This window comes from Micromesistius poutassou (genome assembly GCF_964030765.1).
Source record: "Micromesistius poutassou genome assembly, chromosome: 4".
Lineage (NCBI taxonomy): Eukaryota > Metazoa > Chordata > Actinopteri > Gadiformes > Gadidae > Micromesistius > Micromesistius poutassou.
Genome location: NC_140274.1, coordinates 20,708,252 through 20,763,420, shown reverse-complemented (window position 1 = coordinate 20,763,420; position 55,169 = coordinate 20,708,252). Strand labels below are relative to the sequence as shown.

General features: G+C 41.8%; 4 protein-coding genes across 5 annotated transcripts; all 4 read right to left on the bottom strand.

Annotated features, from left to right (window-relative positions):
• Positions 1 to 6,151: 6,151 nt before the first annotated feature.
• Positions 6,152 to 15,905, bottom strand: LOC311341790 (uncharacterized protein). Of its 2 annotated transcripts, none has more exons than XM_084466603.1 (7): positions 15,504 to 15,905; positions 11,247 to 11,359; positions 10,624 to 10,743; positions 9,871 to 9,895; positions 9,581 to 9,610; positions 8,918 to 9,101; positions 6,152 to 7,776 (listed from the first exon to the last, which is right to left on the bottom strand). In XM_084466603.1, exons 1-7 carry the CDS (start codon positions 15,541 to 15,543, stop codon positions 7,671 to 7,673), a joined length of 618 nt encoding a protein of 205 aa, XP_084322729.1. In that variant the 5' UTR covers positions 15,544 to 15,905; the 3' UTR covers positions 6,152 to 7,670. The 2 variants fall into 2 exon arrangements, with proteins under 2 accessions (XP_084322729.1, XP_084322728.1); XM_084466602.1 differs by lacking the exon at positions 15,504 to 15,905 and adding an exon at positions 11,478 to 11,735.
• Positions 15,906 to 21,695: 5,790 nt separating this feature from the next.
• On the bottom strand, positions 21,696 to 23,859 carry LOC311341625 (uncharacterized protein; the record flags this gene model as incomplete). Its single annotated transcript, XM_084466436.1, has 8 exons — positions 23,842 to 23,859; positions 23,654 to 23,728; positions 23,315 to 23,404; positions 23,059 to 23,105; positions 22,799 to 22,945; positions 22,273 to 22,398; positions 21,992 to 21,996; positions 21,696 to 21,732 (listed from the first exon to the last, which is right to left on the bottom strand). The coding sequence occupies exons 2-8, from the start codon at positions 23,697 to 23,699 to the stop codon at positions 21,696 to 21,698; spliced, it is 498 nt and encodes a 165-aa protein (XP_084322562.1). The 5' UTR covers positions 23,700 to 23,728; positions 23,842 to 23,859.
• Positions 23,860 to 24,097: 238 nt separating this feature from the next.
• Positions 24,098 to 39,855, bottom strand: LOC311341624 (uncharacterized protein; the record flags this gene model as incomplete). Its single annotated transcript, XM_084466435.1, has 7 exons — positions 24,098 to 24,126; positions 24,515 to 24,799; positions 24,991 to 25,038; positions 25,850 to 25,966; positions 38,173 to 38,247; positions 39,062 to 39,331; positions 39,828 to 39,855. 7 exons carry the CDS (start codon positions 39,853 to 39,855, stop codon positions 24,098 to 24,100), a joined length of 852 nt encoding a protein of 283 aa, XP_084322561.1.
• LOC311342341 (uncharacterized protein) lies at positions 32,577 to 36,963 on the bottom strand (the record flags this gene model as incomplete). Its single annotated transcript, XM_084467190.1, has 7 exons — positions 32,577 to 32,629; positions 33,731 to 33,988; positions 35,504 to 35,572; positions 35,670 to 35,717; positions 35,804 to 35,939; positions 36,138 to 36,263; positions 36,637 to 36,963. The coding sequence occupies 7 exons, from the start codon at positions 36,961 to 36,963 to the stop codon at positions 32,577 to 32,579; spliced, it is 1,017 nt and encodes a 338-aa protein (XP_084323316.1).
• Positions 39,856 to 55,169: the final 15,314 nt, after the last annotated feature.

The window sequence follows — 55,169 nt, the reverse complement described above, 5'->3', positions numbered from 1 at the left end:
ACACACACACACACACACACACACACACACACACACACACACACACACACACACACACACACACACACACACACACACACAATCAGAACAGCTCAGCTGTTCTATATTTAATCTAAAATGTATTCAAATTCGATCACATTAGCTATTTGTTTAACTTAAATCCCTTCACCTGATTTCAGCCATTTAACATTTATTTACGTCTTAAACTATGTGGCTTTCCTAAAACATATTTTCAACCTCTATTTGCACAACAGGACCCATCGCATTTTCTGCAGGAAAAGCTATTTTCTAGTTTCCTTACATAATTTGATGGCGATATCGTAGACCGCCGCTAGGTGGCAGTCATGTAGAGCAGGTGCATCAGAGAAGTGCATGGGACCATAAGAATTGAAGGCAATAATAAAATGTGTACAAAATAGTGACCCTCCCTATGAGGCCTGAAAGTGAATCAAAAGTCTCCACGTACGTCAGGATGCATAAGCGCCAAGGGTCCTCAAGTGAATTGTGATTAATAATGAAGTAACATATGATCAGGTTGTAATTCTTCCGTGCCACTGGAAGCCACTAGGCATGATCATATAGCGTCAGCAGCAACGCAATCACCGGTATCTTATGTGTAGGCTACACTAATAAACGGTCCGCGGAGCAAGCACACGTCAAATGCAGCCCATCGTCCACATCCCGACGATGATGAAGTCATTCCTAATGTCCTGCTTTACTTTCGAGATCGGTCATATTAAGCAAGATGATAATATTAAGATGGATGATTCTGAGCAGTGTTGTGCAAGTTCATACTTCGCATGAACTAGTTCAAAGTTCAGTTCATACAAAAGAAAATGAATAAATTCACGTTCATAGTTCACCAATTCAGTTTTGAACTAGTTCATGTTCAGTTCATTAGCAGTTTTTTTTTGAAACAGAAGAAAAACAGTTGGAGTGAGTATTCTGTGCTTATCTTTTAAATGAATCCTCTCCATTACCGGCTGCCCATCACTACAATCTCAGATTGTTGTGGATATTATTCGTACACCTGTTTCATTCATCACAACTAAGGCAGTAACTCTATTTAATGATCATGTCATCTGGACCTAAGCATCAATTCAGAATGTCACAAAATCTGAACTAGTTCAAGTTCAAGTTCTTTAGTTAAAAATATGTAACGTTCAGTTAAAAGTTCATAGAAAAATTAACTTGTTCAATGAACTAGTTCCTTTGAACTAGTTCATGCACAACACTGATTCTGAGTTGGGCTTCCTGTGTGCGTGCTCCGTCAGGACACCCTGGGCTCGTGGCAGAGCTGTGTGACTGCATGTGAGCGTGCTCTGAGGGAGGGCCGGAGTGTTGCCGTTGACAACACCAACCCGGACCCAGAGTCGTGCAAAAGGTATTCTACGAGCCGTGTGTGTGTGTGTGTGTGTGTGTGTGTGCGTGGCTAATTCTTTATGTGATTCATTGTTTTTCTTTTATTTCCAGATACATAGATGTGGCCAAAGCATCCAGTGTCCCATGTCGCTGCTTTCACTTCTCGACATCACTGGAGCAGGCCAAGCACAATAACCGAGTATATACCTATCTCCCTTGCTCCTTACAGGGCCTCCCTAAGTGAGCTTCCCCTCTTGATAGCTTTCGGCTGGTCAAACGTTGTGTGGGGAAGAACTGACCGCATTTTTCACTTCCTGTCGCTTTGCAGTTTCGTGGGATGGCCCCGTCGGATGTCAAACACGCAAAGGTCAACGACATGATCTTCCATAGCTACAAGTGAGTCTTTTACTGGCTGGGAAGTCCGCCTGTTGCCCACCCCATCCCTGCTGTGCAGAGCTACATGGTCTATGGCTACTCGCATGGGAAGTTATGAAAGATCCCCCATCTGCACCAGCGTATTTCTGATTGAATTCATGCTTGTGTATTCCGTATGTGGATGGAAATGGGTGTGTCCATTTCAAAGAACCTCCTGGTTGTATGAGCGGGAGGAAGTCTGCTTTAGTTTGTTAGGGTTAATAGTTTGGGCTTGATGGGATTCTTTTTATATTGGGCCTACATGTGACGATCTTTACCCTCTCCTCTAACTCTATGCCCCTGCTCAACAGGAAACACTACGTGGCTCCGGAACTCTCCGAGGGCTTCTCTGAGATCCTTCAGATCCACTTTGTCCCCGACTTCAAAGACAGCAAATCAGAAAGCCTGTTCAGACTGTTTTCTGAAGGCTGATTGGCAGAGATACACTACACACGCTATCAACAAGATGTCATGATGCTACTGTGCACTAAAAACCGATAGTTAATACAAAAACTGGTGCGTTAACAACAGTTTTTCCGTTGTTAGTTTTATGGTTGTTCATTAATTGACATGCCTTAACGAGTTAACAAGAAAACGTCTAGCTACCAGAACCTTTGTTAACCAGGACTTCAGTGTGTTGATGTGGTTACAGAACTGTCTGTCCTGGGAAAAAGCATTTGTATTATTTTATGAAAATAAAGACCTCAAAACTTGGGCCATTTTAGACTATTTTTCAAGCTCAAACACCCCCATAATTTGATTTATTTAAGATTAGGGAACAAGCACAAAGTGCAAGGCAACCTGTTGTATTTGTCAGTGGGTTTTTTTCTCCGCCAGAATGGCCTACACAGCAAAAACTGCAAAAGCTGTCATTTTCCACAGCTGTAGAGGCTGGCTAAATATTAACAAAGAAGAAAAACTACACGGATCGGGCCAAAGATGGCGCTATATTCTAAGTCAAAAAAGGCACAGCCCTGTTCAAAGCCACACTTTGAACAGGCATATCTCCTGACCCCTTTCAGTTATAGTCATGTGACTTTGCTCATATTTGCATATCCTCATGGTGAACAAAACTGCATCAAGAACCTATGAACTGACTTGACTTGGATCAAAATCCTTTGGCAGACACCATATATGGACCAATAGCTTCCATCTTACCAGAAGGGAAGTTTGAACACAAAATATTCAAGCCCCCAGGATCCAAAAAATATGACATCAAGATGGACTCCTATGACCTTGAGTCCAATAGAGAAGTTGTTCAGGATAGAATTGTGAACAAGATGACATCCACACATTTTTAGTTAGGGGGCATGGCATCAAAATGGACGTGGTCAAAGAGACCGTGAAGGACTAACAGAGCCATCTGTACTATATACTGGATCAACATACCAGACCAGACTCTTTGAGTGTGGAATAGTGGTGGATTTCATGATTTGTTTGAATGAATCAGTTTGCGTCGGTCAGTTCGCCAAGAAGAGTCGTTCATTCGTTTGTTCGTTCGTTCGCATTTCTGGTAGCGGTGAATCATGATTCTCAGTCACTGAGTCGGTCAGACTCGGCTCCTCCCTCGTTCTCGTTCTCAAACGAATCACGATCGTGCAATGGTGCAAACGGTCATCAATCAACACAACATTAACTAAGTTCCTTTTAGCTGAGGAGTGCTTCATGTTAGAATCGGGATGTTGTTGCCCGGCTGACTCTCGTGACTTCTCAGTCCTCTAGTCTTCACCGCTAAACACAGTCAGTGAACAAACGGTGACTCGCGAGTCAGTGCGACTCAGCAACTAGTGGGTGGAGCTGGGAGTCGAGTCTCGGAGAACGAACGAGACGAACGACGACGAACGAGAGCGGCGAATCAGGTCGGTTCGTTCGTTTTAAAGAGTCGTTCGTTCAAACTGATTCGTTCACGAACGAGCCACCACTAGTGTGGAAGCACCTGGTGTTTTCTTGACTCTGTTGCAGCAGTCACTGTTGAGGGGTAAATTGGAATAAGATCCATGGTTAAATGTTGTATGGCAGTGTGTGTTGTGTGACCTAAGAATGCAATATGCTGAAGCTCGGGAAAGAAGAGGAAAAGGCCTGCTACGTCACTCTATTGACGTAGTGTTGACCCTTCTGCGTTAACTCATCTGATCATTGACTTTCTTATGGATGTCAGGCTAAAATTGTTGCTCATAAATAGTGACAAAATACTCAAAATATTAACAAGGCTTATTGAATTTAACTGTCTTGTTAATCATTTCCTATTATCAATCTTAATTATTTATTATTTGCACTATACCATCACATCTTCCTTACTTAAATGATAAGTTCATAACATTGTATATTGTGCAGAGATTGTAAGAAATGCAAAACTGAGATAATTTCCAATACAAGTCAAGCCAATTTATTTATGAAGCAAAGAACAATGAGAGTGGAACTACATGCTGCCATTCTTGGTAACTTTCCTTCTGAGTCATCATCACACCACCTCATCGGAAGTTTAAAGAAACGCCCCCTTGGCCAAGAACACAGCACAAGTTGAACATAATCCAGAAATCAAAGCGACAGGAGAATAACATGCATTTATATATTCTATATCAAACAGGGTTGATTATCTTGATCCTGTTTATATATATATATATATATATATATATATTTATATTGAGTTTGAAATATAATTTTTGTATAATATATATATATAATATATATATATAATACAAAAATTATATTGTTTATGGGAAAAAAAAAAATATATATATATATATATATATATTATATATATATATATATATATATATATTTTTTTTTTTTTAATTATTATTATTTATTTTTTTCCCATAGTAAGTCCATAGTAGTGGATTGAATTCAAAACATATATATTAGATTATATTAAATTCCATAATAATATTCATTCATATGCAAATGTGACTCCAAAAAATATGACATCAAGATGGACTCCTATGACCTTGAGTCCAATACAGAAGTTGTTCAGAATAGAATTGTGAACAAGATGACATCCACACATTTTTAGTTAGGGGGCATGGCATCAAAATGGACGTGGTCTGGGACTAAAATAACCACATTTCCTTCTTGTGTGACCTAAGAATCCAATGTCCAGAAGCTCAGGAAGTAATGAATCTGGCAAAGAGACCATGAAGGACTAACAGAGCCATCGGTACTATATACTGGATCAACATACCAGACCAGACTCTTGAGTGTGGAAGCACCTGGTGTTTTCTTGACTCTGTTGCAGCAGTCACTGTTGAGGGGTAAATGGGAATAAATGGTTAAATGTTGTATGGCAGTGTGTGTTGTGTGACCTAAGAATGCAATATGCTGAAGCTCGGGAAAGAAGAGGAAAAGGTCTGCTACGTCACTCTATTGACGTAGGGTTGACCCTTCTGCGTTAACTCATCTGATCATTGACTATTTAGCATGACCTTCTTATGGATGTCAGGCTAACATTGTTGCTCATAAATAGTGACAGAATACTCAAAATATTAACATGGCTTATTGAATTTAACTGTCTTGTTAATCATTTCCTATTATCAATCTTAATTATTTATTATTTGCACTATACCATCACATCTTCCTTACTTAAAGACCGGGTAAACCAAATTCAGTATTTTTCTTCTTATCATATTAATTAGGCCTTAAATGTGTCCCTCAAAACATGTAAAAAATATTTTTCCCATTCATCATTTCCTTGAGGAGCTAGGCCTCAGAGAATGTTCTGTGTGCAGGTTTAAAATGGGCGGGTCTACATCGAAGACCGCTTTACGTAAAGCGGTCTTCGATGTAGACCCGCCCCCTGCTGCCCTCTAGGTATAAATACATTAACCGCGCACTAGCATTCTGTGGTTTCACCCGTCTATGGTTTTACCGCTCACGAGTCTGGTTTGAATTGTCAGTTTGCAGCTAGCTTGCCCGTTATGCCTCTTCAACCTCGTTGGTGCATCTTCCCTGGATGCCACAGTGGGAAACGTAACGTTAACGGTTCGTTTACTTTATTTAAGTTTCCGACCGAAGACGGTCTCTCTCCGGTGATGGGCGTGGTTTCCTGGCCTGCAGCGCACACGCCCCCACCGTCCTGAGCCAGGGATTACTGCTCATTTTTCATCAACTTTGAAGCATAATTTTATATACTTCGCGATTTTTTTAGTCCTTCAAATTTGGCAGGGTGGTTAATAATATATTTTCCTGTGGTATTATAAACTCAAAACCCATAATTATTTTTGGTTTACCCGGTCTTTAAATGATTAATGTCGTCATGTGTGTAGATTGTTCATAACATTGTATATTGTGCAGAGATTGTAAGAAATGCAAACCTGAGATAATTTCGAATACAAGTCAAGCCAATTTATTTATGAAGCAAAGAACAATGAGAGTGGAACTACATGCTGCCATTCTTGGTAACTTTCCTTCTGAGTCATCATCACACCACCTCATCGGAAGTTTAAAGAAACGCCCCCTTGGCCAAGAACACAGCACAAGTTGAACATAATCCAGAAATCAAAGCGACAGGAGAATAACATGCATTTGATATTCTATATCAAACAGGGTTGATTATCTTGATCCTGTTTATATATATATATATATATATACATATATTTATTTATTTATATTGAGTTTGAAATATAATTTTTGTATATATATATATTTTTTTTTTCCATAGTAAGTCCATAGTAATGGATTGAATTCAAAACATATATATTAGATTACATAATAATATTCATTCATATGCAAATGTGACTCCAAAGTGCACACCCTGGTACAGCATGAAGAGCTTCCACAGCAGCATTGCATATACCTCTCATCATATACATCATATATCATCAATCACTGTCCTATACATGACTGGATTTACATTATAGTTTTCATTTGAACATTGGAACTCACAAATTTGACATTTACATTTATGGCATTTAGCAGACACTTTTATCCTACACGACACTAGGAGGAGCCGGGGATCGAACTAGCAACCATCCGGTTACAAGTCAACCTGCGCTACCTCCTGAGCTAAGCCGACCCCCCCAACAAAATAATAAACGTCACACACGTTCACCAATTAGGATTGCTTGGCCTGATCCACTTGACCAACCTCATCATAATAACTAGAATGCATTTCGTCCTAACGAACTGCGAGAGTGTGCTTGCTAAAATGCTAACGTCAGCGCTAACATCAGATCTAACATCACCGCTATCGTCAGCGCTAACGGCAACGTTAGCGTCACCACTGCCTGAACGTCGTAAAAAGTAGTCCAATTCAGCGAGAAAAAAACGCCCAATCTGGCAACACTGCCTGCACGTCCTCCGTGCTCTAACCTCGGCGTAAATCAATGAGGCCAACTGAAAACTAAGCCCATATAGAACTTAAACTGTGATTCTGAAAAAAAACAAAATTCGGTTTCCAGATTATTGAAGATACAAGTGTGTTGATTTGTTAAATGGTTTGAACGAAGGTTAATGTTGAAAATTGACCAAGTTACGATGTCTGAAGTGTCAGAGAAAAAAAAAAAAAAAAAAACGTTTTGATAGCTGAATGGTTTCTGTAGCTAAAAGTATTCAGGAGCAGTTAACTGCACTAAAATCAGGCAAACGGAAAACTTATGAAGAACAGTAGATGTGCTTGCAGTAGCAACCACACTAATAATAATAATATACTTTATTTAATATGGTTTGTCTCGTATATAATAATAAAATAATATTAATAATAATTTTAAAATCACTTTTCAAACCAAGTTTCAAAGTGTTTCTACAAGCTATAATATCTTTATATTACTATATGGATATATACTATTCTAAATACATGATCAGATATCTCACTGGACCAAAATCACTCCAAAGTGCACACCCTGGTGCAGCATTAAGAGTCAGCTTCCACAGCCAATAGAACTCAACCTTATCCCGCGTCAGACCGAGCTTGTTGCCTCGAGCATTCCAGCTTCTTCCCTTCTGCTTCCTTCCTCACCAGGTGGTTTGTTGAAACGACACACTCTCTTGAACTGCTCCAAACAACTGTATTGTTAGAAAGTGAAAAAAGTGCATCATCATAAATAAACATGTAAATACGTCTACCATATCTAAACGTATAATTTGAAGGAAAGATCTCTTATTTTAAAGGATAATTCATAATTATTGGCAGCGATAATGAAGAGGACATTTATATATATTATATATATATATATATTTATAAAACGGGGGGCCTAAATCAAGCGATCTGATTGGTTCCCAACTGTTGTATATTGAGCGTATACACACAGCTATGACGCCCGTTCAGTTTACAGAGTCCAGTATCACTCCGCGCCTAACTTGAACTGTTGTTTATTTATATATAAAAGCGATAGCATAGTTCACTGAAGCCTAAAAGAAGCCTGTAAAGCAATAGGCACACGGTCGCCGGCAATTTAGCCTTCTAAATTGCTAAATTGCCGGCGAACCAAGCTACCGTCTCTAGCCTTCTCTCTGAAGGACGCTAGTGTGTTGCATAGCAACCGCCGTACACTTTGCCGGCAGCCAGGAGGGACTACTTTTCTGTATTCGTTAAAAAAAATGCTTTTCCGACTTTCTCGCTTTTTCAAAATTGAGGGTGTCTATGACTTTAATTTCGCCATATTTACGTAACCGTTTTATAAAAGCAATAGATCACTTCAGTCAGTGATATACGGTCATTATACCACAGTGAAGGGGGTCGCCGCCCCTCCGCTGCGCGTCGGGACGGACAACGCCCCTTAACTGTGGTATAATGAGCGTATACCACGGCCTGTCGTGATCTATTGCTTAAATATACATTTTATTTTGGAAGCGCTTTTCAGTCACTCAAAGACACTTTACAGACGAAGATGAAAAATAAGTAATTAAAATACATTTAAAAACACAAACACAGAAGAAAACGCAGAAAAGTAGATACATTGTAAATGAAACAGCACAATACAACAGTCAGACAGAACAAAAACAAAATTAGGAAAGTAGTGGTTAAGAATTATAGGCAGAGTGGAACAGGTGTGTTTTGAGTAGCGATTTGACTAGTATGAGGTCATTGCAGTCACGGATGTGTTTGGGGAGGGAATTCCAGAGGGTAGGGGCAGCAACGGAGAAGGCTCTGTCTCCCCAGGTTCTTTGGATTTGACTGTAATAAAAAAAATTGTAATTGTAATACCTGTTTTCTTTCTTTCTGCAGCAGACCACCGCAATGACCGCCGCAATCCCCACCGCAATGACCGCCGCAATGACCGCCGCAATGACCACCACAATCCCCACCGGAGGCCCCACCGGAGTCTCCACCGGAGTCTCCACCGTAGTCCAGAATCCAACCGGGCTGCTGCTTGTGGGGTCAATGTATGCTACAAGCAGAAATACATTGAAGGGTGATTTGCAGAGCCTCTGAATCTGAATCATCGCATACCGGTAGTATAGACCACACACTAATGACTAACAGACTTCCTCAAGAGGGTTTGCTTAACTCTGTTGAACCCTTATGATGTCTGTGAACTTCAATCAATTGAATCTACCGATTTGGGTGTTGAATATCTTGGTTTAGGTTTGGCAAACGCATGAACGTTTCTGACCAACTAACAATTTGTTTCAGATTAGCTGTAGAAGTACAATACTGACAGGTCAAGTTAATTGTACAGCCCTCAAAAGCCTTCAGTTAGATGACCAAACAACAGGAACAACCAAAGTTCAGTAGAAAAAGGGAAAACATTTAGAATGAAAACATATGTTAATTGTAGACATTCATAATCGACCAGATAACTAAGACAGAAGACAATAGGTTTGCATGTTGTCATTTGAGGAGTTGGTGAAAAGAACGCATACCTACCTTGAGGTTCCTGTGCAGCAGTGCAGTTAGCTGTTGAAATAAACATGAAAACAATAAATACAACTTCAACCAACCATTTAAATAATTCAACTCTATACTCCTTTTATCCCTAAGATATTGGTTCCACCAACACATCAGATTACGTAACAGGAAATTGTTTTGGGAAAATATTTTGTTTTACATCCAAATAATGTTTACATTGGAATAATATTTTAAGCAAAGATACATTATTTTAAAATTAAATACTCATGTTTCTCTCTGATAATAATCAAGTATAAAAATAAACTCACTGGGGCAGAAGGTTAGGAGTGGGTCCTATAATGAGAGGAGAAAGGAACATGTGATTTACAGGAAGTCAATTCTTCAAGTCAACTCTTAAAACACTTTCTGGAACCACTGGCTCAGAGTATGTAGTGCTTGGCCCTTGATTCTATGAACATCCTTACTGTACCGACAGCGATATAGTGTTTCTCTTTCTTCTGACAAAAATGCATGCTTGTCGCTTTGGATTAAAGCGTCTGCTAAATAAAGTCAATGTAAATGTAGAAGTCAGTGCAGGCGGCTCTGAGCACAAGATTTATGAGCCCGAGTTGAGTCTGAGTTGATGTGTTTCACTAATCTATCTTCCAATTTGGTAGTGTTGCAGTTTGGAAGTTGTAAAACAGATTCAGTTGCATTGATGGCTTCTAGCTGACGTCAATACCTCTTTATTAAGTATTGCAATTGCAAAAGCAACATTTCTGTTTCCTGCTTTCACTCGGACCAAACACTGAATATAGATCTATATTCTCCCAGGTGTTATCCAGTCACAAAGCCAAAGATTGGGTATCAGACGGGCCCTTATATTCAAGGGTCTATTAATGATTGACCTGTTGTTTGAGAAGGTAATAAATTAACAAATTGTAGTGTCAAGTCATGTGTTGGATCAGAATGTAACAATAGCTATTTATTTTTCTTGCAGTAACATAGCCTTACATCCTACTTTTCAACTACAGGCCAGATAAATCTGCAGAGAGAAACTTAAAGTACTAAGGTTCTCTTACCTTCGGATGGCAATCAATTTTAACAGAAACGTTCTCCCGGCATTTAGGCAAAGTGAGAGAGGAGTGAGACGAGGATACACTTCCATTATTGGGTTGGTTATGATTTGCCAATACAGTGCCCTGTAGTTCAAGAATACAGGAGGAAGGTGTAGGACTTTTAGACATGATTGACAGCACTGTATTTACTCAAATTGTTTCATGCCTTCAAAATGTGGATTAAGTGGATTAGTTACGGGAATACTATACACCTTAATTCACCTAAAAGTTTAACTAAACACATCACAAAAATATCGTCTTAGTTTTGCTCCAAATGTATTTCATGGTCTTGTCATCATATAAGAACGCTATACTGTAGACATCCCAGAATTCAAAATGGCGTCGGCCTGTATGTCACTCCATGTCAAATTGCGGTGCAAATTTGCTGCTAGAAATGGCTAATAAGTCAATGCTTTGGAGAAGTGAAACAGATAAAAAACCAACTGATACATTTTTCAAAAGACATTAATTAACCCCATGATAACAAAAAAATTGAATTGTTATGTCAACATAATGCCAATAACAAAGTAATATCAATCACAATCATTCAATAATCCAGTAATCCACAAAAAGAAATGTTTACTTACATCAGAAGTAGCCCAGCTGTAGTCACACTCTGCATTGCTAGAAGGGTTTAGGGTTTTGTACATCGTTTCTTTGCCCTGATGGGTGACGATGCACTGATCACCAAATACGCCAACTGTAGATGACAGAGAAAGGGTGTCAGTCTTACTATATTGTGCATCTATAACAAAGAATATAACATGAACAACAACATGAACCTTTGTACAATCTTGCATATCCTTGAAGAAATTTACCTGAATGAACTTGTAATGAAGTGGAAGATGTACATCTGACACTGACGCACATTCAAAGGTAGGCCTACCAAATACAAATACAAAAAACATAACCTGCCACGTCAAAGACAGCAGAGACGCGCGGAGCCTGCGGCAGGGCATTCAGACCATCACGGACTACAAGCCCACGCCACAGATCTGCGACGACAACGTCTCTCTGCTCAACAACCTCAACAGCTTCTTTGCACGGTTTGAAGCAACAAACAACACAAGCCCACAGAGAACTCCACCCCCCTTCCCTCTCACTCCGCGTTCGTCCGAGTTCAAATTCCTGTGTTCAAATTCAGTGCGGACCTCTCCCAGACCACCAACACTCACTGCATCACTGGCGAAGAAAGCCCAGTGGCACCTCTACTTCCTCCACAAACTGAAGCAAGCGAAAGCTCCCCCACCCATCATGTGCACATTCTACCGGGGGACCATTGGAAACATCCTGTCCAGCTGCATCACTGTGTGGGCGGAAGCTGCACTGATACAGCAGGAAAGCACTGCAACGCATAGTGAGCACAGCTGGAAGGATCCTTGGTGCCCCACTTCCTTCCTTGCAAGACACATACATCACCCGCCTCACCCGAAAAAGCGATCTCTTGCACTATTACTATTATACCATACAGACTGAAATTGCTGCTATTTTACTGACTTATTTTTGCACTATTACTGTTACAAATATATCTTACAGAACTTTTTGGCTGCCATTACTGACCGTGTGCTGCTACTTCCTACATATACATAGTAGACTCTTATATTTTATTGTCTATCTTTTTAATATTAGTACATGTCCTTATCTGTTGTCTGCTGTACTTTCAGTGTTAGGAAATGCCTTGTCTTATCTGTTGTGCCTGTGCACTTTATCTGTTCACCGTGGGATGGTGAGAAACGTCTTCTCCATTCCTTTGTATGTCTGGTATTGGGAAGTAATAGACAATAAAGCTGACTTTGACTTTTTGACTTTGAAATAAACAATGAAAGCATTATTAATGAAGGCTAAGAAAAAAATGACAGCCAGGCTCATAATACAATTATTATATACAATAATTATAATGACGCTAATACAGATTAGATTAAGCAGGGGAGGGTTGATTGTGAATAGGCCTAGTTTGAGTTCTTGGAAAATGAAGGAGGCTAATCGGGATTCCCAATCCCAGATTAGATCAATGTGGTTTAAATTTATGTGGTTTAAACTCCTCTCTATAGAGCCATTATTTGATCAATATTTCTACACAAAAGGCCAATTACAAAGTAGCCTACCCTGACCCAAACTAAAACACAATTCAACTAGATAGATGTTTGGAAGTGTGACCATCTGAGCTCCAGTGTCGGCGGCATTAGCTCAGGAGGTAGAGCGGGTTGGCTGGTAACCAGCCAATCAACACTGTAAAGTGCTATATAAATGAGGACCTTTAGTGTGGGGGAATATCCATCGGCGGTTTTACCACAAGGCATAGGCAATCGCCTGGGGCTGCATCAACCAAAGGGCCACGTGTTTTTTTGAAAAATGTCCTTTCTCCAAACGAGTGCCAAACTATCGCTGGTTGCGATGAACCAGCAACAACAGTGCGAAGGAACAGTGTCAGAGGCGACACAGACAGACGGCAGCAGAATTGCACCAGCCCCACCACAGAGCCAGCTGAGCAGCAGCTGTGTGAGTGAGACTCGGATCGTTGGTGAAGAAGACCCTACCTTATGACCAGATCAACTGACAGATAAGGGGAGAATTAAAATGGTAAAGGCCCCATACAAATAAGGGATATCAAGTTCTCAAAAACCACAGACACATACTTACAAAAGAAAACTACGAGATGAAATGAAATGATGAAATAGGGGGAGAGAATAACTTGTGTTTTTAGTCAGGCTGAACGGAACCTGTCGTAATGGACTGCACACCTGACAAAAGCCACACTTGGCAGTTATCCATTGTCATGTGTGTGGTAAACTGTATAAAGCATTTTGTGGCTTTTGTTTCCTTTTTGCATTTCGTTTTGTCCATGACACAACTGGAAAAGGACTGTATGACTGTATGAAAGGACCTTCATCAAGCATCTAGATTAGAAAAAAAACTAAAAATAAATAAACACCTCTGACTGTCTTGGCCAATCAAATCACATAGAAAGAGAGAGAGAAAGAGTGCTGGTCACAAACCAGAAGAACCTGTGTGCCCTGTGGGAGCCACACCTTACACCAGGTGAGCGGTGACTCAGCCTCTGTGCAGTCACTTTTGAACCTGAGACTTGACAACCTGTTCCTCTCTGCAACGTTGGGACATTATGCAGGAGTATTTACAGTTGACCCTCAAGAATCGGTCTATAACCAGACGGGAGTGCAGAATAGACGGTGGGAAGGCCCTCCGGTACCAAATGCTTTAATTTGTGGAACCCTTGACTGCACTTACCACGCCATGGAGAAATAATTGGGAACAAAATGGTAATGGACGTCTTTCTCTCTTCATGGCACGGACTATGCACTGCTAATGGATTATTATTCTCTTTAACCAGAAATTGCGCAACTGAAGGACACCACAGCCACTGACGTGATGCCCCACATCAAGCCTTTCTTTACGCGCCATGGCAAACAAGACATTGGACCTCTAAAACATACAGATTCCCACACCTCACCTGGACTCGGGAAACAATATCTAGCCCGTTGTAACTACCGAGCCACACCCCTGGCTCACGGGAAGTCCCCTGCAGGACTGTTGTTCAACAGAAAACTCAGAACAAGGCCAGCTCATTGAATACCAAACTAGCAGAGGTGGTGACAATGTGACTCAAATCAGCAATGGAGCAAGAAGGATAATTGTCTCTAATATGAGCAAGTCACTACAAAGGTAATGTAAATAACAACGTTCTTGGAACCAAGGGGCGATCACAGGGGAATGCCCTGGTTGTGCAACAGATAAACACATTCCTGTCAAACACAACCATAATGATTCAAGTATGACCACATAATAACTAGTAATAACCGTCAGAACACTATACACTTACACTTCACTACACCTCATTACTTATTATAACGTACTACCTCTGTTTTAGTTATTATTATTACTTACTCTATTTATTTTATTATTATGTATTATTGTGGTCCATGCTGCTACTTATTTGTACTTATTTTTACATATTTTCATTTGTACTTATCTTTATTTACTTTATCTATTGTTGCTGCTATGAGGCTTTTGAGGAATCAAGCCAAATAATTTAACTTTTGTGTACTTAAGATGTAATGAAAGATGTAATAAAAGCAATTCTGATTTCGATTTTGATTCCGTAGTATCTTTGTAAACCTGTATACCTAGTGGTGTGTCCACATTCCATCGGATACAAACAATAGTAAAAGTTATTTTGGCCAGTTTTAAGCACTGGTTGGTTTCACACGGTTGGATCTTGCAATAACTGAGGAATCATTTTTTAAGCTACAGTTGGGCTGGTGTCAGCAGTTTGTGGATTCCATGATTTTTATGTCACAGAAATGACTACCCATGGACACATAGATAAAAAAAATCACGTGAGATGGCTCTTTACATTGTCTAACAGTTTCAGGTAGATGATGTAGCATAGAAGACTAGGTTTGACCAATGTAAGTATGTAAGAATGTAAGTGTCACAATGAAACATTGTAAGCACTGATTATCACACATTTCAGGCATGGCATTGGGACGTCTGGAATTTCCCACCTTGAATAGAGATGGCGCATGTAACAACCGAACAGAACATTGTGTGGAGGTAACAGTGCAACCACGAGAACGTTTTGGTTCGGTGGTAGCCTACCAGATAATAACCTGGTAGGTTATTATCGGTTTGGTTCTAACTAACACAACCACAACGGCTAACGTTAACTTTACGTTAGGTGTTACTAGGGCGGTCTACATGCGACTATTAAGTCTCGCTTTTTAAGTGTGGTTCGCTCAAAAAATGCGTTGTTTCAAAACCATCCTTTCAAGTAGATACCTGCCAACACGCTCTCACTCCAAATAGACTTACGCTACAACACTTACCGGTCGTTAAGGCTGGAAGGAATAAAAATAGGAACTTCATTCTGACTCCCAAGTTTGACCAAAGTTCAACAAAACTGTTGCGGCGAATGGCGATCACGGCCGCGGTCGCCGTGCCCGTGAGATGATCCTTCACCTTTCCTCCTGTCGGCGCGAATGAGATCCGTCGACGGACGGAGGAAGTGTGCACGAGGCGTCGGGGCACAGCTCTCTCTCCAGGGACGATGTTCTCTCGGGGGAACACCCTTCACTTTGACAGGCAGTGGCTCTGCTTATAGGTCGGAATGAAGCGGCCACCGATTTTAGACAGGCTGGGTACTTTTTTCTTAGTTTCACTAACTTTACAGTAGCCTACACGTTTGCACAGACACAACCGGACTCGTTCATTACCTCATTAAACGGACACCGCTACGCTACCGCTAGCTCTCCTCGCTCGTCCAGTCACGTGACGTCACACACACACGGGAAGCGGCACCGTGTGTGTGTGTGTGTGTGTGTGTGTGTGTGTGTGTGTGTGTGTGTGTGTGTGTGTGTGTGTGTGTGTGTGTGTGTGTGTGTGTGTGTGTGTGTGTGTGTGTGTGTGTGTAATTCCTACATGCACCCTACATGCGCAGGAACAACAATAGTGATAAAGAAAGGACTTACATGAATTATGTTAACAGCTTAATATCCAACCTCTGGAACAGGAACGTCTGTAATGCTAGCAAACACAATAAGGCGACTCCTAACTGAGCCGGTCAGCGGTCTAATGCTGCCCCTAGTAGCCGGCGGTAAACTATGCAAATAGCAAGCCTGTAGTCTGTAGTTCCCGCTCGAACACAGCGTAACACCGTTTGCTTCTGCAATTACCAATTTGACCAACCTTACGTGATCGTACAGCGGTATTTAAAATAAAATATAAAAATATCCTATACTGCCATCTAGTGGCAATAAAACATAGCGACCATGTCCAAAACACATAGATAACTTAAACAAAGAGCGCTCGCATATCAATAACACATAACAATATTGTTTTTTCAAGAGCACAAAATAAACATACGTGTAACATGGGACAAACACACAACTAGTGCGCACATATAAATAGCAAGCCTGTAGTCTGTTTCCGCTCGAACTACAAAAGAGGATAATCCGTATAGGTCACGTAGGCCTACACCTCGTGCTGTTAGTAGCTTTAACACCTTACGCATTACGGCAACACTTATTCACAAACCAATAAAACTAGGGTTCTACAAGCATTTTGTTTGACAAGCATTTTGTTTGACAAGCATGTAACAGATTAAATGCCGATCGACTTTACAAATCTTATGAAACGTAGTTTGCATTTATTACTGAATTGATGTCCCAGCGAACAGAATGGCAATTTACCACACTTCTGAGCAATTATCAAATTGCCCAGCATTACACAAACATCCGCTGTGGAATTTCAAAATAAAATACACAATTAAACGTTGCTTGCAGTCCCAAGTTTGTCAGGAATTTAATCATTAAAACAAAGTCATTATTTACACTGTTACACAAGGCGACAGCCAGCTCGTCAGGAGCAGTTAGGCTTAGGTGTCTTGCTCAGGGAGCCGTTGATCGAACTAGCAACCTTCTGGTTACAAGGCAACCGGCTGAGTCTACCTCCGGAGCTACTGCCACCTATGTGAAGGGACAGGCGCTGCCTGTTTTATGACTGGTGTCTCACCGTCTAAGCCAGGGAGACACCAGGGATTGTTGACCCTGTAGTGCAGGACAGTGTAATGGATGGAGCACTCAGGCCCACTCTGTAGTGACTAGTGGATTGCAGCGGTCCCACTCTTTCATTGCTCTGCGTCCCATACAAGCTCCTCGAACGTCTTATCCTGGCGCGTCTCAACCCAGTGATCGACCCCCAGCTGCCCAAAGAACAAGCTGGCTTTCGAAGCGGTATGTCCACAACAGACCAGGTGACCCTTCTATGCCAAGACATAGAGGACAGCTTTCAGTCAGGAGAGAAGGCCGGCACCGTTTTCCTGGACCTCACAGCCGCATATGACACTGTCTGGCTACACGGACTACACATGAAGCTCCTGGAAACCATCCCAGACAAGCACATTGTGAGCTTCATAATGGAGATGCTGAACAACCGCAGCTTCCGGCTACACACCAGCAACGGCCAAAGCAGTAGAGTGAGAAAGCTCAAGAACGGTGTCCCACAAGGCTCAGTGCTGGCACCTATGCTGTTCAACATCTACATCCACGACCTACCTGCTACACAATCAAGGAAGTACGGCTATGCAGACGATCTGGCCATCCTACTGAGCAAGCCATCCTGGGAAGCAGTAGAGGAGGGCCTCTCTGAAGACATGAACACCCTGTCTTCATACCTGAAGAACTGGCGCCTCAAGCTCAGTGCTGACAAGACCGTATCAACAATGTTCAATCTCTATAATAAAGAAGCGTCCCGCGAAATGAACATCACGGTTGACAACACCCGGCTACAGTACCAGCCCTTCCCCACATACCTTGGCGTGAAACTTGACAGAACACTGTCATTCAGACAACACCTGGAAACGGCCAAGGCAAAGACAACCTCCCGTGCCGCGCTGATACGGCGTCTAGCCGGCACCACATGGGGAGCCTCCACACAGACGCTGCGCATTTCCACCGAGGCCCTGGTGTTCTCAAGCGCAGAATACTGTGCCCCGGTCTGGTGCCGTAGCCCCCACATCCACAAACTGGACACTGCCCTTAACACCGCCCTACGGACTGTCTCCGGATGCCTACGAGCCACTCCAACCAACCATCTGCCCGTCCTCGGAGGAATCGCCCCTGCAGAAGTCAGGCGAGAAGAAGCCATGCTGGCTCTTGCCCGAAAGGCACAGGCGAGTGAATCCCACCTCCTCCACAAAACCACCACAGAGACACCACAGCGAATGCGCCTCAAGTCCCGACGCCCCTTTGCCATACACGCCCAAGAACTGCTCCGGAAAATACCAGCCGACACCTGCAAGGCTGCCTGGGTCAAAGCGACATGGAGGGAGCAGTGGAGGTCAGCAGAACCATCTCGGCTACACCATTACATTAAAGATCCCACAGACGTTCCTGGCCAGCACCTACCCCGAAAGCAGTGGACAACCCTCAACCGCCTGAGGACAGGTGTGGGACGCTTCGGGGCAGCAATGCTGAAGTGGGGCATCACAGACAGTGCCCAATGCGAGTGTGGAGACCCAATACAAACTGTGGAACACATCCTAACCAGCTGCCCCATACACCGGCCCCCGAACGGCGAGCGTGGTCTAATTGACCTTGATTATAGGACGCTGGATTGGCTCGCCTCAACAGAATTGAAGGTCTAAGGACATACGACAGAAGAAGAAGAAGCGGTCCCACTTCACCATTGGCCTGCAGATAATAGGCAGTGCACATATGACAGATGCCCTTGCTATCCAGGTATGAGGCGAACTCTTCGAAGACCAGTGGCAGACCTTTGTCAGCGGGGATGGTCTGCAGAAGGCTCCAGCGAGATAAAGGGGAGTGGAGGAAGTTAGGGCTGTACCCTAAAGGTTGACTAGTCGACTATGCCTGTTGAGAACCCTATCTGGATCGGCTCAAACCGAATTGTAAAAGGGACAAAAGCATGTATTTATTAAAGGGATACCTTTTACAGCTCTTCAGAGACCTTGCCAAACAGAAAAAAAGGTGGAGAAACTACACAGCCTCAAAACAAAGTACCAAAACAAAGACTAAACTACAAGACAGAACTAGACTACCAGATCTCCTCTAAAATAGAAGTACCATAAAAAAGCTATAGCAGACGGAAGGAGGGACTCTGTGGCATGACTACCCGTTAAAGCTTTGCCACAGGTCAGGCTCAACATCATTCCGCCTGCTATCCCTCCACAAGCTCTCTCAAGGACAACGATACACGGTGGGTGTAACCACAATCCACAATCATTTTTCACTTAAGCTTTGAAATCAAGGTTGAGTTTTGTCCAATGTGTACCGCAATCTGGATGCGGTCATAGCATACACCTGCAGATGGCACCATGCATGTAAAAGGAAGTGAGTTGTATCTCACAGAAGATGATTCACATTTCGGTATCAAAAACCTTTCCTTTGTAAAAGGATATACAAACTACTTTAAAAACAAACTTTACTTGTTTTTTGTAACTTACAATCCACACTCACTTTCACAACAGATTACCACATGAACTCGTCTGTATGCATTTGTGGATCTCAAGTTTTGTCCAACGTGTACTGCAGTCGATCTGCAAATCTGGCTGCGTATAGCATCCACCTGAACATGTAAAAGTAATATATATATATATATATATATATATATAAAAAAACGTTAGCTGCCTAACAAAAGACCATACAAAAGTTACTTAAAAATGATGTTTCAAAATTCCTATCTATACCTGGATACAGGAGGTACAGCTTAGTACACATTTACTAGCACAGGAAGGAGGACATATTCTAAACATGATATCAACAATTTGTCAGCTAAGTAAATGTAATGTCTTGTCAAAACAAAGTCGGCAGTGACAATTTCTTTAAAAATGACATTCATAGTTACAACTCAGCCGCAGCAGGAGAAGAGACCCAGGGTGTTGCATAAGTGCTTGTCCCTCTCCTTCATACTATCAATCATTATCTGACTTGCTGTCTCCCCTTTATCCACCACACTGTCGATCAGACGCCGTGCCATGTCTGTTTTGATCTTCTGGTTCTCCATTACAAAGTCCTTTCCCTCAGTACTGAACACTTTATGATGATAAAGGTCATCCAGGAGAACTTTGATAACTGGGATTGTAACTCTCTGCACAAATTTTGAACGGATCCTTCGAAGCTCATCTGGAAGATAAAATCAAAAGGCAATATAAAATGACGACGTGCAAACACAAGTTGATTAATTAAACGCTTCTTTATTGGGGTAAAGATAAAACCTTTTGTCGCCCCAACTTGATCCCCCACAACATTAAAGTCAACGAACGACCCTGATACTTTGTTTAAAACTTTGTTTAAACAGTTCAGATCAATAAATCTAAAAAAACATGGCTATCACACAGCAGGCCATGCATGTTCAAATGTAAACAGTTTGTCCCTTGTCCCTTATCAAGATAAACACAGCTCACCTTCCATAGTTTATAGTAACGCGGCTTTGCACCGATTCCATATACTTAAGTTTTTCCTCACACACTTCCTTGAGGCTGACTGCAGGGTTAGGTAACCCTAACCCTAAATGTTAGAATATTTTCTTTGACATTACAAATTTCTATGACGTGTGTTTCATTAGTGTAGATAAACCACCATCAACAATTTAGTGTTGAGAATAATCCTATCTACGATCAGTTTCATATGTAGAAGAGCTTTTGTCCAAACGCGAAACAGTGACCCACAAAAGGGTTTACTTAGAGCAGGGGTGGGGAACGTACACACGGGATACAGCCCGCCAAAGCATAAGTGGCAACTTTTGAATGAAATTAATTAAGGAGAAAAAGGTTAATTTCCTTTTTGTTTACTTTGGAATGTTGAGGGTCACATTGGGGTAGCCTAAACAAGTCGCAGTGTCATTTCTAAATCTAACCATTGACAGCTAGAATGGCATCTGTCAAGAAACGAAAGGTTGATAATGAATGTCATATTTTCCAAGAAAAATGGACTGATGATTACTGCTTTGTTGAAGTAAAGGGCAGGCCAGTTTGCCTTGTGTGTGGAGAATCGTTCGCTGTTATGAAAAAGACCAACCTGGAACATCATTACAGTACTAAACATGCTAGGTTAAGTGAATTGCAGGGGCAGTTATGCAAGGACAAAATAAACACACTTAAGCAAAGTTTGGGTCCTTTCACCAGACCCAATTTAAAAAGAGAAAACGTTGTGCACACAAGTTATGTGGTGAGCGAGTTTTTTCCAAAGTTACCAAAGTTACCCAAGTTACAAAAATTGATACAGCCCTTGATGTCAAAAAGGTTCCCCACCCCTGACTTAGAGGAACCCTCTCATGAGCTAGTATCTTTACACTTTTCGGCTTCCATTAGTTCTATTTTTTTTAATTGTAGGCTGTAAGCAAACATAAAACCAATATCATTTTGGCAATATGGGAAAATTATAATCCTTGTTTCAACTTAACAATACATTGATTACTGGTCAACAACAGTAGCTTTTATAAATATGAATGTTTTGGCTCGATCCAACACAACATTTAATAGTTTAATCATCTTCCATCGCTCACCTGATGGACTGCTCTTTCGTCCTTGGCTCTGCTCTGCTGAAGAGAAGGGGGATGTTATGGCTGATTCACGTGCCTAATTATCCTACTATCCGATTGGAACACCAACAATGATCCAAAGAACACAGAATCACAAAGAAAAGTTTACCTGTCGGTCTGGTGTCTGGTGTCAGTCTGGTGATCTTCAGACGAGAACTTTTCTTGTCGTTCCAATCCTCTAGAATTTGCCATAGAAGGGCTCATCAGAGTCTTACGATGCAAACCACAAAAACAATTCCAGTATTCCATTGGTTACCTTCTCTGATTGTTGAAGACCACAAAGGTTCGTCACAGTCTGAGTCCTTGAGAAACAATCTGAAAGGAGGACGCTCACTGAAGCGCACTACAAAATAACCCTTCGACCCCAACACTGCAGTGGTGAATTCTAGATTCTGTGAACACACACACACACACACACACACACACACACACATACAGTTATTTTTCAATAAACTTTCTCTTCATGAACTGCACAAAACATTTTCATTACAGGATTAGGTACATGCACATGAGGATAAATGTGGGCACAACACATACCTTGGGTTCAATTTGCCCTTCTGGCTCGCTTGTGAGATGGTAGACCTTCTCTTCCAGCAAACAGCAGGGTGGTATGTCAATCTTGATCCATTTCTTAACACCTATTAGCACCTGTTCTTCAACGGCCTGCACACAAAGGACAAGGATGTACAGGAACCAATGGCAGAGAGGAAGAGGAAGAGGGAGGTATTAATATGGGAGATGTGAGTTATTTTCAAGATAGCTGATCACAGAAACAGAACGACAGATGAACCCTCAATAGAGGATGGTAAACTGAGTTATCTAGCCTAGCCTAGTAGTGCAGTCTAGCCTAGCCCAGTCTCACTTAGCACATTCTAGGCTAGCCCAGTCCAGCCTATTTTTAGTCAAGCCCTTAATAGCCTAGTTTAGCCCAGTTTGTCCCAGCTTGGTCTAGCACAGCTTAGCTCATCTTAGCCTAGCCCAGTTTGGTCTAGTCTCTCCGTCTATCCATGTGCTGTATCTGTTTATCAACACACAGGGACTGTGGTCCATTTTGCTTCATCACCTTGATCTCAGAGTCGTTGTTCGAGGCCAAATACACACGGAAGACTAGGTCCATTCGGGATTTTCTCTTCAGCTCCTTGTAAACCAGCACCGCCCCGTGGTGCTTCACCTCCAGACTGCTCTGAATGACCTTCTCATACTCAGGACTCTGTAAAAAAAATCAGAAGCAAACAACAATAAAGAGCAATACAACTTAGTATCTTAACTTTAAGGTAATTTATGTAAATGTTATGGAAAGGTATTTATTTGGTTGAAATTCACCTGCTGAGCTGCTTTCAATTTTTCACGTGACTTGACCTGCATCTCCTCTGTCAGGATAAATAATTAAATAATTACTGTCAGTAACAAAACCAACAGCATGTCCAGTGTAAGTAATGTGTACATTAAGCCCTCCAATAACAGTTGGCCTCATGATACACTGGCAGGCAGCATTCCTGGTTCAGTGAACTTGGATATATATTTTTTAACACCCAATGAAATACGTGTAATGTAATACTCAATGGAAGATGCTGCTCACCTTCATCATCTTCATCAATCTCAGAACCTTCCTCCTCTTCGTACCTGTCCATCAAAGACATGCTTGTTGTGTCTTCGGTGAGACTCGTCACTGTGAAAGGGGGATAAATCAACCTCTGAAATGTCTGAAAGCACCTCCTCAAGCAATCATGGGGAGTTTAGTTGAAAGCTCAACTTATGGCTAAGCTCAATGGAAGAGTGACACTGCTCAACTTCATCATCTTCATCAATCTCAGCACTGACGTCTGGCAAAAAGACAAAACAAGAGAGAGCAAGAAGGTGTGGAGAAGCCTGGAGGTATGTAGCGTGAGTGAAGAACCAGAAGAACCACGACTCTTACCAGAATCAGAACAGTCCTCCTCTTCGTACCTGTCCACCACAGGCATGCTTGCTGTGTCTTCACTGAGACATGTCCCTGTAAAAGGGGGATAAATCAAACTCTGAAATGTCTGAAAGCACCTCCTCAACCAATCATGGGGAGTTTAGTTGAAAGTTAAACTTAGGGCTTATTTCAAAATAAGAACATACCTGAGCTACTGCTTTCCATTTTTGATAGTAATTCTGCAACGGCACATAATTAGTGTTTAGTGAATAGTTTCAGGGCGTCACTGTTTATTACTCAGCTTGGTCTGGATGTCCTGACCGATGCGTCACTATCGAGGTAACTCTGCCAACAGCACCTTAGAGAACTACTTTAAAGCCCTCACTGGCAGCAGTGGCACACAGCACGGTAACAGACATGTTTTAACGCAGCATCAAAGCAAGTATCCATTCACAACGCCACCTACAGATCTAATGCTGGAGGCAGCGCACCTATTACACAAAACACATTTCTTTACATTACATCACATTTATTTAGCTGACGCTTTCGTCCAAAGCAACCAACAGCACGTTCATTGAACTAATAAGATACAAACCAAAAAGTGAAGGAAAAAGTGAGTACACACACTTGATCAAATAAGCAAACTGCTTTAGGTGCTACACTATAGAATCAAGTGATGGAGAAAGTTGTTTTTATTTGTGTATACATTTATATATTTCTAAAGTAGATACCACCTCATAGGGCATTATGGCTGATGTTGTGGCACCTTACAACCATGTAACCAACCCCCCAACACAGACCTCCACTCATTAGCCAGAGTTTCATAGATCAACGCTCATACAGGAAAGACGTTCACTGTGTGTGGGTGAAGTACGTTACCTTTCAATAACTGATGAGTCTCGACCGGTAGGTCCTCCAGGTCTTCCAGACCTCTCAGCAGGTCCTGTGCTGTGGCCTCTCCTGGGCTTCGGCGCTTCCACAGCCGCAACATGTTCCGTCTCTGCATGAACTCTTTCTCTTCTTTCTTGATCTCGTCCAGATCTTTCTTCTTCAGCCCCAGGTGGATGGCCACCTGCTCCCACTTCCGTCCCAACTTTTGTGCAACAACCCGGAGCTGCTCATCAGACAGTTCCTGCCCTGCGGAGCGGGTTTCATTGTTTATGGCTGGAAAAAAGACAATGAAAATCCACACACAGGCAGGTCAAGTTCCACCTTCTGATGAATTTAGATTTACCACTTTAGAATTTGGTGTGAGGGGTTAAGGTGAGGGTTACCAAACTATAAAAGGTATCCTGTCCCACTAGCATCAACACCAATGAGCCAAGGAACACAGCAGCACTCAGTAAAACACTCACCTCTTGTTTGTTTCTTTGGCTTTACTACCGTCTTGTCATCCCCAAGTCCTAGGATATGAAAAAGGATTGTCAGTCTTTCGGTGAAAACCGTACACAAAATCCTTCCAAGTGGGAAGTTGCATTTGATAATGAATCACTGGATTCCAGTGGATAAAAGGACAAGAAGATCCCCTGCAGGCAGTGACCGTTTCTTTAAAAAGTACATTCAACGACCCACCCACAACAGCCGTAGAAGAAGAGATCAGACCCAGGGTTGAGCATAAGTGTTTGTCCCTCTTCTTCATACTATCAATCACTATCTGACTTGCTCTCTCCCCTTTCCCCATCACCATGTCAATCAGACATGCTCTGATCATCTGGTTCTCCATCACAGACTTCTTGTCCTCAGTACTGAACACTTTCTGCTGCAAAAGGTCATCCAGGAGACCTCTGATAATTGGGATTTTAACTGTTTTCACAAATTCTAAACAGATCTTTCGAAGCTCCCCTTGAAGATAAATCAAAAGGCAATATACAAATGACCGCATGCGAACACGATAGTTGAGGCAGGGTGTTCAACACATAGTTCTGAAATGTTGCCGTCAGAATTTAGGAGCCATTGATTAAACTCTTCTTGACCTCTGTAAATATTAAACCGTTTGTCGTACCACCTTGTCCCCCACAACATGTCTCATCAATAAGATTGTGTTTGATAGACTTAGTATCTCAAAATGCTATATTAGGTAAACTTTCCATAAAAACAAGAAGTTTCTCGTTATTGTGTTATATTAAGCGTTACGTAAATGTATTTGTGGGGTTTCAAATCTGATGATATAGAGGGTTATGCAGGTAGACTTAAAACTAGGAGACTTCAACTCACCCAGCATCCTGTTAGTAGGAGGCATTTTGAGGGGCAGAGAGGAGGACAGCTCACCAGGACGGCTCCCCTGTCCGCTACTGCATGACAACTTCTTCTTAACAGGTTTAGTTCGAAGTTCTGAAAGACAAATCAAGAGAAATGGCAAACATCAATGTTTTTTTACTCTCTACATCTCTACGAAAGTTCCTCTACAACTTAAAATCTGACGTCCACAGATAGCTGCTGATAATTGTGCCTCAAAGTCTGTTCAAATTGCCACAACTCAATAAGCAAAATTCCCAAAAGTGGCATAAACTTCCATTGTTTTCACCTCATCTGGCTAACTAGTTTTGACAGATAAGCTATATCTAAGGTGGAAAAGATGGAGAGGTTTACCACTGCGTGTACAAGGGGGGTGAGGGCATCTCAACAGCCAGGACATGGTTAAACCATACACCCCAGACCGTCCAGTACGCTCTATGACTTCCAAACGACTTGCCAGTCCCTCACTATGAGGTGCTGTTTGCCGTCCCGGCTAGTGGCAGAACCATTGTATCTCCTCATCATCCTTCAGTTGTGTTCGGTGGGGGTTCCACCCTGATCAAATATATCAGAAGGCAAGATTGGACTGAGTGGAAAAGGGAAAGTCATAAGAACAGTAGGAGCGTAGGATTCGGTTTGGGAGTTTGTGTTCAATACACAACAGGTGTGCAGCCTCTACCAGCCTCCAGAATCGAATCATTCCAACTCCGGCCGGATGAGGCTGCTTAAACCAGCCATACTCGCAGGGTTTTGAACGCACGCACGCACGCACGCACGCACGCACGCACGCACAAAAATTAAATTACTTCTTTGTCTTTCTTTTATGCATTCATTTTACAGTAATTTGTGTATGCACACCTGATGCAGACCAACAGGTTCATAATAAGAGCACCTTATTATCGTCACAAAAAGGCAATTCAGCCTCTCCGGGTAGGACTATCCCGCAGCCCATAGCAGTTATTGATCTCATTTCCATCCTGACAACCTGTAGCAGTATTTCATATTTTGTAGGCCTATTGCTTCCGTCCAAAGACGATACATTGAAAAGCTAGGTCTACCAGAAATGGGCGCCAACTGAGTCTTATTAATAAAGCCCACACAAGCAGCAACATGTTCATATAAAAAAAACCTGTAGGCCTATAGCGTAAGGTGACCAGATTTCTGAGACACAATCCGGGGACATTTTGGGTTCAGCGGTGTAAAAACCTCCAACATGTAGTGTTTTTATCATAGAATAACTAAAACGGGGACACTGGCCTTACCATTCACAAAGCAGTTTCTCTCACTCTATTTATCCAAAATGGCAAAGGAATTGATTAATAATTCTGTTTTTTTAAAGTAGTAAATTCTGAGATCAAGAACATCCTTAAAATCAGCTGTAAAAAAACACTTCACCCAAACTAAGGCCTCCTCCTTACACCATATGATTTTCACAAGATTTGGGGAAGACTTTAAAATGGAAAATGCCACACTTCAAGTTGAATGACAACTTCAGGTTATATGGTTTTAGAAAATATATGGTTTTGAGGGGGTTGAATCAGTTTTCCCTAAATGTGGGTGGGAAGTAGCAAGCAGCTGACCTGCCATATATTGTTGTACAATATTAATATTAGTTATTGTGAATGGTCCCTAACTTGAACACACAGCACACACAGAATTGCTACAGTTGGGACACAACATGCAAGTGAATCAAACAGCTGTGTCTGTCAGACAAACATATCTGTCATCATACACACACATCGTAGATAATACACATAAATTCAACGTTAAATAACATAACATACAGCATGATAAACAGTAACACTTACAACACCTTTGGTTCGCCAATCGTATTCAATCAATGATATTCCTGCTGTGTTTACACCATAGCTGGCTGAATAGATGCACGAATGCCATGAAAGTACCGCGTAGGTAGGCTACCTGTAGCCTCTCGCGAAGGGAAGAAGATAGTTCTACAGCGCAGCTATGTGCTTTCTAGAGGGACATTCTACTCTGATCGGGGCTTATTCTGCCTGGCTTTAGCCTGTGGCTGTGCGAGCAGTAGATACGGTGCGCAACTACATGTCTTTTGGTCAACATTTTCGTTTTTTCGTTTTTTCCTTTATTCAAATTCGGATCTTTCAGTCACAGTGAAAACCGGGGACATTTCCGGGGACAGCAGTAGCCGGGGACAGGTCACTGAAAACGGGGACTGTCCCCGGAAACCGGGGACGTCTGGTCACCATACTATAGCGTTATGGAACCGTGGGAAAGTGAGTTAATTCATTCGATCACAGACAGTGAAGGGTTGAACATGGAATACAGGAGTGAACCGAATTTACAGTGAAAGGACAGTGAATCTGATATCAGTCCAGATTTAGTAATGTTCCGCTACAATAGCACGGTATAGACCGACCACTACAGTATACATTACCTCTAAAACCAATGTGAATTTCAATAGTGCACACCAAAATCATCATAAAAAGTCCAAGGGGAGTTTATGACAGCTTACCTTCCATAGTTTGGGGTCAGCATGGGCTAGGTCTTCCTTAAGATACAATATCCAACATGAATCTACTTTCTACTTTCTGTTCACACACTAGTTCCTTTATTTTTCCAGGTTTGTTGTTGGTTTCGATTCTTGTCTTTAATTACCATGACGTGTTTCGTGTATGCACACCTGACGCACAGGTAAAATGGGGAAATGACTTTCAATTATCTCAGAGGTTTTGTTTAAAAGCCATAATTTCGTAATCATCCAAGGTACACTTACCACGAACCAAGGGATTATGAAACGGACTATCGGGTATAAAACGGGTATATGCTCCTGTAGAAGCCACACGTTAAAGTTGTATTCGCTCGAGTTTGATTTCCCTTCAGTAGGCCTACTGTGCAAATGAAATGAAGTGAGAGTCTGGTACGACCAAGCTAATTTAAAAGCACTACACTACCCACAATCCCAAAGTGTGACGCGACGTCTTGGATTGGTGGAGCTCGCTGTAACGATGGAAACGTTTACCGCCGGCGCGAAAGTCAAACTGTCGTTCACCGCTGCGGCTGAACTCGGTCGTCTACCACAGAGCGACCGTGACGTCCCTTTTCTGACATGACGCGGAGACAGAGTGTCCAAATGGGTGAAAACCAGTACAAGTCCGGCCATGTACTGGTCTGTAGTGTTTGTGAGGGCCAGCTTGAAAGAGAAGACATACGTCTAGTGGTGAGTTTTGCAGGCCGGCCAATTAGTTAGCTGACTCGTTATATCATGCCGTCAAAAATAAAATAATAAATTAAAAATACATGATATGGCAGTTCTATATAGTAATATGGGTAGGATAAAGGCTAGGAATATATCATGTTGAATGAATATGTAACTGAATTCACATGTATTGAAAACGAGTAGTTATTCCCTTATACAACCGTCCACTCGTTGTCCTAGCAACCACACTCGGCGGGAACCGGTGGAACCGCCATGCCATTGATGGACGCGCGAGCGTGGTGCGAGGTGATTGGGGTAAGGAACACACACACACACACACACACACACACACACACACACACACACACACACACACACACACACACACACACACACACACACACACACACACACACACACACACACACACTCACGACAGGCTGTGGAATGTTCTCATTATACCACAGTTAACAGTTTTCCTAACTGTTAGTTAGGAACCAATCAGATCGCTTGATTTAAGCCACCCGTTTATAAATATAAATGATACAACTTTAATTAATTTGCATAAGCGCTAAACGATCTGGTTGGAAGTCGTCGGAAAAGGTTCGCAATGGTTTATGGGAGTAGTTCCTTCACCCGTTCACAAAATAATGCCTTTTTCCAGTTTTTCAATTTTTCAAAGTCATGTAATGGTTTGTTCCCATTGGCTGGCTGTGTGGAGTGTATGCTGTGTGCGTGTATGGTTACCTTCCATCAGTAGCCTACCGGTTAGTCTTATCATACAGTCTGCCCATACACAAAGAGTATCTGGAAACTATATGTCCTGATATTCTCCAGACCGCAGCCTATGTTTCCAGCTTGAAAATAATGCTGCGTTTGAGCCGCCTGAGGATGACCTCCAGGACGAAATAAGCAGAACCTGTTGACCAGGGAATAATGAACCAACATTGACTTGACCTGTCCATGCTCCCTCGGGGAGGAAACTACCACCAGGTGGAGCTAAAGGTCTTCCCGACAGAGGATCGAGGTCCCGCTGAGAGATGAGGCGCATTTCATCTGTGGGTAAGAACCTTTTCATGGTGAAAAAGTCTCATATCCCACCTGCCAAGACGCTGCAAAACTTTGTAGTTTCCCATATTCATTATCAGTGTAGTTATCCAAGTCATCTGGACAGGGAATAGAAGTTTGAGATTGTGATTATTGTTACGAACGAAATGCAACGCAGATGATTGATTGGTCTACTCAACATTGTAATGTGACTGTAATTAGGACAGGCTTTAAGCATGTATCCCTGTCGCCCCCTAAGTGTGGAGTTTAAAATAATGATTAAAAAAAATAAGAAATTATGATACACACTCATAATGCCAGATCAATGTTCTTTGCAATTAAGAAATATATAACCTATTTTCATAATAGTTCGAATCAATTTTGCAATAACATCAAATCATCGGATGATATATAGATATGCCCCATTCAGAGTTTTCAATCAAGTTCGATATGCCTGTCTGAGAGTCTTTCCATTTGTAGACTTCTCAAAGTCTTCAATAATTTCAATGTTATTTGCTTAACCGTATACAAAATGCCTAGCCTGGTCCTACCAGACTCTCGTAGGCCTACTTCATTTCATTTGCTAGGGAAATTAAAATTGAGCGGAAGTACGTAGGCGGGCGGTGCCAGGCTACAAAATGCCTGCAGTGGTAAGTTATACTCTATTCAAACTTAGAAGGATAAACAGTGCCATACAATACATGGTCTTATGGCCCCTGGAAGTAAACCTTACACAGGTTTACTTATAACTTGGTAGTTTCCCATATTTATTATCCATGTAGTTATCCAAGTCATCTGGACAGGGAATAGAAGTTTGAGATTGTGTCAAATGTCCATTTTATTTAAATTTGTTTTACCAGTGTTAAACTCAGGAAGTACATTTTTTTTATTTCAGTATTTTGCTGATTCTCTTAATTTGTCTTTCAGACTTTGCATCTTTAAGAATTCCGACATTCAGTAGCGGACAGAGGAGCCGTCCTGGTGAGCTGTCCTCATCTCTGCCCATTGAAATGCCTACTAGTGACGGGATGCTGGGTGACCCTCACTCCAAATGCACCTGAGCTCACATTTCTACCCACAGATCTTTAGAGAAACCATACAAAACGTTACACATGAATCTACCGAAGAGTCAATGTTGACCCAATAGCTTTACACTGATGTATTGCATTATAGAATGGTGCTGAATTCTAAATAATACACAAATAATTTTTATTTTGCCACTAACCGACGTCTGAACATTCCTGGCTCAGGCTAATGTTACAGTGAAAACCCTGCAGGGGGATATTGGTTATTGGCAGGTTATACTCAAATAGCTTGATGTTTATGAAGTCACTTGAATAATTACAGTATTGGTCATGACCATGTTAACATAATATATAAAATCTTTTATTTTTTATAAAACACTACTCGCTGCCTCTTGGGGAAAATGAGAAATGCTAAATAAACAGACATCTTAACATTCCTGGGTCAGGATAATGTTATGATGAAACCCTGAGAGTAGGATTTTTGTTATATCCATTTTAACATGTATAATATATATAAAAAAAACATGATATGAAACAATAAAAGTTGCCTCTTGGGGGAAATGTAAAAAAAAGCCCAGAATAAAGTCATTGTGGACTATTAAGAATATCAAGATAAGCGTATTATCCTTTGGCATAATGTCAACTTGTTTTACAAATTCCTTGATTATAACCATACAAAAATTACTACAAAATAAGTTACAAAATTCCTAGCTATACCTGAATACAGGAGGTACCTGAGGGGAACAGCTTAGTACACATGTACTAGCACAGGAAGGCGGTCCTATTCTAAACATGATAGCAACAATTACTTTACAGAGTCAAGACAACAGAACAACTGTGAATTGCAGGACTGACTCAATGAGTCAATCTTTGTAATTCCAATAAAACATACATTTAGTTGCCTCAGGAAAGCAGGGACATGGTCAGATGTTGTCATTTGGCCAGGAGGACCAGGAAACATTCACAGAGCTTCACTGTTTCAATTTGGTCCATTGCTTGTTTTGGTTAATCTTCATTGTTTCTTTCAATGGAGACATCTACTGCACTATAGGCTCTGCAAGTAACTATTATAGAATTAACTATATAGCTAGCCTGGGTACCAGACTAATCTGTGTCATATATTTTATTTGCTCTCGCGTATGCGTCTAGCCCCCGTCCCGTTCAGACAGATTTCCAGCAGACCTGGCCCAGGTCATTTACATTTATGGCATTTAGCAGACACTTTTATCCAAAGCAATCACAAGCGTTTATCTAATATGGGCGGGTTTGATACGATCACTGTACAGAGGAGAACCCAAGGTTCAGCCGTTGAGGAATTATCCTAAACAATGCAGATGGCTGCCGCTGATTTGTCACACACTTCGTTGCTCTGATTGGTTGTTGGTCTATCCAATTGTGTCCAGTTTTGACCCATTAATAACAGCCCTTGGAAATCTAATATTTACTAAGAAGTTCCACACTACAATGCATTTGCTTGGTGGTCTGGCGGCGTCAGGTTACCGTTCATCATGCCTGAGGAAGCAAAAACTGAAAGGAAATGAGTACACATCAGTATACTTCAGAAAGCAGTTACAACACAAATAATTTAATTGAATATCAAAGCAAACTAACGCCTGAAGAATCATTCCACATCCCCCCAACCCTCTATCTTGTTTCACATCGTATCACTGAAGTGAGATTCGCTTTGAAAATATGCAACCTCATGGGGCATGGCGTCCCCTCTGTTGGGAGTATAGCTCTGGACGTTTAGTGTAGAGCTCCCTTTACACCAGGCACATAACGAATAAACAACATGAAAAGCAAGAACAACTGGGGGAAAAAAATTGCGTCAACTATTTACAGAGTTTACTATGCGAATATGTGCCATTTTCACACCGGTGAAAAAAGTGAATGGATTTAACCTCATGTGGTAAGGACAAGTTTTGTGGTTTGACTCAAAATCTATGTATTTAGAAGATTAAAATATAATGGAGCTTCACTTTTGAATCCAACTTGCAAGTGTAAAATAGTGTGGCGAACAGTTGGCTGATGGGGGATAATGATTTGTGGAAGTGTCTATGTTGGCTTTTGGAGACGTTAGTTTTTGGGGGTTGCTTCCCTGTTCAATAACTAAAAGTAAGCCAATCCCACGTTGGTATCCAAAACGAAAGGGTTGCGATTCCACAGCACACCGCCATGTTATCAAAAGCATCCTATATTCATGTACCGCTCTGCAAGTAAACATTGGCTTATAGCACTGACCACTGTCCATATGATACATCAACTGTTTTACTATCAGTACAGAAAATAATGTGAATGTAGTTTACTACTATGGATGCAATAGGACTGTGTGTGGACGTAAAACGTAATATTAGTACCGCCATTTTATACAACTTGTGACCAGGGAGATTAGTGACAAGGTGAACCACCACGAAAGTACCTTTTTGTACCTGTTAAAACTGGATAATTCACAGGCTGAATCAGTCAAAAATCCACAATAGATTCTAAATGTATGTGTAGTAAAATCACATTTCATGATTTTTTATTAGGGGAAAAACTCTAAATGAACCATCGCGTTCAACATGACAGGATCTTCAGACTTTGGGTGAAGTACGTTACCTTTCAATAACTGACGAGTCTCACACCGTAGGTCCTTCATGCCCTCCAGACCTTTCAGCAGGTCCTGTGCTGTGGCCTCTCCTGGTATTCTGCACTTCCACAGCTCCAACATCTTCATTTTTTGCATGTTCACATCTGTTTCCCCTGCCTTGATGTCGGACAGATCTGTGGTGCTCAGGCCCAAGTTGATGCCCACCTGCCCCCACTCCTGTCCCAGCGTTTCGGCCACCTGCAGGAGCTGCTTACCGGTCAGAGCCTGCCCTTGGATTGTGTCTGGAAAATGGACACCATGGTAAATTTGATAAATACACTGGGAACATTTCCTACTAAGTTTCTACTCAAAGTGCAAGCAAACTTAAAATAAATAAAGAAATGAGTGTGATATTAACATTAAAGGTATTATATGTAATTTCTGCCACTAGGGGTTGCGTAATCAAAACAATACCAAAAACCGCCATTGCCGGTGAAAATTGATCTGATGTGTCTCGGGCGGAAATCATGTTCACAGACAAATGGATTGTATTATTAATGTATTAAAGCTTATATTATTCACGTTACGTTTAGTCACCTTATGTAATTTTATTCTAATGAAATTGCCGCAAGTAACATAGCGTTAACTTGCTAACTTACCCATAGATGAGTCGTCTACTCAAACATTAGATAATTTACATGTGGTAGCCCAGCGCTGTCAAAACAATCATACTAAAAATGACTTTGAGCATGTTGAACGTTGTTGTAACTTCATAACATTATCATACACATTACAGTGTTTTATACAGAATTCGATTTTGTGATGGTTGCTGACCAAGAGGGTTGATTACAGCGATGTGACGGTAATCACCGGTATGGGTATGTGTATATCAGGCCTTCCTGCCCAGGAGAGGGTAGGACAGCAGCAAATCCTCTCTAGAGATTTTAATCTCTAGAGAGGAAATTTAGCGATTTTTAACCCCATTATCATTTTCCTGAGTGTCACCCCATGTTGAGGGAAGTAAAAAACCTGAAGAAAATTGATTTGACGTAGCCAGAGATCTGCAGGGCTTTCTGGATATGTCAACTGGGTAATCTGAGGTGAGTGACTCCAGGCAAAAACACAATGTTTATACTGTTTCTCCACACTATTTGAGAAACGAGCACAGTGGTGTCTCGTAAGGAACCAACTCGTGTTACATAGGTCTTGGAATGGTTTTCTGAATGTGTTTAGAGGCCCCAAAAGTGGATAAAGAGCTTGCCCCCATAGGTTAGTGTTATAGCTATTACGTAGCGCCGGTAGCCAGTGCAGATCTCTGGCTACGTCAAATAAATTTTCGTCTGGTTTTTTACTTCCCTCAACATGGGGTGACCCTCAGGAAAACGATAATGGGGTTAAAAATCTCAGGAGTTCTCCTTTTCATAACCTAGCTAAAATCCAAATAAACTGGAGACATCTCATGTTCAAAAGGTTCCTAATGGATTAAAATCGCTGTTTAGAATCCCAATATGCAACCAAATGTAACATACCTTTACCGTTAATAAAACTACAGATTTTTATGGTTTTGAACATTTTTGGAAACAATTTGGATAATGTAAGTACACAACATCAAAATATATAACATAGATGTAGTCGTTTTTAGTTATTTAAATGCGTAAATGATACATATTAGGCCTTTAACATTAACAACTAGCAATGGCAAATAGTTTCTATGTAATAACGTAACATAGCAACTATTGTAACATAGCAACTATAGCTAGTTGTTAATGTTAATTTATATCAATTATTTAATTGCATTAACACCTTCCAAGGCTCACCTGGCAACAAAGGATTGTTATTCGGCATCACTTCAAAACAGGCCTTCTTTTTTTGGCCTGTGCTCTGCTCTGCTGAAGAGAAGGCGGATGTCATAGATAATAGATAACCTGTTAACAACAATGATCCAAAAAACACAGCACCACTAAGAAATGTGTGAAGTGATACCTTTCGTTCTTTTCCTTGGCCTTGGTACCTTCTTACCCGCCCAGTCCCCTAGGATTTGCCATGAAAAAGATCATCACATAGTCTTACGATGCAAACCATAAAAAACACAAAATTAAATTGTGTACTTTTGTTACCTTTTGTGATTTTAGCAGTCCATTTCTGTTCCGAGTCATAAGAGTCCATGAGAAACAATTCGAAAGTGAGAGGCTGATCGAAGACTGCTTCAAAGAAGCCCTTCCTCTCAATTGCCTTAGTGCGGAACTCTAGTTGCTGTTTTTTTTGCGAGCACACACACACACACACACACACACACACACACACACACACACACACACACACACACACACACACACACACACACACACACACACACACACACACACACACACACATTATGGACTGTAAAACACTTTTTCATTGCAGGATTATGTACATGCAAATGAGATTAAATGGGTCCAAAACACATACCGAAGGTATAATTTCCCCTTCTGGCTTGCTTGTGAGATGGTAGGCCTTCTCTTCCAGCGTACAGTCGACCGATTTGTAAATGCTGATCAATTTCTTACCGGAAGAGAGCACCTGTTCTTCAATAGCCTGCACACACAGGAACAGGATGTGCAGGAGCAAATGATCAGGGAAAAAGTAATATGTGAGATGAGATTAATTTTCAAGATAGCAAATCTTGAAAAGGATTTAGACAGATGGAACCTCAAGATAGGATCTTCAACTGAGTTATAAAGCCTAGTCTACTCCACTCTAATTGCACCTAGCCTTACCCAGCCCAGCCTTGTCCAACCCAGTCTGGCCTAGACCAATCCAGTCAAGCCCATTGTAGTCTAGTCTAGCCAGTTCTTGGCTAGCCCAGTCCAACCTAGCCAGTTCTTGACTAGCCCAGTCCAGCCTATTTTGATCTATCACCAGGACTCTTGTTCCATGTCTGACTCATTGGTCTATTTGCCTCCCTCACCTTGATCTCAGAGTAGTTGTTCAAGGCCATAAACACGTGGAAGCAGAATTGTTCTTGATGGTCCTGGTCCTTGTAAACCAGCACCGCCCCGTGGTGCTTCACCTGCAGACTGCTCTGAATGATGGGACCCATGGGAGAAAGCGAGGACACGCGCCATTTAACATGGCTCGCCGTGAAGTCCACCGTCGACTCAATGTTGCCATGTTGTTCCTTAACATGCAGAACACTGAAGCTCAGATCATGCTCAGGTCCTGTGGAAACGTTAGCATAACATAACATTATTCTAGCCTGTTGGGTAATGATAATGATAATAGCCAGTATGTACATAAAATATCATAATTCTGAGTAATTCATGCGAAAGTAAAATGTATGTAAATATCTGGAACATGTAACAGAAACAGAAATCCCACTATCAAAAGTCCCTCCCTCTCTCTCGCCAATAACTGTAATTTGGAGCATCCCGTTCAAGGCATTACGTCGTTGAATGAGAACTCCTGGGAAGGAGGTTACCAAAGCTGCCACACACACGGAGATTCAGTATTCGGCTCATTAATCCACCCCCCCTCTTCTTATGTTCTCACCAGGAAGGCACAGAGTGTGTGGGAAATGGATAAACTTGAGTACAGATGAATCCGTGTTGACCACATCCACATCCACATCATAAATCGATCCAGCAGGTCTCCAGGAGTCCTTGAGGAACTCAGAGAATTTGGACCAGGACAGGACCGAGTAGCGGACCAGAGCCTGCTCCGACACTTCAAACACCAGACCTGTAGCCGAACACTCATAGGTCCCCTCGCCTTTCAGCTGTACCCTAACACACACACACACACACACACACACACACACACACACACACACACACACACACACACACACACAACAAAAGAATCTGTTTGTGGTTGGGACCATATTATTCTGATAACCCCATGGGACCGAATGTCACTCACTTGAAGCTCCACTTAGAAATCTTCATTGGGGTAACCTTCTCATACTCAGGACTCTGTAAAAAAAAAAAAAAAAAAGCAAAAGCAAACAATAAAGAGCAATAAAACTTATTAACTTTACTTTAAGGTAATTTATGTAATGTAAATAAAAAGGTATTTATTTGGTCGAAATTCACCTGCTGAGCTGCTTTACATTTTTCACAATGTGACTTGAAGTGCATCTCCTCTGTCAGGATAAATAATTACTGTCAGTAACAGAACCGACAGCATGTCCAGTGTAAGAGTAATGTGTACATTAAGCCCTCCAATAACAGTTGGCCTCATGATACACTGGCAGGAAGCATTCCTGGTTCAGTGATCCTGGATATATATTTTTTAACAGAGTGAAATACTTCTGTTGTGAGATCACCTCGTCATTGAGACTCAAAGCTCAATGGAAGAGTGACACTGCTCACCTTCATCATCTTCATCAATCTCAGCACTGGCATCTGGCAAAAAGACAAAACAAGAAGAGAGAGCAAGAAGGAGGTAGGGAGAAGCCTGGAGGTATGTAGTGTGAGAGAAGAACCAGAAGAACCACGACTCTTACCAGAATCAGAACAGTCCTCCTCTTCGTACCTGTCCACCACGGGCATGCTTGCTGTGTCTTCGCTGAGACTTGTCCCTGTAAAAGGGGGATAAATCAAACTCTGAAATGTCTGAAAGCACCTCCTCAACCAATCATGGGGAGTTTAGTTGAAAGTTCAACTTAGGGCTTATTTCAAAATAAGAACATACCTGAGCTACTGCTTTCCATTTTTGATAGTAATTCTGCAACGGCACATAATTAGTGTTTAGCGAATAGTTTCAGGGCGTCACTGTTTATTACTCAGCTTGGTCTGGATGCAGGCCGAGGTCAGACTTTGAGAAGTCCTGACCGATGCGTCACTATCGAGGTAACTCTGCCAACAGCACCTTAGAGAACTACTTTAAAGCCCTCACTGGCAGCAGTGGCACACAGCACGGTAACAGACATGTTTTAACGCAGCATCAAAGCAAGTATCCATTCACAACGCCACCTACAGATCTAATGCTGGAGGCAGCGCACCTATTACACAAAACACATTTCTTTACATTACATCACATTTATTTAGCTGACGCTTTCGTCCAAAGCAACCAACAGCACGTTCATTGAACTAATAAGATACAAACCAAAAAGTGAGTACACACACTTGATCAAATAAGCAAACTGCTTTAGGTGCTACACTATAGAATCAAGTGATGGAGAAAGTTGTTTTTATTTGTGTATATATTTATATATTTCTAAAGTAGATACCACCTCATAGGGCATTATGGCTGATGTCGTGGCACCTTACAACCATGTAACCAACCCCCCAACACAGACCTCCACTCATTAGCCAGAGTTTCATAGATCAACGCTCATACAGGAAAGACGTTCACTGTGTGTGGGTGAAGTACGTTACCTTTCAATAACTGACGAGTCTTGACCGGTAGGTCCTCCAGGTCTTCCAGACCTCTCAGCAGGTCCTGTGCTGTGGCCTCTCCTGGGCTTCGGCGCTTCCACAGCCGCAACATGTTCCGTCTCTGCATGAACTCTTTCTCTTCTTTCTTGATCTCGTCCAGATCTTTCTTCTTCAGCCCCAGGTGGATGGCCACCTGCTCCCACTTCCGTCCCAACGTTTTTGCAACAACCCGGAGCTGCTCATCAGACAGTTCCTGCCCTGCGGAGCGGGTTTCATTGTTTATGGCTGGAAAAAAGACAATGAAAATCCACACACAGGCAGGTCAAGTTCCACCTTCTGATGAATTTAGATTTACCACTTTAGAATTTGGTGTGAGGGGTTAAGGTGAGGGTTACCAAACTATAAAAGGTATCCTGTCCCACTAGCATCAACACCAATGAGCCAAGGAACACAGCAGCACTCAGTAAAACACTCACCTCTTGTTTGTTTCTTTGGCTTTACTACCGTCTTGTCATCCCCAAGTCCTAGGATATGAAAAAGGATCGTCAGTCTTTCGGTGAAAACCGTGCACAAAATCCTTCCAAGTGGGAAGTTGCATTCGATAATGAATCACTGGATTCCAGTGGATAAAAGGACAAGAAGATCCCCTGCAGGCAGTGACCGTTTCTTTAAAAAAGTACATTCAACGACCCACCCACAACAGCCATAGAAGAAGAGATCAGACCCAGGGTTGAGCATAAGTGTTTGTCCCTCTTCTTCATACTATCAATCACTATCTGACTTGCTCTCTCCCCTTTCCCCATCACCATGTCAATCAGACATGCTCTGATCGTCTGGTTCTCCCTGGCCTCTGAAAATGTCTGAAATGTCTGAAAGCACCTCCTCAACCAATCATGGGGAGTTTAGTTGAAAGTTCAACTTAGGGCTTATTTCAAAATAAGAACATACCTGAGCTACTGCTTTCCGTTTTTGATAGTAATTCTGCAACGGCACATAATTAGTGTTTAGCGAATAGTTTCAGGGCGTCACTGTTTATTACTCAGCTTGGTCTGGATGCGGGCCGAGGTCGGACTTTGAGAAGTCCTGACCGATGCGTCACTATCGAGGTAACTCTGCCAACAGCACCTTAGAGAACTACTTTAAAGCCCTCACTGGCAGCAGTGGCACACAGCTCGGTAACAGACATGTTTTAACGCAGCATCAAAGCAAGTATCCATTCACAACGCCACCTGTTGGAGCTATTTATTTAGTTGTAGTACTTAGTGCTGTTTAGTTTATTATTTTGTTTAGTGAGTATTTAGTTTTTGGTTATTCTCAGTCAATTTGCTTGATTTCATTATGATTAGATTTCTATTAGTATTCTAGTTTATTATTTGTTTACTTTAGGTGTTTCTTGTTTATTATTTGTGTTTTGTTTCATTTGGGCACGGTAGGGGGGCACCTGAAGTTATATAGGTAGGCTGTCGGTAAGGGACCAGCATGCACCTGGGTGGGCAAATGGTTTTTTACCGGAGCGGGAGAGGCACAGGAATTTTCTTTGTTCTTTGTTTGCTCGCTGTTTGGTTAAATAAACCACGCTTTTTGTTGAAACTGGACATCTGTTTGGACATTATGTTTTTCCCATCCGCGTACACCACAACCCATGGTGCAACAGTGGCCCTTTGATTAGTATAATTTGAAGTTTGATTTGATACTTTTATCTGTTTGACAATCGGCTGCTACATAAGTAAAAAACCTGCCCTTGGACTCAAAGGAAATAAGCTTCAACACTGGACTTGTTGCATTGTGCGCATTATGGACGAATGGAAAGCAGAGATTGTTTAATCACCTTTTGGACTCAGCCACGGCGCGCATGCTGCTTCTGGCCCAGATCGACAAGACGTTCAACCTTCTCAAAGAAACCGGTATGTGATATAACTGTAAAAAGCTGTAATGGAAAACGGCTAAACGAGTGGAGTTTGACACAGTATCTCACAATACATGGAGTTCAATGAGTGCATGGTTGAATCGCTACATGTCTACTTTTACGCACGGCCACGGCGCATTCATTCATTCATAAAAAGCCGGCCGCAGTGTGTGTTTGTTTGATGAAGAGGATCTGTTGGTCAATAAGCATCGTGTGTTTGCAACTTGCTCTTATGTGCGTTTGTGGACTGTCATTGGTGTAATAAAAAAGGAAAGAAAGCAATTAAAAGAAACGGAAAAATGTCTGATGTTGCTGCAACGGAGGCTGAAGAGCCGTCATCAAAAAGAGTTGTTAAAATGTCTTCTAAAGGAATGGAATACAGTGTGATAAGGTATCAGGAAAAAAGGAGTGCAAAATGCAAACAAGCTAAAAGATGCATGGAACATATGAGTGCGTTGATGGCATCAATACAAAACGTTGATTCAGTAAAGAATGAGCTTGCTGTGTTCATGCAATGTTACCAAGACGCAAATGAAACCCATACATCTTTTATGAGTCTACCTTTGCCCAAAGATGAAGTTGAAAGGCAAAGCAAATACTTCTTGGAAAAAATGACAATGTTTTGTGATTTCACTGACAACGTAAAAGGCTGGCTCTTTGATGCGGGTCATCCATATGTTGAAACAAATAAAGACGATCCTGACAATCAATGTGTTGCTGATGGAATACATCCTGAAGATAGTGCCTCCAATGTTGCAAGTATAAAATCAAGTTCGCTAAGATCACACTCCCGACTATCACGGAGTTCATCAACATCATCTGCACGCATCAAAGCTGAGGCCGATAAGGCAGCGCTTGTGGAGCGCATCGCTGCGCAAAAAAGGAAACATCAAATAGAAGCGCAACAGGAAAAACTGAGGAGAGAAAAGGAACAACTTGAGCTTGAAACGGAACTGGCAGCAACAAAGGCAAAGCTTCAAGTCTTGGAAATCCGTTCACAGTGTGGCTCAAAACATTCAAACGGCATGAACTCTTATTTTGAAAGGAACAACTCTCATGGTGCGAGTGAATTAAATCCCCATGCCAACACCTTTGTGCCTGATAAAATGAATAAAAAAGATCATGCTCTTGGTTTGTCTGCTCCTGAACTCCAACCACCAGTGGTTAAGCCTAAACAAAAACAGATTAAACAAATGGATGAAATGACATTAAAGGTTGAAGCTCCAGTTCATGTGATGCAAACTGTAAATGGAACTCAAATGGGACATGCTCACCATCAAACTGCTCTGACTGACAACCATCAAAATGACATTGTGAACATTATGCAAAGACAAAATGACATTGCTGCGTTGCTTGTCCAACAAAATCTGTGCTCTAACCTCCCATCTAGGAATATCCCTGTTTTTGATGGAGACCCACTCCAATACAGGTCTTTCATCAGAGCTTTTGAAAATGGAGTGGAGGAGAAAACAGACAATTGGAGTGACTGTTTGCACTTTCTTGAACAGTACACCAGGGGGCAGCCAAAAGACCTGGTGCACAGTTGTCAGCACTTGCCTTCAGAGCAGGGATACCACCGAGCCAAGAGTCTTCTTGCGGAGCACTTTGGAAATGAACACAAAATTGCAGCTGCATACATGGAAAAAATACTTACCTGGACACCTGTAAAAAGTGAGGACATTAAAGGGTTGCAATCATTCTCTTTGTTTCTACGTGGATGTTCAAACTTAACAGAGCAACTGATGAACATGAAAGAGCTGGACTTACCATCTAACATGAGGAGCATCATTGTGAAACTTCCTTACAAGTTAAGGGAAAGATGGAGAAATGTTGCTTGTGATCTGCAAGAACGAAGAGGTAACAGAGCAATGTTCGCTGATCTTGTTGGTTTTATTGAAAGACAAGTCAAAATTGCTTCAGATCCAGTTTTTGGCAACATTCAAGACCCACAGCTCACCAACTCCAAAGCTTCCACTGTTAGTCACTTCAAACAAAGGAAAAAGGGAAGCAGCTTTGCTACTAACGTCACTACAGTAAAGGATGGAGTCATAACTCAACATACAGGAAACAAGATCAAGTCCTCCACTCTCAACTGCCTGTTCTGTTCACAAGTTAATCATTCAATGGACCAATGCTCACAGTTCAAGATGACAGTACACAGGGACAAGATTAATTTCATTAAAGAAAAATGAATCTGTTTTGGTTGCCTGAAAAAAGGCCACACTAGCAAATACTGCAGGAGTCGTTTGGATTGCAACGTGTGTCACCAAAAGCACCCAAGTGTCCTTCATATAGAGCGTCAGGATAAAGCCACACCCTCTGATCAACAGTCTGTGAGCTCTTCAAATGTTTCACCTGCAGTGTTTCAGACCTGTGGCCATATTAGGGCCGGTCATGAAGATGCCTCCATTTTTTCTATTGTTGCAGTCAAAGTCAAGAGTCAGAGGAGCAACAAAACTGTGCAGACGTATGCTTTCTTGGATCCTGGGAGCTCAGGAACATTTTGTACGGAAACTTGGCAAGAAAATTGAATGTGAGAGGTAAAAGGACAAGTATTCTGTTAAGAACAATGGGTCAAAAGAAGATAGTAAATGCTCATGTGTTGTCAGGTCTGGAAGTGTCTGGTCTGAATATGAATGACTTTATTGAGTTACCTGATGTTTTAACACAAAAGAACATGCCTGTCTCATCACTCAATATTCCACGACAAGAGGACGTTGATCAGTGGTCGTATCTCAAGGCTGTTCAACTTCATGACATTGAGGAAGGTGTTGATCTGCTCATTGGAACTGATGCACCAAAAGTGATGGAGCCTTGGGAGCTCATAAACAGCCAGGATGAAGGACCTTATGCTGTCAGAACCAGGGTCGGTTGGGTCATTAATGGTCCACTTCGTGGTGGGAGCAACAAGAATAAAAGTGACTGCTCTGCTGTAACATCCAACCGGATCTCTGTTGAACATCTTCAAGAAATGCTGGTTAAACAGTTTAACCATGATTTTAATGAGAGGTCATCAGATGAACAGATTGAAATGTCCAGAGAGGATGTCAAGTTTATGAATGTTATGAATAACACCACAAAGTTAATTGGAAGCCATTACTGCATTGACTTACCCTTCAGGCAGGAAAACCCTCTCATGCCAAATAATCGTCATGTTGCAGAACAGCGCCTCCAGAGCCTGAAAAGAAAGTTTGCCAAGAATGGTCAATTTAAAGGAGAGTACATCACATTTTTAAACAACATGGTGGCTCAAGGATATGCTGAAGTGGTGCCTTCTGATCAACTTAAACAGAGTGATGGAAATGTATGGTATATCCCTCATCATGGGGTTTATCATCCCAGAAAAGGCAAGCTGCGAGTTGTTTTTGACTGTGGAGCAGCATACAAAGGGACGTCACTGAACTGTCAGCTTTTACAGGGCCCTGACTTTACCAACTCTCTAGTTGGAGTCCTTGTTCGATTTAGACAAGAGCCCGTTGCAGTAATGGCCGACATCCAAGCAATGTATCACCAAGTTCATGTTTCTGAAAAGCACATCAACTTTCTCCGCTTTCTCTGGTGGCCTGGGGGAGACGTTTCACAGGCTCCAGTGGAACATCGCATGAAAGTTCATTTGTTTGGAGCTGTGTCGTCACCAAGCTGTGCAAATTATGCATTGAGGAGAACAGCAGATGACAATGCCGAACATTTCCCCCATGAAGTGGTCAATACAGTAAAGTGTAATTTTTATGTCGATGATTGCTTGAAATCAGTGGCCTCAGAGGAGGTGGCAGTGCAAGTGGTCAAGGATGTGACTGCGCTTTGTCACAAAGGAGGATTTAATCTTTCCAAATGGATCAGCAACAGCCGAACAGTGCTGCTGTCAATTGCTGAAGACTGCAGAGCAAAGGAAGTGATGGAGCTGGATTTGGATGTGGACCAGCTTCCGATGGAGCGAGCTTTGGGGCTACAGTGGTGCATTGAAACTGACAAATTCAAGTTTAGAACCTCAGTGCAAGAACAGCCACAGACAAGAAGAGGTATTTTGTCAGTGGTCAGCTCACTTTATGACCCCTTAGGTTTTTTGTCCCCATTCACCATTCCAGCCAAGCTGTTGTTACAGGAGCTTTGTAGGAGAAGCTTGGGGTGGGATGAAGCTATCCCCCATTCTCTCTCCAAGAAGTGGTTTGAGTGGTTGGAGGATCTTCAGAAGGTGGCTGAATTCAATGTGGATCGCTGTATGAAACCCAGAGACTTTGGAGACCCTGCCACTGCACAGCTTCACCACTTCTCTGACGCCAGCCAAGTTGGATATGGAACAGTGTCCTATTTGAGACTGGAAAAGGATGACAGCGTTCAGGTTTCATTTCTGTTGGGAAAGGCCAGAGTTGCTCCACTTAAGCAGACAACAATTCCTCGACTGGAACTCACAGCAGCAGTTCTTGCAGTTCGAGTTGACAAGATGCTTCAGAAGGAGTTGCAACTTAAGCTGGAAAAGTCAGTTTTCTGGACCGACAGCACAACTGTTCTTAAATACATCTGTAATGAAACCAGACGATTTCAAACTTTCGTGGCAAACAGAGTCTCCTTCATCAGAGGAGCATCAGATACTGATCAGTGGAGATATGTTTGTTCTAAGGAGAATCCAGCAGATGATGCATCAAGAGGAATGACGGCAGATAATTTCCTGACAGGCAGGAGATGGATAAATGGGCCGAAGTTTCTCTGTGAGCCAAAGGAGGTTTGGCCTAAATTGGATGCTGATCTTCATGTTATTCCTGCAGATGACCCAGAGGTCAAAAGGGAGTTGACTGTAAATTCTGTTGTTGTGGATTCTGAAAGTGCCACAGATCGCCTGCTCTGTTACTTTTCATCCTGGACGAGACTAAAAAGGTCTGTTGCCTGGTTGCTGAAGGTCAAGAGAACTCTTGTGTTATTGGGACAGAAGAGAAAGGAGCTGTGTGCCTCTAAATATCTCAGCCAGGACAAGCTGGAGCCAAAAGAGCAGGAAGTGAAAAGGAAAATTCAGAGCTTTAAAGCCACACTCAAAGGACAAATCTTGACTCCTGAAGATCTGGAAAAAGCAGAACAGTCAGTCATTCAGTATGTACAAGAACACAAATTTAAAGCTGAAATTTCCTCATTGAAGAATGGTTGTAAAAATGTTGCAAAAGGGAGTCCTCTGTACAGACTGGATCCGGTGATGGATAATGGAATCCTCAGAGTAGGTGGTCGGCTGGATAAATCAGCATTACCAACAGAGTCCAAACATCCAGTCATTTTGTCCAAAGATTTGCATGTATCCGTACTGATTCTGCGTCATATTCATCATCAACTGGGACATGCAGGAAGAAATCACATGCTGTCCAGGCTGCGGCAGAGGTACTGGATCATCAATGCAAACTCTGCTGCAAGGAAAGTTATATCTGACTGTGTTGTTTGCAGACGCAACAGAGGGAAACTCATTGAACAGAAGATGGCGGACTTGCCTGAGGAAAGAGTGGTGCCTGATAGAGCCCCTTTCACAGATGTTGGAGTTGACTATTTTGGGCCCATTGAGGTTAAAAGAGGCAGAAGTCTTCTTAAAAGGTATGGAGTGCTTTTCACCTGTCTGACTAGCCGTGCTGTGCATTTGGAGGTGGCACATATGTTGGATACAGATTCCTGTATAAATGCTGTCCGGAGGTTCATCTGTAGACAAGGCCCAATCTCCACCATCAGGTCTGATAACGGCACAAACTTTGTTGGAGCTAACCGGGAGCTGAAGGAAAGTCTGGCTGGTTTAAATCATGGCAAAATTCAGAGAGCGTTGGTCCAGGATGGCATAAAATGGAGCTTTAACACACCAGCAGCTTCCCATCATGGTGGTGTTTGGGAGCGCCTGATTCGCTCTGTGAAAAGTGTTCTGACTTCAGTTCTCAAACAGCAAATTCTCGATGATGAAGGGCTCCAAACTGTTTTTTGTGAGGCTGAGGCCATATTGAATGACAGACCCATCACTAAAGTCTCTGATGACCCGGACGACCTGGAGGCACTCACACCTAACCACATTCTGATGTTAAAGGGCAAGCCAATCATGCCACCAGGACTGTTTGATCGCAATGATTTGTACATCAGGAAAAGGTGGAAGCAAATACAATACATGGCAGAACTGTTTTGGAAGAGATGGATTGCTGAATACTTACCAATGATGCAAGAGAGACAGAAATGGACAAGACCAAGGAGAAATCTCGTTCCTGGAGACATCGTCCTCATTGCAGACGCTGCAGCCCCAAGAGGATCTTGGCTGATGGGGAGAATCTTGGATGTGAGAGCAGATGCAAAGGGCCTGGTACGCTCTGTGCGCCTTCGGACCAGGACCAGCATTCTGGAGAGGCCTGTGACGAAGCTCTGCCTGCTGTTGGAAGCAGGAATGTGACACCATGGACTTTCTCTCTCTCTCCCTCCCTCTTTTTCTCTCTCTCTCTCTTTTGTTGTTTCAGGTACATCATAAAGAAGAAAGTGAACTGAAGCTAATGCATGAACTGTCTAGTCATAGATTGGGTGGAGGGAATAGCTCCTTTGATAAATTAAAGTAATTGTGATTTAGTGCACAATTAGGGGCCGGAGTGTTGGAGCTATTTATTTAGTTGTAGTACTTAGTGCTGTTTAGTTTATTATTTTGTTTAGTGAGTATTTAGTTTTTGGTTATTCAGTCAATTTGCTTGATTTCATTATGATTAGATTTCTATTAGTATTCTAGTTTATTATTTGTTTACTTTAGGTGTTTCTTGTTTATTATTTGTGTTTTGTTTCATTTGGGCACGGTAGGGGGGCACCTGAAGTTATATAGGTAGGCTGTCGGTAAGGGACCAGCATGCACCTGGGTGGGCAAATGGTTTTTTACCGGAGCGGGAGAGGCACAGGAATTTTCTTTGTTCTTTGTTTGCTCGCTGTTTGGTTAAATAAACCACGCTTTTTGTTGAAACTGGACATCTGTTTGGACATTATGTTTTTCCCATCCGCGTACACCACAACCCATGGTGCAACAGTGGCCCTTTGATTAGTATAATTTGAAGTTTGATTTGATACTTTTATCTGTTTGACAATCGGCTGCTACACCACCTACAGATCTAATGCTGGAGGCAGCGCACCTATTACACAAAACACATTTCTTTACATTACATCACATTTATTTAGCTGACGCTTTCGTCCAAAGCAACCAGTTCATTGAACTAATAAGATACAAACCAAAAAGTGAAGGAAAAAGTGAGTACACACACTTGATCAAATAAGCAAACTGCTTTAGGTGCTACACTATAGAATCAAGTGATGGAGAAAGTTATTTTTATTTGTGTATATATTTATATATTTCTAAAGTAGATACCACCTCATAGGGCATTATGGCTGATGTCGTGGCACCTTACAACCATGTAACCAACCCCCCAACACAGACCTCCACTCATTAGCCAGAGTTTCATAGATCAACGCTCATACAGGAAAGACGTTCACTGTGTGTGGGTGAAGTACGTTACCTTTCAATAACTGACGAGTCTTGACCGGTAGGTCCTCTAGGTCTTCCAGACCTCTCAGCAGGTCCTGTGCTGTGGCCTCTCCTGGGCTTCGGCGCTTCCACAGCTTCCGTCTCTGCATGAACTTAGCTTTCTTTTCTTTCTTGATCTCGTCCAGATCTTTCTTCTTCCGTCCCAACGTTTGTGCAACAACCCGGAGCTGCTCATCAGACAGTTGCAGGTTTCTTTTTTTTTTTTTAAACCCTGCGGAGCGGGTTTTATTGTTTATGGCTGGAAAAAAGACAATGAAAATCCACACACAGGCAGGTCAAGTTCCACCTTCTGATGAATTTAGATTTACCACTTTAGAATTTGGTGTGAGGGGTTAAGGTGAGGGTTACCAAACTATAAAAGGTATTTTAGGCAGGGTGTTCAACACATACTAGTTCTGAAATGTTTCTGAAATGTTGACGTCAGAATTTAGGAGCCATTGATTAAACTCTTCTTGACCTCTGACCTCAATCAATAAGATTGTGTTTGATATACTTAGTATCTCAAAATGCTATATTAGGTAAACTTTCCATAAAAACAAGTAGTTTCTCGTTATTGTGTTATATTAAGCGTTACGTTCCTATGTATTTGTGGGGTTTTGAATCTGATGATATAGAGGGTTATGCAGGTAGACTTAAAACTAGGAGACTTCAACTCACCCAGCATCCTGTTAGTAGGAGGCATTTTGAGGGGCAGAGAGGAGGACAGCTCACCAGGACGGCTCCCCTGTCCGCTACTGCATGACGACTTCTTCTTAACAGGTTTAGTTCAAAGTTCTGAAAGACAAATCAAGAGAAATGGCAAACATAAATGTTTTTTTACTCTCTACATCTCTACGAAAGTTCCTCTACAACTTAACATCTGACGTCCACAGATAGCTGCTGATAATTGAGCCTCAAAGTCTGTTCAAATTGCCACAACTCAATAAGCAAAATTCCCAAAAGTGGCATAAACTTCCGTTGTTTTCACCTCATCTGGCTAACTAGTTTTGACAGATAAGCTATATCTAAGGTGGAAAAGATGGAGAGGTTTACCACTGAGTGTACAAGGGGGGTGGGGGCATCTCAACAGCCAGGACATGGTTAAACCATACACCCCAGACCGTCCAGTACGCTCTATGACTTCCAAACGACTTGCCACTCCCTCACTATGAGGTGCTGTTTGCCGTCCCGGCTAGTGGCAGAACCATTGTATCTCCTCATCATCCTTCAGTTGTGTTCGGTGGGGGTTCCACCCTGATCAAATATATCAGAAGGCAAGATTGGACTGAGTGGAAAAGGGAAAGTCATAAGAACAGTAGGAGCGTAGGATTCGGTTTGGGAGTTTGTGTTCAATACACAACAGGTGTGCAGCCTCTACCAGCCTCCAGAATCGAATCATTCCAACTCCGGCCGGATGAGGCTGCTTAAACCAGCCATACTCGCAGGGTTTTGAATGCACGCACGCACACGCACACACACACAGAAAAATTAAATTACTTCTTCTTTTATGCATTCATTTTACAGTAATTTGTGTATGCACACCTGATGCAGACCAACAGGTTCATAATAAGAGCACCTTACTATCGTCACAAAAAGGCAATTCAGCCTCTCCGGGTAGGACTATCCCGCAGCCCATAGCCGTTATTGATCTCATTTCCATCCTGACAACCTGTAGCAGTATTTCGTATTTTGTAGGCCTATTGCTTCCGTCCAAAGACGATACATTGAAAAGCTAGGTCTACCAGAAATGGGCGCCAACTGAGTCTTATTAATAAAGCCCACACAAGCAGCAACATGTTCATATAAAAAAAACCTGTAGGCCTATAGCGTAAGGTGACCAGATTTCTGAGACACAATCCGGGGACATTTTGGGTTCAGCGGTGTAAAAACCTCCAACATGTAGTGTTTTTATCATAGAATAACTAAAACGGGGACACTGGCCTTACCATTCACAAAGCAGTTTCTCTCACTCTATTTATCCAAAATGGCAAAGGAATTGATTAATAATTCTGTTTTTTTAAAGTAGTAAATTCTGAGATCAAGAACATCCTTAAAATCAGCTGTAAAAAAACACTTCACCCAAACTAAGGCCTCCTCCTTACACCATATGATTTTCACAAGATTTGGGGAAGACTTTAAAATGGAAAATGCCACACTTCAAGTTGAATGACAACTTCAGGTTATATGGTTTTAGAAAATATATGGTTTTGAGGGGGTTGAATCAGTTTTCCCTAAATGTGGGTGGGAAGTAGCAAGCAGCTGACCTGCCATATATTGTTGTACAATATTAATATTAGTTATTGTGAATGGTCCCTAACTTGAACACACAGCACACACAGAATTGCTACAGTTGGGACACAACATGCAAGTGAATCAAACAGCTGTGTCTGTCAGACAAACATATCTGTCATCATACACACACATCGTAGATAATACACATAAATTAAACGTCAAATAACATAACATACAGCATGATAAACAGTAACACTTACAACACCTTTGGTTCGCCAATCGTATTCAATCAATGATATTCCTGCTGTGTTTACACCATAGCTGGCTGAATAGATGCACGAATGCCATGAAAGTACCGCGTAGGTAGGCTACCTGTAGCCTCTCGCGAAGGGAAGAAGATAGTTCTACAGCGCAGCTATGTGCTTTCTAGAGGGACATTCTACTCTGATCGGGGCTCATTCTGCCTGGCTTTAGCCTGTGGCTGTGCGAGCAGTAGATACGGTGCGCAACTACATGTCTTTTGGTCAACATTTTCGTTTTTTCGTTTTTTCCTTTATTCAAATTCGGATCTTTCAGTCACAGTGAAAACCGGGGACATTTCCGGGGACAGCAGTAGCCGGGGACAGGTCACTGAAAACGGGGACTGTCCCCGGAAACCGGGGACGTCTGGTCACCCTACTATAGCGTTATGGAACCGTGGGAAAGTGAGTTAATTCATTCGATCACAGACAGTGAAGGGTTGAACATGGAATACAGGAGTGAATCGAATTTACAGTGAAAGGACAGTGAATCTGATATCAGTCCAGATTTAGTAATGTTCCGCTACAATAGCACGGTATAGACCGACCACTACAGTATACATTACCTCTAAAACCAATGTGAATTTCAATAGTGCACACCAAAATCATCATAAAAAGTCCAAGGGGAGTTTATGACAGCTTACCTTCCATAGTTTGGGGTCAGCATGGGCTATGTGGCTGGCTTCCTTAAGATACAATATCCAACATGAATCTACTTTCTACTTTCTATTCACACACTACTTCCTTTATTTTTCCAGGTTTGTTGTTGGTTTCGATTCTTGTCTTTAATTACCATGACGTGTTTCGTGTATGCACACCTGACGCACAGGTAAATATAAATGATACAACTTTAATTAATTTGCATAAGCGCTAAACGATCTGGTTGGAAGTTGTCGGAAAAGGTTCGCAATGGTTTATGGGAGTAGTTCCTTCACCCGTTCACAAAATAATGCCTTTTTCCAGTTTTTCAATTTTTCAAAGTCATGTAATGGTTTGTTCCCATTGGCTGGCTGTGTGGAGTGTATGCTGTGTGCGTGTATGGTTACCTCCCATCAGTAGCCTACCGGTTAGTCTTATCATACAGTCTGCATACACAAAGAGTATCTGGAAACTATATGTCCTGATATTCTCCAGACCGCAGCCTATGTTTCCAGCTTGAAAATAATGCTGCGTTTGAGCCGCCTGAGGATGACCTCCAGGACGAAATAAGCAGAACCTGTTGACCAGGGAATAATGAACCAACATTGACTTGACCTGTCCGTGCTCCCTCGGGGAGGAAACTACCACCAGGTGGAGCTAAAGGTCTTCCCGACAGAGGATCGCGGTCCCGCTGAGAGATGAGGCGCATTTCATCCGTGGGTAAGAACCTTTTCATGGTGAAAAAGTCTCATATCCCACCTGCCAAGACGCTGCAAAACTTTGTAGTTTCCCATATTCATTATCAGTGTAGTTATCCAAGTCATCTGGACAGGGAATAGAAGTTTGAGATTGTGATCATTGTTACGAACGAAATGCAACGCAGATGATTGATTGGTCTACTCAACATTGTAATGTGACTGTAATTAGGACAGGCTTTAAGCATGTATCCCTGTCGCCCCCTAAGTGTGGAGTTTAAAATAATGATTAAAGAAGAAATTATGATACACACTCATAATGCCAGATCAATGTTCTTTGCAATTAAGAAATATCTAACCTATTTTCATAATAGTTCGAATCAATTTTGCAATAACATCAAATCATCGGATGATATATAGATATGCCCCATTCAGAGTTTTCAATCAAGTTCGATATGCCTGTCTGAGAGTCTTTCCATTTGTAGACTTCTCAAAGTCTTCAATAATTTCAATGTTATTTGCTTAACCGTATACAAAATGCCTAGCCTGGTCCTACCAGACTCTCGTAGGCCTACTTCATTTCATTTGCTAGGGAAATTAAAATTGAGCGGAAGTACGTAGGCGGGCGGTGCCAGGCTACAAAATGCCTGCAGTGGTAAGTTATACTCTATTCAAACTTAGAAGGATAAACAGTGCCATACAATACATGGTCTTATGGCCCCTGGAAGTAAACCTTACACAGGTTTACTTATAACTTGGTAGTTTCCCATATTTATTATCCATGTAGTTATCCAAGTCATCTGGACAGGGAATAGAAGTTTGAGATTGTGTCAAATGTCCATTTTATTTAAATTTGGTTTACCAGTGTTAAACTCAGGAAGTACATTTTTTTTATTTCAGTATTTTGCTGATTCTCTTAATTTGTCTTTCAGACTTTGCATCTTTAAGAATTCCGACATTCAGTAGCGGACAGAGGAGCCGTCCTGGTGAGCTGTCCTCATCTCTGCCCCTTGAAATGCCTACTAGTGACGGGATGCTGGGTGACCCTCACTCCAAATGCACCTGAGCTCACATTTCTACCCACAGGTCTTTAGAGCCATGAGTGAAACCATAAAAAACGTTACACATGAATCTAGCGAAGAGTCAATGTGGACACAATAGCTTTACACTGATGTATTGCATTACAGAATGGTGCTGAATTCTATTAATGTGATAATATTTACTATATTAAACATATTTATTGATATTGAATGTATTGGAAAGACAGGTATAGAAATATGTCAAACAAATGAAGTAAGAAAGCCGCCTTTTCCACAAATCATTTTTATTTTTTATTTTCCCTTGTGTATGCGTCTGGCTCCGTCCCGTTCAGACAGATTACCAGCGGACCTGGCCCAGGTCATTTACATTTAGGGAATTTAGCAGACACTTTTATCCAAAGCAATCACAAGCGTTTATCTAATATGGGCGGGTTTGATACGATCACTGGACAGAGGAGCACCCAAGGTTCAGCCATTGAGGAATTGTCCTAAACAATGGAGATAGCTGCCACTGATTTGTCACACACTTCGTTGCTCTGATTGGTTGTTGGTCTATCCAATTGTGTCCAGTTTTGGCCCATTAATAACAGCCCTTGGAAATCTAATATTTACTAAGAGGTTCCACACTACTATGCATTTGCTTAGTGGTCTGGCGGTGTCAGGCTACCATTCATCATGTCTGAGGAAGCAACAGAAAGGAAATGAGTCAACGCCTGAAGAATCATTTCACATCCCCCCAACTAGGCCTGGGCAATAAAACAATAAATGGTCGTATCGTGATAGACTCTTGATCAATATCAATATAAAACATGTTAAATATATACATCGATAAGAGACTGGACAACCAAATCTAGCAGCTAGGTTTGTTACACAAACACGCTTCCATACTTATTTACAATATTTGAGTGTTTTTCATTGTTAAACAGAAGTGTTTAAATCCATCATGGTAATTCCTAGTCTTTTTAGGTCATTAAAATTATCAATAGTTATCGATATAGATCAATATGATCAAGTTATATCGTGATATGTCTCTCAGCCATATCGCCCAGGCCTAGCCCCAACCCTCCATCTTGTTTCACATCGTATCACTGAAGTGAGATTCGCTAGAAATATGCAACCTCATGGGGCATGGCGTCCCCTCTGTTGGGAGTATAGTTCTGGACGTTTAGTGTAGAGCTCCCTTTACACCAGGCACATAACGAATAAACAACATGAAAAGCAAGAACAACTGGGGGAAAAGGATTGCATCCACTATTTACAGAGTTTACTATGCGAATATGTGCCATTTTCTAATAAGAATCACACCGGTGAAAAAAGCGGATGCATTTAACCTCATAAGGTAAGGACTTTGTGGTTTGACTCAAATCTAAATATGTATTTAGAATTTAAAATATAATGGAGCTTCACTTTTGAATCCAACTTGCAAGTGTAAAATAGTGTGGCTAACGGCAGTTGGCTGATGGGGGAAATGACTAGTGGAAGTGTCTCTGTTGGCTTTTTCGCGGTTGTAGGGGTTGCTTCCCTGTTCAATAACTAAAAGTAGGCCAATCGTTGGTATCATAAACAAAACGGTTGTGATTCCACAGCACACCGCCATGTTATCAAAAGAATCCTATATTCATGTACCGCTCTGCAAGTAAACATTGGCTTATAGCACTGACCACTGTCCATATGATACATCAACTGATTTACTATCAGTACAGAAAATAATGTGAATGTAGTTTACTACTATGGATGCAATAGGACTGTGTGTGGACGTAAAACGTAATATTAGTACCGCCATTTTATACAACTTGTGACCAGGGAGATTA

Excerpts from the sequence above, each read along its gene's own strand:
- LOC311341790 (XM_084466602.1), bottom strand. The coding sequence starts at position 11,529 with ATGTGCGTCAGTGTCAGATGTACATCTTCCACTTCATTACAAGTTCAT. Across the intron at positions 9,896-10,623 it reads AAATTGATTGCCATCCGAAG|GACCCACTCCTAACCTTCTG; the intron begins GTAAGAGAACCT and ends CTCTCATTATAG. Across the intron at positions 9,611-9,870 it reads ACTCCTAACCTTCTGCCCCA|CTAACTGCACTGCTGCACAG; the intron begins GTGAGTTTATTT and ends TTATTTCAACAG.